Source organism: Vitis riparia, chromosome 4, assembly GCF_004353265.1.
Source record: "Vitis riparia cultivar Riparia Gloire de Montpellier isolate 1030 chromosome 4, EGFV_Vit.rip_1.0, whole genome shotgun sequence".
Classification (NCBI taxonomy): domain Eukaryota; kingdom Viridiplantae; phylum Streptophyta; class Magnoliopsida; order Vitales; family Vitaceae; genus Vitis; species Vitis riparia.
Window position 1 is genome coordinate 14,032,217 of NC_048434.1, and position 72,089 is coordinate 14,104,305.

Here is a 72,089-nt window from a genome sequence, read left to right on the forward strand (position 1 = left end):
TGAATAAATGAATAAATAAAACTCAAATGTTTTCAATCTGATGCAATCAATCAAATTAAATAGGGTTCAAATCATTCTTTTTTTTTCTAATATAATGAATCAAAATTAAAACACACAAACTCATTCAAGCCAAACTAACAAATAAATTAATACTAAATTAAATTGGAATTAAAAAAAAGGAAAAAAAGATATCTAATAAAAAAAATGAAAACTCTTTCAAAAACTAACTTGTGTTATGGAAAAAATCCGTCTTTGATGCGTTAAAGTAGCCCCTCCTCGAAAATCCTCTATTCCTCTCTATTTCAAAAAGAATATCACGACCCTTTGCTCCAAAAATTCTCTCTTGCGTGTTCTCTCCAAAAAAAAAAAAAAAAAAAAAACCCCTTCCTCGTTCCTCTGTTCTCCCTTTTTCTATGACAACCCATTTTTTCTATTTAAAGCCATGATCTCACTTCCCTTAATGAGGACTCTTCCCAAAACGTTCACGCCTACCTTTAAATGTATCCATCCCACCATGCATCCAAGGAAATCCTCCAAATATTCAATCTCAATGTGATTGTGCACACCTTCCACACTTTTCCTACAAAATTTCAAAGTTAATAGATTAAATAAAATAATAATAATAATGATGATAAAAAATGAGTAAAAGTAATAATAATAATAATAATAATAGTTGTAAAATAAAAATAAAATTCTTAAATTGAAATAGATAAGTAAGGGCAATTATTATGGAAAAAAGTGACAAAATAATAAGGAAATAAAATAGGTGAAGAAATAGACAAGATAATAAATAAAAATAAAATAATAAAAAGTCAAGTCATGCAACTTTAAAATAAACGAGTCATGCAAGTCATGCAAGCCATACAAAAAAAAATGCAATCCTGCAAACATGCAAAAAAAAATACTTAAAAGGTGATCTAAGTGGGCCTAAGTGAGCCTAAGTGGGCCAAATGTATCTAAATAGGCTTAGGGTGCCTAAATGGGTCAAGGGTGCCTAAGTGAAGTCTAGTCAAAATCAAGACTACCGAGGATCACAATAAAGGGTCAGATAATCCCTTAATTAAAGTCTCTGAGGTGACTTAGAAAAGGGTAAGTCGTACGAGTAGTAATGGGCCACCAAGAAATTACCGTGGAGTACTGGAAGTGAATTTAAAGACATGTGCTAAAGGGACAAAATTGAGGGTCTACACTAACTTTAGAGGGTATTTTGATTTCAATACTAGTGCCATAACCTTTCATTCATTCCATTATTAATTCGATTTCACCCATTATTTCTCTTTGGATCTAACCCTAGGTTTTCATGTTTCACCCCAAAATGGTTTTTTAGCCTCTTATGGGCATGTCCTCACATACATAGGCCATAAAAGAATAAGAAAGAACCCTTCTTGATTTCAAAGAAATTAAAAACAATAATTTATTCAATAATAAAAAGAAGAAAGAAAACAAACCAAAAAAAAAAAAAAAAACTTTCAAGGTCTTCTTCTCTCCCCTCAAGAATCATCAAGTCATCTCTACTCCTAAGAAAATCAATAGCTCCCTAAAAAACCTCAATATTGAGTTTTTATAGTTTCCACCAAAAAACCTAACACATGGCATGTTCCTATTGGTCACTTATTTTATAAATAATTACCTAAAATGACTAAAAAATAATAATAAAATTGTGATATCTAGTCATGTGGGGCCCATTAGGGTGGATGAAGTGCCCAAGATGTAATTCCCAAAGTAGAAGAGGTGAAATATCAACGTGGCAGTGTGTGAATTCAAAATTGGGGTCATTTCGAATTGGATTTTGAATTCATAAATTGAATTGTGAAATCATTTTGAAATGGTCATTTAGTTCTGCATAGTTATCTTCAAATAGTCATAATTTCTTTGTTGCAACTTCGATTTGCACACTGTTTGAAGCATTGGATTCGTGACTTCTAGAGCTTTGAAATGATATATAGCTTGCCTAAGATGAACTTCAAAAAGTGCTCTAAATTTTGCTTGAAATTCAAAGTACATGTTGCTACCAAATTTTGTGTTCCAAATTTCCATTCAACTTGATGAATTTGCTTCATGCCTCATTGTCCATGTTCGCTTGCCTTTCCTCATAGTCCATGAGTCTTGAATAGCCCATTTCCTCATTTAAACCATTTCTTAATCTTTCAAAATCTAAAGTGATTCAACTTGCACCTTTTTCTTTCCTTAAACCTGAGATAAATCTCTAAAATGCAAGTTAAACTCATGGGTAAGGCCTTAGCAACAATTTTGATCAAGTCAAATGATTTGAGTGTCTTATGATACATAAATCATATCGAATATGTGTCATTAGAGCACATATTTTGGCTTTAATCATATACACACCATGTACTCTATATAAATACCACTCATTAATACGTGAATAAACAGATTTTCCCTTCCGCCCATCCAATTGACATGGTATCAGAGCTATAATTGCTTTAAGAAAATCCTATTCATTCATTTAACAACACCCTTCTTTCCTCCTCATTTTTTTTTCTCTACCTTCACCCCCATCCATTATGGTCGATGCAATTTCCTCATGTTTTGAAAATCTAGTTGTTCTCACCACCGGAAACAATATCCCATCTCAGTCACACACCCTTATTTCAATCAATCCTGTGACCTAAATTCCCTTAAAACTTTGCAAAGTGAACTATGCTTCATGGAGAGCTCAATTCACCAATTTCCTCTTTGGTTATGACTTGCTAGGATTCCTTGATGGCACTATGCCTTGTCCTCCTGAAACAATACTACCAACTGTTTCAACGACAGCAATCTCTAACCCTAAATGCAAGTTGTGGAAACATAAAGATTGTCTTATTCTCCATATCAGTCACTTGAGCAGAAGCACCTCTTGTTTCCTCTGCAACAACATCTCATGAAGCATGGAAGAAACTAAAGACTACATTTGCAAATAGATCTCGCACACCAAGATGCTTAGTCTACGTAATATGTTGATCAATACAACCAAAGACTCCAAGTCTATTGTTGAATACATGCAGGCCATCAAAAAAATTGTCAATGATCTTATTGTCATTTGTTATCCTCTCTATGAAGATGAACTAATTGTTTATGCTCTCAATGGGTTGGGTAATGATTTTAAAGAAGTTAGTGCTACTATTCGAGTTAGATATTCTCCAATGACATCTAAAGAGCTTCATGACAAACTATAGGATTAAGAAACTCTTCTGAAGCAAGATGAAGCGAAAAAGGAAACCCACCAATCATTGCTTATTTTCACCAAAGATATTTCTTCAACAATAAAAGGAGCAATGGAAGCAACAGAAATTCTACGGGACATCTTGGAGGTCATTTTAATAATAAGGGGTCAACCTCTCATTTTGGCAACAAAAATTTTGTTTATGGTCAAGGAAAATGCAATGTCTAAGGCAATCAAGCTAGTCTCAATTCACCACAGCATCATTAATGTCCTAACCATGGTAATAATCAACTTTGCATTATGTGTCAACTATGTGACAAGGTTGGCCATAGTGCCAAAGTATGTCGCTCATGCCTACAACCACAATTCTCACCTCAAGCTAATTACATGGCTAGTGATCTAGTTGGAGACATGACATTTGGATTGTTGACTCTGGTGCATCCCATCACATAACTTCTGATCTTCAAAATATTTCCCTACACTCGAAATATGGTGATAATGAGGAAATCGTGATTGGAGATGGTAAAGGAATTCCTATAACTCATGTTGGTTCCACCACACTCGGTTCACCCACAACCACTTTCTCACTTAACAATGTTTTGTGTGCACCCTTAATTAAAAAATAAAATAAAATCTTTTGTCTATCTCTCAATTTTGCAATCAAAATAACACATTTATTGATTTTTTTCCTAACTTTTTCACTGTGAAAAATCTAAGCACAGGGGCATCCTTGGCTTAAGGCCATAATAAAGGGCATGTTTATGAGTGGCCAACATCAACCTCACCTTCTTGAGCTAAACCACTAGCTCTTCTCTCCATTACATCTACCATGGACTTTTGGCATTATAGTCTTGGTCACCCATCATATCAAGTTCTCAACAAATTAGTTTCTACTAAAACTTTGCATGTGAATAAGTCAATAAATTTACCATATCATTGTGACTCTTGCCTTACTAATAAAAGTCATAGGCTCCTATTTGTAACCTTATCTCTTTCTTGTATATGACCATTGGAAATTATTTATACAGATGTTTGAGGTCCTACACCAATCATTTTCTTTTATCATTATTGTTAATATGTGATCTTTGTGGACGATTTTACAAAATATACATAGCTTCATCCACTTAAAAAAAAAAATTGATGTAACATCCATCTTTGAGCAATTTAAAAACATTGTTGAGAACTTCTTTGACACCTCTATCCAAATGTCTATTCAGATGAAGGTGAAGAGTATCAAAGCCTCAATCATACACTCTCCCAATTTGGTATTCAACATCTTAAATCACCACCTCACACACCTCAAGTGGTCAGTACAGTTGAACGTAAACATTGTCATGTGGTTGAAACAGGACTTACACTTCTTCATCATGCATCAGTGCCACTTCATTTTTGGTCTATTACATTCCAAACAACCACTTATCTTATCAGTAGGATGCCCACATTAGTTTTGAGCTACCAATCTCCTTTTGAAAAAAAAAAATCAACAAACCTCCAAACTTTCAAAAATTACAAGTATTTGGATGTTTGCATTACCTTTAGCTCTGCCCCTATGCACCTCATAAATTTGATCCTCGTTCTCATCCCTGTGTGTTTATTAGTTGCTCCACTGAACATAATGCATGTCATTGCTTTGATCTCCAGTCTAAAAAATTATTCATTTCCCATCATGTATTTTTTTTGGAGTCTGAGTTTCCTTTTCAAACTATTTTCCTAAATGATAATCGACTCAAAGACCCAAGCCTCTCCAATTGGCCTCTCATTGATCAATCAACCCATTTTCTTGTTCTTTACACCCATACTTTATCCAACAATTCACCTACCAACATTGTTCACTCAAGCTCCATTCTCCAATCTCCTTCCAAGGCTGACCTCTCACCAGACTCCTCACATGTAAGCTTGTCACCATCTTCTCCCATGTTTTATTCTCTTGGCCATTCCAAACCTCTATCACCACCCCCCTGGCCACACTATGATTACTATAGCAAAAAATAATATCTTTAACCCCAAAAAAAATTCTTAGTTTAACTACCACTACCCTATCTTCCCATGAGTCCATTAAACCCACCATCGTCTCTCAAGTGTTGAAAATTCCTCATTGGCGTTAAGTTATGAGTGAGGAATTTGCTACTTTAATCCTTAATTCTTCCTGGACTTTTGTTTTCCCTAACACCACATTTCTCTTCACATATGTGGACGACCTCATCATCACAAGAACTTCTTCTAAGTAAGCTCAAAGAGTTATTATTGGCCTTGCTCATCCTTTTTCACTCAAAGACCTTGGTGCCTTAAAATATTTTCATAGGGTTGAAGCTATTTCAACATCATCTAGTTTTTTCTTTCTCAATACAAGTACATACATGACCTCCTTGCAAAAACCAATATGCTTGGTGCCACTGCAGTCTCAACTCCATTCTCTGCTACTGCGTCCCTCTTGTTACATAATGGTGTCCCACCTAATGATCCCGCCAAATACCATCAGGTCATTGGATCTATGCAATATCTCCCTTACTCGGCATGACATTTCCTTTGTAATAAACAAGTTATCTTAGTTCATGCACCACTCATCCACTAATCATTGGTCTACAGTTAAAAGGGTTCTTTGTTATCTCAAATGAACAATTCATCTTGGCCTTGATCTTCGTAAGCACTCACCACACACTCTCCATGCCTTTATGGATGCTGACTGGGCAGGAAATTCTAATGATTGAACTTCTACGTCAGCTTATGTCATCTTTCTTGGTTTCAATCCAATTAGTTAGAGCTCTAAGAAACAAAACACTGTGGCTCGGTCTTCCACCGAAGCAGAATATCGAGTTATCACATCCACTACAACTGAAGTTAATTGGGTGCAGAACCTTCTCCATGAACTCAATGCTCATATTGGCTCCAGTCCTCCAATGATTTATTGCGACAATGTAAGGGCCACCTATGTCTGTGTTAATCCAGTATTTCATTCATGGATGAAACACATTGCCATAGACTTCCACTTTGTTCAAGACCAAATGTCTAAGAAATTGCTTCGAGTTTCTCATGTCCACACCTCTTATCAATTTGCTAACTCCCTTACAAAGTTGTTGTTGCACCTCCAATTTTTGGATCATTGTTCCAAGACTAGTCTCCATGATGGAAGCCCAATCTTGCGACAACATGAAAGGAAAGGAAGTTGACTTGAAATTTCTCATACACATTTTTGGCAATCATTGTTTTTGTAATCACAGTCCATATTCTCTCCCATATTCTTTCCCTCATTTTTGGTTGTAATTATAGAAAACACAGCTCATATACACACCATGTACTTTGTATAAATAACACTCAATAATACGTGAATATACAAATTTTCCCTTCTACTCATCCAATTGACATATCTTTAGTAGTAAATAACTTGTAGCTATGCACGGGGATGTTTATCTTAATTTCTTTAATTCCTTCATAGGTAATTTTAAAAGTTTTTATCTATCCTTAGTGGATTTACATTGGCATATCCTATTGTATGCATTCCTATCTATGACACAATGAAGATAATAAATGGTTTTTGCATTTAATTAAGTTTATTTCTTATCTAGCTCGTTCTATTCTTGGCTTGGCTTAGGAATAGCCACTTCATTTTCATCTTGGTAGGCACATGAAGCCCATTTTGAATTACATCCTAAAGATCATAATTTATGGATTTTAAAAACCATATCATTCTATTTTTCCGATATGAATAATCATTATTTATGAAGATTAAGTTCTACTGATTGAAAACTCTTCCATATTAAATGAACTTAATGATTAGTCATCATCCCCTTAGACGATTACGTCCAAACAAGAGGCCTTACTTTGACACTAAATGTGAATCCAAGCTAATTCATCCTAGGTAGATAATCAAGAAGAGGATTTAGTAAAGCACTAGGATTCTTGATCACTTTTTTTTCGATTGTAAACCTTGTGAGAGTTTAGTTTCAAGTGTAAGGAACCATTTAAGTGATTGTTAAGAGTGAGATATCTCAAGTGTAAGGAATCATGCAAGTTCTTAGTAAAGTACTCAAGAAGATAATTGAAAGACTCTTTGACTTACTGAATAATGAAAAATAAGTTAAGGTGTTTTAAAGAAAGAAAATTAATGTGAATCTAATGCACCAATCAACCTTACAAAAAATCACCCAAGAATTGCCTTCAAGCTTAGTACAGCCTTCCTGTTGCTCTAATTAACCTTCCATAGCTCTTAACTTGTTGAAGATTAAAATTAAAAAAAAAAAAAAAGATTGAAAAGAACTTAAAAGCACATTAGTTCACTTAACCTTGTTTTGTAATCATCATAATGTATCAAAAAGGAAACCTTGGGCTAACATCACCCTTATCGGCTCATCTTGTTCTCCAACATCATCATAGTCTACATGGTATCTAAGCTTCAATTATCATTAGCAACTTTTGAATAAATATCTTACCTATCAAGTCATTGTAATTCTAAACCATTATCTTACTCAAAAGAGCAATTAAGCTCACAAACTCATTCTTCTAATAAGCATTGTGCTCCCCAAAAGCACATATTCCACTATTTTAGGTGGTATATCACATAATCTGTTGTGTAGAAGCCAACTTTATAATAATACACCTTATATATTTAAGGATTCAATTCCACAAACAAGCAAGTATGTTTATCAGTTACTTCTTCTCATTCCTTAATATATCAATATAATTCAAAACAAGGTCTTATTGGGTTTACTTCAATTATTTTACACTATACTACAAAAATCTATATTGATATGAGTTTACCCAATCTAGTGTTGCTTCTCTAAATTATTAAGACTTTTTCCCTTTAGCTTGACTCATCGCAATTGTTCATGACATACCAATGGGCCTTATTTGGATTTTTCTTCAAAAGCTGGGAATCTTCTTGTTCACCTAAAGGATAAGCTTTTGTGAGAATATGGAGAGGCATCCCTTTTCTTGGCCTTTATAATGATTTAAATTTCTTTTACCTTGAAAAGACAAGCATATTTCAATTCCACTAAGATACAACTGAATAAAATATTAAAGTTTTGTTCTAAGTTTATGACTTTATAATTAAATTTCTTTATTAAGCTTTATTTATCACATATTTCTTAAATATGCACAAGTTCCTAAATCTAAAAAGTACAAACAAGAAAAAGTGTAAAAAGAATCTCTTTAGATAGAAATGTTTAAGTGTGGAAAAGTTTGATAACATAAGGGCCTCTTAAATGTATACATCCGTCAATAGCCAACGAGTCCATCAAATTTAGCCTCTCACAATGAATAGTGTCAAGTAGACCATAAAATCTAAGAAAGTTGTTGCTATATATATGTGATGGAAAAAAAGGTTTCATTCAAGTTATCTTATGAGATGTCTAAGAATCTCGATCAATTGTTTCACTTATTAATTTTTTATAATACAATAACCATTCTTTTTCATAGCACAAGAGTCTTAACCCTTATTTTCATGAAGAAAAAAAAATCAAGAGAGGACGTCGATTTCAAAATGAAGAATAATTTTCTTTCTAATTTTCACAAAAAGAGAGATGACTTCTCAAAGAGAGAATACATTTTTTTTAATAGTGACAATTTCTGGGTAGTTTTAAATTAAACTTCTAAAACCTGCGAACTTTATTTCTAGAATGAAGAATTATTTTCTTTCTAATTTTCAAAAGAAGAAAGATAACTTCTCTCATAGAGAGCAAATTTTTTTTTTAATAGTGGTAGTTTCTAAATAGTTTTAAAACTTCCAACAATTGTTGTTTGTAGTTATATATATATAGTTTTCACAAAAAAAATAAAAAAATAAAAAATAAAAAAAGAAATTCAAGAGTGGACTTCAATTCAAAATGAAGAATCATTTTCTTTTTTATTTTCACTAGGAGAGAGATGACTTCTCAAAAGAGAACACATATTATTTTTTTAATAGTGACAATTTCTAGGTAGTTTTAAAACTTTCAAAAATTGTTCCCCATTTCTTTTATATATATAGTTCTCATGAAGAAAATAGAAAAAATAACACAAAATTCAAGAGAGGACTTGAGTTCCTAGATGAAGAATCATTTTCTTTCTGATTTTCACAGGGAGAGCTTTTTTTTTTTTTTTTTTTTAATTGTGGTAATTTCTAGATAGTTTTTTTTATTATTATTTTTACTTATGTAAAAAAGTCTTTCATGTTTACTGTAATCCTAGGTGATAAAAAATTGGCAAAAAAGTAGCAAGAGCAGCATTACTCCTTTATTAAAAATGCTTTTGACTTTAGTAAGCCTTTTCTTAACTTATTTAAAAAGATACTTCATACTTAATAAAATAATTTCATATTAAATTTTTTCTTCATTTTACTTTTAATATGAGCTTTTATTAAAGGTAAAAAATAAGACACTATCTTCTAGCTAACTCCTAAGAACTAAAATATCACTACAAAAATTCGGAAGTTGTCAGAAATTAAATTTTAGGCATCCAAAAAAAATGGAAGATAATGTTTAGTAATGCTGGAGAGAGTGGGTGTAAAAGAGGCATGTGTTGTGACAAAATCGGAGGTTGAGATGACAATAAATTCAAGCCACTTAATGTGTTTGAAAATCTTAAAATGGTCCAACTTGGACATGTGCCCCATCCAAGATATGGCCCCCATCAATAGCTGGATCTGCAGACTATATGGTGGCTACTGGCTAGTGAGCCCTCAATCAACATTTTTCATTAAATGATACAACTTAATTTGACTTCTTGTTGTAGAGGATTGGGTGGGTAATATTATATTATATCATATATGAAGGAACTTTTGAAGATGAGTGGGTCCTCCATGAACCCATTTCTTGTCTTATTGTATAGGGAATGAATTGAACATTAGCCTAACCTTCAACGACATTTTTACCCAAAATGAAGGGAATAACTAAAGGTGTGTTTGGTACACCAACATAATAACTTAAACTGAATTAATAATTTAATTTAAATTGTTAAATAGATTAAGTATATTTGATAAAATAATTTAATAATATGATTTTAAGTTAAAAGCAACTTTAAGTAATAAGTAAAAATAATTAACTTATTCTTAAGTTTATATTTTCATTTTACCTTTTTATCCATATTTTCCCTAATTACCTTTATAAGGTTTTTTTACTATTCCATAACATTAATTATTACTCAAGCTCCTTTATCCTAATCATAATTTATAAATATAAATATATCAATTTAATTATTTAAAATAAATTTTAAGTTAATTTTATCAAACAACCTTAATACTTAAAATAAGAATTAAATAATAAATTTTAAACTAATAACTTAAATATAATTCAACTTAAAATCAACTTAAGTTATTAGTAATGAGTATTAAATTTTACCAAACACCTCTTAAGACCAAATCCATGAACTTCTCTTTGGAGCTATATAAAAAATTTTATGAATTTTTTATAATTATATATGTTATATATTAAAGCTATAAAAATAAGAACAATTTGCAAATTTTGTGAGGCCATTAAAGTTTTAGTAGTAATATTTACGCTAGTTTTGAAACCAAGTCTTTGGATACTATATAGTTGACTTAATGAAAAAGAAATGAAATAGGTTGAATTTCAACCACAAGTAGTAAGGACAGGGGCAAGTGGCCAAGATAAAAAAATAAACATAAATATTACTACATGTTTTAGTAAATTTTAAACCCTTTAAAATTCATTCATCTTTGGAATTGAAATTTTTTTTCAAATAAAATGGAGTGAAATGATCACACAAAAACCTTTTTAACTCACAAATTCGTTTCATCCTCCATTTCAAACACGTGATAAAAAAAATTAAATAATAAAAAAATTATTTTTATATGAATATTTGAAAATTAAAATTTTTCAAAGGAAAACCAAGAAGTGTTAAAAGAAGTGAAGCCGTTTTAAAATTTTAGAAATGAAAAAAAAAAATCAATATATGAGTACTAAAAAATCAAAATGAAGGAAATTTTTTTTTTTTTTTTTTTTTTGAAATAGAGTATTTAGTATAGTTAAAGTGGCGCATGGTATTTGATTACTCTATTTTACTTTTTCTTTTGCAAGATTGTTTGGGAAAGGATAAAAAGGTAAACTTCAAGTGAGATATAAAAGAAAATACTAGGAGAGTTTTAGAAAACGTCGCTAAAGAATATCGTGTTGAAATCCACACAATTAGGTATTGGCAATCATTTTTATTCAAATAATATTTTATTTCATTCAAGTCTTTATCAATATCGAACTTATATTTATAATAAATTAATCATACTTATACTATAACTCTAATTCATAATTAAATTATAACTCTTAATTAACATAAGAAATCTAAATATATAGTTCTCAAATTCATAAAATTCTTGTAATTTGACTTTGAATCGAATTAGAATTTTCAACTATATCCCTTAAATCAGCCTTTAAATTTAATCACATCAAGCATCATCTTCAATAAGATGAACGCATTCATCTCTATACCTTTGTAAAAATCTCCACAACTTAATCTTCTAATCTACAAAGTTTAAGCTCAATTTTGATGTTTTTTACAAATTTCCTAATAAAGTAAACTTGATATTTATGTGTTTGTTTTTGCAATGAAACATCATATTGTTTATTAATACAATAGAAAAGTTATTATCACACGTAATATTTGTAGAATCTTTTTAGCCATGCTTCAACTAACTAAACATCCTATAAGATCAAACTAGTTTGTACATTATGGAAGTCAATGTCATGTATTCAACTTTTATGGTTAATAAAACTACAACTTGTTGCTTCTTTGAAGACCATACGAATGCTCCTATTCTAGGAGAAAATACATACCTAATAGTATTCTTTCTTGTCTCCGCATCACCTCCCCAATCATAATCTATATAGCCCACTAAATTGAAATTGCTTGAGTAGGAATAGAAAATTTCATGATCATGAATACCATTTATATACCTCAAAATTCACTTTATTGCTTGTAAGTGTGATTGATATAATTTTTCCATAAATTGATTGATAATTACCACTTCACAAACAATATTTGGTTTATTAGAAGCCATTTAGTGAAGACTTCCTACTATACCTTGAAATAGGAATGTGAATTACTATTGATGATCTCATCTTGAATTGTTTTAAAATGTCTATGACATCTTTTTTTGAGATTAGGTACTGTCATCTATTTGTTAAACCTTAATTCAAAAAAAAAAAAAAAAAAAAAGAACATTTCCGATTGTTGTGTCATTGCCTCCATGAAATCTTCAAACATCTAACTAATAATTTCTATGATATAGCAATTATATCATCATAATAATTTAATTAAATTTAACTAAACCTTCATTAGTAATTTCATTATGTTTCATAACTTCATACTCTAAAAATGTGTTGCCATAATATGAGAAAGTTTTAGACATCCTCATAACTCAGACTCTTACCTTATTTTCTTTTGCAAAGGAGAACCTTTGGAGGAGAAATGTGTTTGAAATAGAAATATTATTGTATAATCCTCCTAATACATGTTGTTTTCTACAAAGTTTGCTTCAATTAAAACTTATTTTTCCTTACTTTCTTTTTGAGCCTATGTCTAGCTTTCATGCTTTAAGAATTGAACATCTCTACCCACAATTAACTTCCTATTTCTTGATCATATAGTTTGTAACATTTAGTTACTTCATTATTGCTAACAAAAACACACTTCTCTTTTTTATCATCAAAATTTCTTTGCACCCTTCCAATAAATGGTAACATGCAAAACACTAAAACTTACAACAACAAAAAAAAAAAGAAAAAGAAACATTTGATTTATGTCTATTTTAGGTTTCCAAAAAGTGCTTTAATAGGACACTCGTTCAACAAGAATACTATACATGTAATGCTTTCTACCAAAATAAAATAAAATTGGAAATGACTTGGCTTTCAATATACTGCTTGCTATCTCCACAATTATTTTGTTTATCCTTTCGATTATACCATTTTGTTAAGTGTATAGTTAATTGTCAATTGTTGTCAAATACCCTAAATTTTGAAATAATTATAAAATTAATATAACTATGCTTAGTGATGAGGATCCATATGATGGGCTTGGGTCACTTAAGGTTCAAATGGATCTTATTTAATTAACTCAATGGGTTTCAATTAATTAAATATCCTAAGTAGAAACTATAAGCCAGTTAATTATACTCACTTGTACAACCTTATGCTCATGCAAAAGCAGCCATGTGCTTATGTTTATGCATACTCATAATTAGATATAGATTTACTTCAAACCATGTGCCATTAAAGAATGTAAGCTCAAGTAGGGACTATTAGGATCCCTAAGAAAATACTAACTTCCTTATAATCAAATTTTGAAGCTGATTTAATAGTTCAATAAAAAGAGTCAACTTCACTCTATTATCTTATAACCTCAAATCAAGACACAAATTAACTAATTATTTATTTATTTATTTATTTATTTATTTATTAACTAACTAATTTCTTAGGTTTCATGACCTACTATCCAATTGCATGCAAGTTACCCATGAACTAATATCTATAATCCAACAAAGTAGTAGCTATCAACCTCTTAGGATTACCTCTCAATCCTTAAGTCTTAAATTCATCTATATTATGAACAACCAACATACTCTTATCCACAAAGGACATATGACAAATTCCATTGAAAGAATTATTATGTGTTAAAATAAAGCTCTTAAAATCATAACATGATGTAATAGGTTTGAAATTCATTATTTATTTAATGATATTCTAGTTTCATTTTTATCCTTATCTCATGCATTGTACTTTATGAGCATTCTGACCCAGCATGTCTTGCATTGCATATGACTTAAATACATTAGGAGTTGTATGAAAAATTCAAGTCATAAGTTTCTTACAATTAGATTATTTGTTCACAATCAGTTTATGGGCCTAAGCAACCCATTAAAAGCTATAATGTCACTACCTCCTAATTGGAGGAATGGTTAGTCTTAGCCATTAGGATAAGTTTCCTATGGTGAATGCACTAGTATGTATGTTTACACATTTAACAAGACCTACGATGAGTTATGATATAAAGTTGTTAAATAGTCATTAATTCACCAAGCTACTTCATTATGTTGTCTCTTAACTTAGAGAGAATACTGAATTTATGCCCAACTTAGTCCTGGCTTTAACCAACGAGTGAGATTGTAAAGCAATTGTATATTCCCTATGGATTGGGTCACTATTAATGAAAATTGGTAGCAATATGTATTCTCAATAGATATACTTTGATATCTCATAAGATTGAGATAATATGTCCTCTTAGGTGATTCGATCTTATGGGATTGATTAATTAGATGGTCATATGAGGTTAATTAATCAATTATGACTCAATTTGGAAAAAAAAAATGTTTAAAATTATAATTCATATTGAAAAAATATATATTTGAAGAGTTCTTTCCAAAAGCATTTTTAACAATTAAATTTATTTTTCAACAATAAAAATTTATTATCATGGATTGGACTAATTTAAAGATATCAAAATGAACAAATCTTTAGATTGAGATTTTCCTGTTACTACTTAAATTTAACTTTTAAAATTTAGACCATTTAAATATTAGTTTTGTCTTATACTTTTAACCCATTAAATATTTATTAGGGTTTTACTTTAGGTTTTATTTATAGTTAACAAAAAATTGCTTTTAATATTTATTGATATTTTACTTTAAACCCTCATTTATATCTTACCAAAAAAAAAAACAAAAGAAACATTGATTTGTTTGAGAACAAATATTAATATTCAAATTTTTAGAAAATGTTTAAATTATAATTCATATTGAAAAATTCACATTTCCAAAAGTGTTCTTTCCCCATACTCTCTATTGTCAATAAAAAAAAAAAAAATTATATTTTCTTATATTTGAATGTCATAGGAAAATGTGAGGAATGATCTTAAAAAATAAAAAGAAAAAAGAAAAAGAAAAAGTGGACATTTGAGAAAAAATAAATTTTGTAATAATTTAATTTTTTTTCCCTTAATTTTTTTATGGACGGCCAAATTTAAAAGAAAGAAATTTTAGAATTTTTTGTTTACCTTTTTTTTTATATACTTTCTCTCTTTATTAATATTTTGATGTTAATAAAAAAAAGGGAGAATTGTGTTTTCACCCCAATTGGGGTGGATAATTAAGCTAAAGTCCTCCTATCACTCATAATTGATTACAAGGATATGAGATGATAATGGACATAAATACTTTTTTACTCATTTTTGTCTTTATTCTACTACTCTTTACATGTCACTATTAACACATTCTTTCTTATTTAACCATTTTTTTTCATTGGTTTTTTAAAACTTTTTTATAAATAATTTAAAATTCAACATTTTTTTTTAAATTATAAATAAACAAAAATTATATTGATGATTTAAAAACTATTTTGAAAAATACTTTCTAAAAAATGTTAATTTAAATAAATAAAAATTATCTTTTATATTTTAGAAGTAAATAATTTAATGATTAAAACACTATTTAAAATAAATATATTTACTATTTTATTTTCTTTTATACTAAAAAGTATTTTAAAATTTTCTTTTTCCTATTATAAAATAAAAGGTTCAATTTTTTATTTTTTTATTTTTAAAAAAATTCTTTCTTTCTTGTTTTAATAACTTTAGTAATAAGTTATATGAAATGTTGTAAATTTGTTTAATAAAGATTTTTTTTAATGATTTGAATTAATTAAAAATTTATCAAAAAAAAAAAGTAAAAGAGAGAAATAGGATGGATGAAGAGTTTTTATTTTAAATATACAATTAAAATATTTTCGTATGACTTAATTTTAGAAGTGAATTATAACTATATATAGTAGATATTGAATTTTTCTTAAATAAAAGGGTTAAAAGGTATATTTACTCATTTCAGATAAAAAAAAATTAAAAATTATATAGATTGTGTTTGAGTTTGGTTTAAATATATTTTTCTAGTTTTTATTTTTTATTTATTATTATTTTTTAAAATAATTTTTATTTTCTATATGGTCTCTTTTAGAAAATATGTTTAATTAAAAAATGAAAACTATTTTTAAAAATGAAAATTGAAAACCTTGTTTAATACTATTTTTCATATGAAAATAATAAAAAGACTTAAAAGAGTTTAATCCTAAGTCATACACTTTATTTAACTTCCACATGGAAATTTCAATACTTTCTATGGTAATGATGTTTGGAGAAAAAAATTTGATCCTAAGTCATCCACCATTTTCTCAACCAAACCATTGAAAATATGATTAACACAGCTACATGAATACATAACTTAGAGAAATATGAAATTTGTGTCATTGTACAAGGGTATTACATTAACTGTACAATGAAAATATACTAAGTGTACAATGGTGTATAAGGCTACCTTTTGTGAAAGATTTCAATCGATTATGAACCACTCCATTTTACTTTCCTTGTTGCCAACATATTGTACACTCACGTCATACACTTTATTTAACTCTCACATAAAAATTTCAATACTTTCCCTAGTAATGATGTTTAGGGAAAAAAAATTGACCCAGAGTCATCCAATATTTTCTCAACCAAACAATTAGAAACATGGTTAACACACTTACGTGGATATATAATTTAGGAGGAATATGAAATTTGTACCACTGTACAAGGGTGTTACATTAACTGTACAAGGGTATTACACTAATTGTACAAGGGAAATATACTAAGTGTACAAGGATGTACAATGCTAGCATTTGTGAAAATTTTCAATCAATTATGAATTACTCCTTTATTTTCTTTGTCACCTAAAAATTGTATATTTATTACACTAATTGTATAAGGGAAATATATTAAGTGTACAAGGATGTACACGACTAATATTTGTGAAAAATTTCAATCGATTATGAATTACTCCTTTATTTTCCTTGTCGCCCAAGAATTGTATACTCATGTCATACACTTTATTTAATTATCATATGGAAATTCTAATGTTTTCCCCAATAATGATGTTGGGAGAAAAAAATTTAACCATAAGTCATCCACAATTTTCTCAACCAAATGATTAAAAACATACTTAACACACCTACATGGACACATAATTTAGGAAGGAAATGAAATTTGCACCACTTTATAATATTACACTAATTGTACATGGGGAATGTGTCAAGTGTATAAGAGTGTACAGGACTCCTAATAGGTTTTGTATGTTTTTTAATCAACTTGAGTTTGACATTAGAACAATTATCGATAGTTTTTTTTTTCTCTTTTTTGTTTTTTTACCAAAGTATGCCATTAAGACCAATGAGAAATAATATACAACATATTTATTATTTTTTAAGTAAGAAACAAAAAAAATATTTGCTAAGGTATTTAAAAAATATTTATTATATATTTATAAGTTTGAAAAAAAAAAATTAATGATATCTAATTTGGAAGTTAGAACAAATAAAGAATACTAATATTTTATGATATATTTAAAAATTGTTTAATATATATAAGAAATAATATAAGTTTGAAATAAATAATAATATTTATTATATATTATGTAAGTTTGAAAAAAAAAATATTTGATAAGGTATTTAAACATTATTTACTTCAAAAATGCATTTGACAATAATAATTTTTAATTATTTATCTTTCATATGCAATTTGTTGGAGAAAAATAATTGGTAAATCATTTAACTTGATCCCACTAATAAATAAGTGAGAGAAAGGTGAAAAAGTCAAAGAAAAAAAAGAGAAAGATAGGAGTGGTTGGTAGCTTTTTCGATTGATAGTTAAGGGTATTTTAGGGATTTTTGAAAGGCAATATCCTTCTTCTCAAATTCTATTCTTTCCTTGGGTTTTGAATTTAATTATAGGTGATAGGAGGACCTTATCTCAATTATCCAACCCAGCTGGAGTGGAAATACAATTCTCCCATAAAAAAAACTACGTTTTCCCCTTAATAATGTGTAAAAATATATTTTTTTGTTTAACTAAAATTTAAAAAATATCAAAATTAGATTTATTTTTAATAAAAATATTTTTAAAATGCAGTTTCTAAAATTAAATTTAATAGCAAAACACTTGCTTTTGTTTGCAATTCTATCTCTTCTATAACATAAACTCGAAAATTAAAGCCATTTCCTTTTTACAGAGTTTATCATTGAAAAATTCAATCAAATTTTAACAATAATTGACTTTTTAAAATGTTAGTTTACAAAATTTATTTCTCAAAATATTTTGTTCTTATTCTTTGCTAAGAAAAGAAGTCATAGAAAGCGAAATTTGGGCATATAATCACAAGGTGATGAAAAGGAAATCACACATAGCCATAAAGACTTATGTCTCACTCTCCCAAATTGCAAAATGAATATTCTCTTGGACTTTTGACTCTCAAACTTGTTGGTTGTTGATTTTATTCATTGAATTCTTATCAACATATGAGAGAGAGGGAGAGAGAGAAAGAGAGTGAGGGAGAGAGAGAGAGAGAAAGAGAGAGAGAGAGAGAGACCAAAGTGCAATTTGCACATCCATTCTCTGAGTCTTGGAAGTAGATAAATTGCCTATAAACATGGGAATCAATTCTTTCTAAAAAGAAACACCCCCTCCTTAATTGTACCACCATGTATGATGATGATGTTCATTGGCGTTGGCGTATGGCTTTAAAGGCTTTTCCCAAACTTTGGGTTTTCCTTTTTTTTTTTTTTTCTTTCTTTCTTTTCCTTTTTAAGGCCTTGAATTAATCCATTTATCAAATCTGTTGTTGGTTTTTGCAAACAATTAAATAATTTGTATTTAACCCAACTTCCAAAATCTAAATAAAAAAGAAATAAAATTGTCAATATATATAGTATTTATTTATTTTTTTAAAAAATAGAAGAAAAGGAAAAGTAGGAAGAAGGCATCTAACTTGTTTTCTATGTCAGTGTACTTCAACTATTCATGGAGCTATGATACGGCAAGGAATGTAGATAGACAGTGATTTAATTTGGAATAAATGGAATAAGTATTTTTTTTTAGGTCTGAGAGAGCTTATAGATAGATATGTTTGGATAGAGAGAAATTGGATTGATTCTCTGTGGACTATGGAGTGTGTTAGTGAATTGATTCTAGGATTTTCGAATAATTCAAGCCCCCATAAAACTAAGACACCCACTACACTCATATCCATCAAAATACTAAAAGCCATCAATCAACATGACAATTTCTAATAATTTCTAATAGAATGCGTCTTTAAATATTTTTATGTAACCTATAATTTTATGCACAAGACCTTTTATGTCTTAAATTTCTTTTAATTTTTAAAATCTTGTAAAGTTTTGTTTAATATGAAAAAAAAATTGAAAAATTCTACGATACCGAAGAATTGAAAACACTCTTTGGATGAGGAGGAAGAAATCTCGACTATACATTGAAAATTTAGAAGAAAAAAAAAAGATATACATGTGTAGACCCCCTGAATTGGGGGCATGGGTTGGTTTTTATTCTTATTCATTTTTTTTTTTCTCTCTTCTTTTCTGCTTTCTTTATCCACCCGAGGACGGCTGGAAGTGAAAGGAAGGAGAAAGACAGACCCGAGGACGGTTGGAAGTGAAAGGAGGGAGAAGGATAGTCTTTAGGCGACTGTAAGAGACAGGGGGCAGAGGAAGTTACAGGGTAAGATATTTTGGGTAGGAATGAGGAAAAGGAAAAAAAGAAAAGAAAAGGAGAGGGAGACACCTTGGACGGGGGGAGCCTTTGAGAGAGTTTGTCTGAAACATTGATCCTTTCAGTAGGAAAGCTGTATGTTTGGAGAGAGGAAGATAGCTGGACGGTTTCATTAGTTTCATTGGCATTGGAGGTGGATTTTAAGGCGTCTGAAGCAGAACAGGGCTTTAGGGGAGAAGGGCATTCTCAGGTATGAATGTAACAAGTTCATTGTTAGATTTAGATCATTGCTATCCCTCTGCATTTTTTTTTCTTTTTCTTGTTGATATTTTGGATATTTGTTGTTTTGCTTGGAGTGGATTGTTGCTTGTTGAGATATAACCTTGAATTCATGTTTGCCATCATCCATCTTAATATGCTCTATTTCTATTGTGATTGCGAAATGCCCGAGAAACCCCTCCAATATTTACACTTAATGCTGTTTTTCTTGCCTAATGAGAAGATTCATTGATGATTCATGATGTGAAGCTTCCTTTGAGAACCTTACTATTTGTTTTCTGCTATGCTCTGTTCCATGCTTTTTTTTTTCCTTCTTCTTTGTTTCGGCTACTCTTTGTCCCTGGACCGTGTTCAATGCATGGATGGTGAGAGGGGGATCCCAATCTCTTGCACTAGGCTACCACTTTCAACAGCCACTTGGATCATCAAACAGCCACTGCCGGAGGAGGAGCCTGCCGCTTGCCGTCGTCACCTTCCTCTCCATCAAGATCTCCGTCCAGCGATGGAGATGGCGGAGGGACCAGCAACGCCGGCCATGGCAGCAGCGGCGCGAGCGCCAGCAGAAGCAGCAACCCCATCTCCATTTCCCCGTTTCATCCCCGACGTCGTCAATATGCTAGCCATAACCTGCACCACCAGCCTGCCACCACCAGTCTTCAACCCAGAAATAAAAATAAAAACGGGTTGAGACCATCTTTGATCCTTAAAGTGGATATCATGAGCAATGGTTTTTGTTTGTGGGCCTAAGTTAATCCATGTGGGCCTTAAGCCCTATCTTTTGAGTTTTAGGCCTAACCAGTTTATATACAAGTTGGGCCTTATGTGAATGGGCTCCATTGCAGGCCATTTGATGTCTTGTTCCTTTATATTTCATGGATCTTTATAAGATTTCTATCCCCCAAGTACCCTTTCAAAATTCTTTCGTTTAATTATTATTTTGTATTCCAATCTTCAAATACTCTTTCAAAACCCCAAATTTCCAAAGTTTAGTTTGCAAAACTATTAAGTCTCGAAGTTTTAAATTTTTCGAAGCTTCATCCCTATATTTAATTTTAAGAAATGTCATTTTCGAAATAATCCCCTAAAATTTAATCTTAAACCCAGGCTATAAAACTTTGATCCTCAAAAATTCAATTTACTTAAACTTCTTTCTCAATAATGATAATAATAATAACACAATTCACCAAATTCCCGCCTTCCCATTAATTTATTATTTTATTTATTTATTCTAAAATTCTATTTTAAACAATTCATTTAAAACTTCCAATTTTCGAATTAAACTTCTATTTCCAAAAAATTCCAATATTTCACATTAATCTATCTAATTATTTAATATTTTATTTCTAAAAATTCCAATATTTCACATTAATCTATCTAACTATTTATTATTTTATTTATTTATTCTAAAATTCTATTTTAAATAATTCATTTAAAACTTCCGATTTTCGAATTAAACTTCTATTTCTAAAAAAATTCCAATATTTCACATTAATCTATCTAATTATTTATTATTTTATTTATCTATTCTAAAATTCTATTTTAAACAATTCATTTAAAACTTTCGATTTTCGAATTAAACTTCTATTTCTAAAAAATTCCAATATTTCACATTAATCTATCCAATTATTTATTATTTTATTTATTTATTCTAAAATTCTATTTTAAACAATTCATTTAAAACTTCCGATTTTCGAATTAAACTTCTATTTCTAAAAAATTCCAATATTTCACATTAATCTATCTAATTATTTATTATTTTATTTATCTATTCTAAAATTCTATTTTAAACAATTCATTTAAAACTTCCGATTTTCGAATTAAACTTCTATTTCTAAAAATTCCAATATTTCACATTAATCTATCTAATTATTTATTATTTTATTTATTTATTCTAAAATTCTATTTTTAACAATTCATTTAAAACTTCCGATTTTCGAATTAAACTTCTATTTCTAAAAAATTTCAATATTTCACATTAATCTATCTAATTATTTATTATTTTATTTATTTATTCTAAAATTCTATTTTAAACAATTCATTTAAAACTTCCGATTTTCGAATTAAACTTCTATTTCTAAAAAATTCCAATATTTCACATTAATCTATCTAATTATTATTACTTTATTTATTTATTCTAAAATTCTATTTTAAACAATTCATTCAAAACTTCCGATTTCCGAATTAAATTTCTATTTCTAAAAAATTCCAATATTCGCATTAATCTATTTAATTATTATTATTATTTTATTTATCTATTCTAAAATTTCATTTTAAACAATTCCAAAATTCCAACTTTTAGTTATTTATTTTGAAATTCCACTTTAAACAATCCTTCAAAATTCCAATTTCTGAACTTAATTTCCGATTTCCAAAATTCTAATTTCTTTCAAATTTAATATCCAAAATTCCAATTCTTAATTTTAATTTTTCAAGACTCCAATCTTCAAATAATTTTCGAGACTCTAATTTCCAAATAAATCTTAAAAATCCAATTTTCTCTCGAATAGCTTTAATTCCACTCCGATTTTTAAATAATGTTCTATTTATTTTTATTTTTACACAAGCGAGAATGATGAATCTTCATAATTCCGAAATAATGGAATTCGCGAGATTAATTCAGGCAAGATCAATCGGGCTTTTGGTGGGGGCCCCACATATGTGATTTTATGACTGACTGATTGATTAATTGATTTATTTACCATGCTTGTTTGATTTAGTCTGTTCCTTGACATGCGCATAATTTTATCTATTCGTCATTCACTAATCCTGTTTCATGATAGTGCATTCGTGACTGGAGGGCCAGGTATGCATCCACTCATATTTTGTTCATTTTTATACATGCCCTGCTTCCCACGCCATGCATGATTAAGGTGAGTATCCATTGACTTTCTCATTGATTGCCGCGTCAGCTTCATTCTATTAGTAGAGACCCGTTTCTAGGGACTTAGAGGGGTGCTACGGTTTTTACCATACCTTCCCAATAAGTAACCTGACTCCCGAACCCGATCCGGTTTTTCATAGACCACCTTTTCCAAAATAAAGAGTCACACTTAGGGTTTTTCTTTCTTATTTTTGTTTACCCTTTAAAAAACAAAACAAAAATAAGTGGCGACTCCAAGTCATTTTTAATCAACAAATCAATTTTTCAAATAAAAATCGAGCTCGTCATTCGAGTGGGAAACGCATGAGCCGAAATGCGGGGTCCACAACATGGAGTTTATTTTCTGGTTGAACAGAAAAAACCAAAATATTTAATATTTTATGTTTAATTAAAAATAACTTATTGATATCTAACAACATAATTAAAATACACTTATTGATCATTAGGATTAAATTAGTTATATTGATTAATATTAATATGTTATTTTTAATTGAATGAAAAATTTAAAGAAAAAAAATCAAATATTTTGAATTTTTCATTTAGTCAAAAAACAACCACCTTAATTGTTAGATTTTATTATTATTATTATAATTTCTTTACACATGTCACAATCTCATTTATGGTAATTTGATGATATGGCATCAAAAAGTTGTTTTGGTACCATGGTTTAACCCAAAACAATTCTAAAACATCTTTCAATGGGCCTTTTATTCATTAGACATCTCTTAATTAAAATGCTTAGGTATGTGACAAAAGAAAAGGCCCAAGTTTCTAAATCAGCAAAAAAGTTGGGTGCAGCAGGGGTTACTTCACCAAAAGGATTTAGGCATGTAACCAAAATTAGCCACATAGAAAAGGCTAGGGGTCATACCATAATTTACTATTTGGACTAATAATTAGCCTTAATGATGAATCCCATTCCACTATCCAACTATTTATGTGTTTAAGAAATTTAAAAAAAAGTAAAAATAAAAAAGCTTATAAGCTAAAAATATAAAAATAAAATATTAATTTTCACTTTATAGTGTAGAAAATATAGATATTTAGCTAAAAATGCATTGAGAGTCTATTTTATTTTTTCAATTTTTAAGCTTTTTTTGTTTTAATTGTATTTAATTTTTAAGCATTTTAGTTTTAATTATATTTTAAAATTTTAAAATCTCTTATTTTATTAATGATGTCAACTAATAAAAATTTTATTCAATTTTATTTTTTTAAAAAAAGATTAGAAGATGTGGAGATTTATATAATACAAAATATAAAATTATTATTAAATAAAATAGTAGAAATGATTTTATTTATTATCATGATGTATTTTTCCCTAATGATTTGTACCTTATATTATATAAATTTTTTATTTATAATATATTTATTTGTAAGATACTTTTATTTAATTAAAATAATAAATTAATTTTTAATTATTTTATTTAACATTATTATCAAATAAAATGGTCATTTTAGGAAATAATTATATAATTTATTAATATATATATATATATATATATATATTGTTAACTTTTACAAAAGTTAATTCACCCCAACTATATTTATATTTTGCTACAAAATTTATTGTGATAATTATACAATGCAAATTACACTCGTCTTTTATTTTAATTTGAAGGCATCTGGCATGAAACCCCCCAACTCACACGGCTGGTTGTGGTGGTGAGTTCTGATGAGAGTTGGTAGGCTCCACCCTCCCCAAGGGAAGACCCGGTTTAAATGACAACTCATCATCCTCGTTGTACACATAAGCAAATCCACCGTGCCTGGTCAGATCCATTCCTGCCATCTCATCTTCGCTAGAGATCCTCAACAATTTCAGCTTATGCAGTGCGTAAAACAATGGGCCCATTGTTACCGTCACCCATCCGGACACCACTATTATCTGAATAAACTGAGCTGCAAGCAGCTTCCCACCGCCGCCCATCAGCAACCCGTACGGTCTATCCGACGGCCCCGCATACACCTCTTTCACATACTCCTCCGTCGCGAACAGTCCCGTGAACAACAACCCCCACGCGCCGCACCCCCCATGAAGCTGCGCCGCCTCTAGGGGATCATCGTACTCTACTCTCTCCGCTAGCTTGTTGCATCCTATGAGAACCCAAGCTGCCACGAACCCGCACACAATCGCCGCCCATGGTTCCACCACGGAGCACCCAGAGGTGATGGCCGCAAAACCTCCTAAGAGACCGTTACAGACATCTGTCACGTTCCAGTGACCCACCAATAGGCGTTTGCCAAATAAGGTGGTGAGCGCCGCTGTGCACCCAGCCAATGTAGTTGTGACGGCAGTCCTCCCAACTGCGCTCCATTGACCATAATACCCCCCACTCTCACCGTATGATTTTAATATCGTGATGAACGAACCGGGGTTGAACCCGTACCAACCGAACCAAAGCAAAAACGAACCGAGCACAACCAAAGAAGCACTATGCCCTCGTAAAGTTATAGATCGGCCGGTCCTATCGAACCGTCCGATCCTGGGTCCTTCAATTAAGGCGCCCCACAGACCTGCAACGCCTCCGACCATATGAACCACGCCCGACCCGGCAAAATCTATGGCTCCCGATCCGAATAGAAGGTCTCCGTTGGACCGGGTCGGGCTGGCCCAGCCATCAGGGGACCAAAACCAGTGTGAAACAACCGGGTAAACAAAGCCAGTCAAGAAAAAAGAGTAAATGAGGTAAGCCACGAACTGGGTCCGCTCCGCTATGGAGCCGCTGGTGATGCCGGCGGCCGCTATAGCGAAGGCCCATTGGTAGAGGAAGTAGCTGTAGTCGAAAGAGGATGAAGGAAAATCCTTTAAGCCAAAGAAATGACGGCCGATGAAGCCGTTGGAGGGAGAGCCAAAGGCGAAAGCGAAGCCGAAGAGGTAATAGGAGATGGCTCCGGCAGCAGCGTCGAGGACGTTGGTGAGCATGATGTTCATGGTGTTTTTAGCGCGGACGGAACCGGCGCAGAGCATGGCGAAGCCGAGCTGCATGGCGAAGACAAGGTAGGCAGAGAAGAGAAGGTAGGTGGAATCGACGGCGTAGGTGGTGTCGGAGAGTCTGGCGGCGATGGCGTCAAAGCGGGAGCAGAGGTAGTCGGCGACGGCAGTGGTGTTGGTAGCTGCACCGGCGAGGAGGGGGGTGAGGTCGGCGGCGGAGCAGTTGAGAGAAGTCATATTAGGCAGAGAGAGAGAGAGAGAGAGGGAGGGGCGTTGGTTGGAAGCAAAAGAAAAGAGTTGATGGGAGGGTGGTATATAGAGGAATGAGGAGGAAATTACAAGTATTTTCTATTTTTAATATCAAATATGTTTTCAGTTATTAAACTACTTTCTCAATTTTATATATTTAATTATACTTTTATTTTAGTAGAATTATATATCAAGTGATTTTTTTAAATTACAAATGACATTTCAAATATTTAAAAGCCTTTTTTTAAATTTTATAAAATATTTTATTTTTTTTCAAAACACTCAAACATAAGATTAATAATGGCAAAGCATAATCAAGATGGGATGATGAAAATGAGCATATGATAATTTATCATTTGTGTCTACATCTCTTAAAAGTCGTCCAACATTAAATATACCCTTTTTTGTTCATTTAAATAACTACGCCTACTTGTTCTCAATATTTTAATCTTGATACTCTAAATAATTGCCCTTTGACTACAATTTGTGGTCTAAACACTATTGACTATTATCATGACATTAGTTATTAACTCTAGCCCAATATTATATTGGTATTCCCAACAAAAGAAGCTGATTCCATGACATCAAAGGAAGTAATAAAATAATTTGAATTAAGAACAAAAAAAAGGGAAATCATTTCTAGATCCTTCTTCTATGTATGTATTTATTTATTTATTTGACATATTTTAAATAGGCAAGATAAGTAAGTAAAATTGATGAATAATAAGAAGAGTTTAGTGGTTAATTGATTAAAGCTTTGATGGTTTTAGTTTTTCTATGTGAAGTTTAAATAGATCGGAACAATATAAAAGTATCATTCAAGTTTTATGACATATTATTTTGAGTTTCTAAAAAGTTTGAAGACAAACAAAAAAAAAAAAGTAAAGAAAAAGGAAATAAATTTTAAGTTAATAAATTATTTTTTTATATATTTATTTAAATTCATTTCATTTATTTTTCTATCTATTTCTATATAAAGATGAAATAATTTGAAAATATATGAACATTTAACCAATTTAATTATATCTAATTTTTATAAAATTTTCATAGAAAATAAAATATGCTTAATTTTTTTTCTTTAGTATTTTTTTGGAACCAAACATAAGGAATATTTATTTTCCACAATATCTCATTTTTATTCATGGTTTTCAATAAAAAGAAAATAAGTAATTTCTATCTATTTTTGAAGAAAAAAAAAATCATGCTATCAATTTAGCACCATACCAAACTTTTCATTAGAGGTGTAAGTAAAAAAATTGACAAATTGATCCAAAGCAACCAAAGCTGATCATATTGGTTTGGTTTTCAAAAATAAAAAGGGTTGGTTCAATTTGAGAAATTTAAATACCAATCTTGTTGGTTCAGTTTTCAATTTTCTTGTCTTTTAATTGATAAAAATCGAACCAAATTAATACTTTAAAATTTATATATAATTGTTTGATAAAAAATTTATATTAGTGTGGACCCTGCATTTCGGCTCAATGTGTTTCCCACTCGATGTCGAACTCGATTTTTATTTTGAAAAATTAATTTTATTTATCGTTTGAAAAATGACTTGGAGTCGCCACTTATTTTTGTTTTATTTTTAAAGGGTAAACAAAATAAGAAAGAAAAACCCTAAATGTGACTCCTTATTTTGGAAAAGGTGGTTTGTGAAAAATCGGATCAGGTTCGGGGGTCAGATTACTTATCGGGAAGGTACGGTAAAGACCGTAGCACTCCTCTAAGTCCCTAAAGTCGGGTCTCTACTAATAAGATGAAGCTGACATGGCAATCAATGAAAAAAAAAATCAATGAATACTCAAACTGATCATGCACGTATGAGAGTCAGAAAATACATATGAATTAACCAGAGTGAGAATGAGCGTGTACCTGGGTAATGAACCTTCATGCGCTATAAAAAAAAAGGGTTAGCACATAATTAATGAATAAACTCAAGCATTATAGAGCATAATGAATCAATCAAGTGTGATGATCAAATCAATCAATCAAAAATCACTTATGTAGGGCCCCCACCAAAGCCCGTTTGTTTTAGCATGAATTAATTCCATAAATTTCATTATTCAGAATTACAGAATTTAATTCATGTTTATTTAAAAACATTTTAAAAACAGAAGGGATGTGAGAATTGCTCCTTAGAAAAGAAGTTGGCGGCAAAATTTTAATGAAAATGAAGATCTTTGGTGAACTAAAGCTTTAAGAAAGAAGGAGTTGTGGGATTAAAATTATTTGAAAACATGATTTTTGAAAATCAGTTTTTTTTTTTTTTTTTTTTTTTTTTGAGCGATGAGGAAGAGTAAAGAATGAGATGCATGTGCTTTTGAGGTGGCCATGCAGGACCTATGTGGAAAGACACGTGGGAATTGGATGGACAAGTGCTGGAAGTGAGTACTGGGGGTTTAATTGAATGCAGATTTATAATCTCAGCACCGACTCTGTCCTTTGCAAGAATATCAGCAGCCTTGAGTGCGAGGCCTCCCATTCTTTTGAGAAGACTGTGATAGTCACACTCCTTCTTTCTCTCTCAATCTTGGCTTTCCCTCTTCGGATGAATATGGGGACAACATTTTCGACCTAGAGCAAGATTCAGACCAGGCTGTATAACTCCGGGAGTGCTGGGCGCCAACTCTTGCCGCAGCAACATTTGGTCCTCAAAAAAACGATAGGTACGGATATCCCATTAGCAGACATGTAACTTGATTTTTTGCAGCAGAATCTGGTTTGCTCCCCCGCAACTGGTAAGCAAGTGTATGTGCATTATTTATCTCTCTTTTCCAATTCTTCAATTATCAAGTCTACACATTCCTCCATCTTAGCCTTGTAGGGATTACTAGCTTCTTCAACGTATACAAGAGGCACCCCATGAGCACTAAAAAAATATGACCACCTTCTCATGGTTGTCAAATTTTTCTAACTCCTTTTCAATCAAATCAGCCATGGCCTTTATGTAACCTTCACGCTGGTACCAGGAAGGTATAATGATCTTAAACTCATTTGTACCATGCATCAGATTGTTTTAAACACGGTCGTCGGGATGAAAGACCTAGTCATGAAGATCAGAGCGCACACTGTCCATTGGTCCACCTGGAGGGTTTGAGCATTCCCCGACACTGCCAGATTGATCAATGTGAGTGTCATTTGAACTCGGCACTGAAAAAGAAACAATTTCTTGCAACGGAATCTTGGAGTGGAGCTTCTTTTCAATAGCAGGCAATTTATCATGCTCTTAGTTCCAAAGCTGATTTTCCTAGCGTGGAGCTCCTTGATAATGTTGGCTGTCTCATCTATGAGTTCATAGACGTAGACGACAACACGCAGACCATCGATGTCCATGAGAACGAAACTAAGATTAACATCATAGGTAATGCTGCTGAAGGCACCAGTGGCAGAACCCGGGTTAATAACAACGCCACCCTCATGTTTGTAAGCTGTGAATCGATGGGTATGACCTGTCACAAGGATGTCTACATCCAATTGCCTCTGGAGCATGGCTAGTGAGTCCAAGTCCCTCCATGGAATAACCTGATGACCATGGCGTAGTCCAAGCTTGAATTGACCAATAGTCAGTGTTTTGGTCTCTGGGCAACGTGTCCCGGGAACAAGCGTGGATTTGAACTTTGGCGGCAAATCAGGAGCCCTATCAGGGATATGAAGATCCCCTAAGGCCAACACCAGCACCCTTCTTCTCTGCTTCTCTCAGGAGTCAGGGACACCTCAATGCCCAAAGTCCAAACTCACCCCTTACCTCCACCAGTTACCCTGCAGCTGGGGGGTAGTCTTCTTCTCCAAGCACTGGAGTGGATTCTACGTATACAAGAACATGAGGTTCACGGACAATGCCAAAGAAGACCCAGTCCAGATTCCAAAACCCAGAACTAAAGATTGGCAAGCTTCATGGAAGAAATTCCTGAACGACATGATGTATCTCAGAGGGTATGTCAGTCTGTACCCAAACTTCCCAAAACAGCACAGCTTTTCGACCAATTACTTGGAGCTATGAGCCCATATCGTACCATTGCTCGGTCAGGAATACCATGCATTCATTTCTATTAGTATTCTTCCAAGCAAAACATTGAACTCGGATTGAACCCATGTCAAGCAATGGTCAGGATTTTTCAAAAACTAAAAAAAAATGAAGGCTCAAGAAACAGAGCACGCTTAGAATCCATTAATCAAGACTCCATCTCATGTTGCACTCAATGGGTCTAAACCGGTGAGACAAGCAGGGAGCCGTGGCATGATTAATCAAAACCAATCTCAAAACAAACCATACGGTCAGTTATTGACAGGAGAAATGAGAGAAAGTAGAAAAGAGCCAAAACAGAGCAAGCATAAAAACAAACTCAAATTCAGCAAAACCCAACAAACTGTGCTTAAGATCAACAATGTCAATGGAGGAAAATCAAGAAATACAAAGGGAAAATGCTCATAATGGCCATACCTGAGTCCTCAAGCGAAGATGATACAACTTACTTTCTGCTCAAACTCTTCTAAGACACCTCTTGTGTAATGACCGGGTATTTTATGCCACGTTAGCATTTTAGTTTGAAAAGTCTTATGCTGTGTAATGGTTGAAAAGTCAAGAAGAAAAGTGTTTGGAGAACACGTGTCACTTTCGGACTGGTGAATTTCGTTTTATTGTGTCGGTCAATTAAACGAGTTAAAATTTTATGCCATGTCAGCCTTAGGATAGAAAATTTCTTAGGATTTTAGAAATTGGAAATTTCCGGGAACGAAAAACGAAAACGAAAATGAAAAATAAATAAATTAGATTAATTAGAATTAATTAAGAAAAATAAATAAATCAATTAAATTAAATTGATGAATAATAAAATTGAGAAAACTAGTTTTAGATTGGTAGTAATAAATAAATTGTGTGTTAAAAAAAAAATGAATTGGAAATAAAATAAAACAATTAGAATAAACAAAAGAAAAGAAAATAAAAGAAATAAAATAAATATATGCAATGGGCTTTGAATAATGGGTTGTAAAAGAAAATAATAATAATAATAATGGATTGGGCTTAGATTTTGAGTTGGGCTTGGATGTGGGCTTAAGTGGCTGGTGGCTTTTAAAAGCCATGTGAAGTGGGCTGATTTAAAAGAAAGAGAAATGGGCTTGAGCGGGCTGATTTAAAAAGAAAAGAAATGGGCTTAAGTGGAAAAAGGAACAGTAGCAGATATGGAGAAAGAGGAGCGGCGGCTGTGGAAATTAGGGCACTCACCGGATCTTTGACCGGCCGTTTGGACGGCCAAACGATCTCCGTTTTGGCCCAAATTCGGAGGAAGTACTTTATTCGATTAGAGGAACAAGCCTACGGTGGCTGATTTCGTTTTTAACGGCCAGATTCTCAGATTTGTGGTAGGGACCCTAACCCTAAAACTTAAATTTTTATGTTTTTCCCTTGAGAAAAAAATTGTAAATATTGTCATTATGAGTTAATTAGGAATTATAGGTGTTGTATGAATTTTTCTAGAATATTTGGAGTTTGTTTGGAATTTTTAGAATTTCGGGAAGTTGATTTTGATTGATAATTACTTGTTTTGAAATGTTAAAAATTATTAGATGGGTTGGAAAATTCCAAAAATTGGGTTAGATTCCAAATATAATGATTTGTGAATTTTTAGGCATTGGTTAGAATATTTTCGAAAATTTTAGGGTAAAAAGTTAGTTAATTTCGGATGTTAGAAATTATTATAATGGTGGAAAATTTTTGTAAGTGTGGTAAAATTTCAAGATTTTGATATGCAAATTTTTGAATATTTGTTTGAGATATTATCGGAAATTTTAATGTGTGAAATTATTTTATTGGATTGTTGGGAATGTTGAGATTGTTGAATTATTGAGGAACATTGGAATTGTGGCATTCATTTGCATCATGGTTGTATGAAGAAAAAAAATTGTGAAAAGTGTATGAAATGGAAAAATAAAATAAAATAGTGATGAAAAGTGAAAGCCCGTGTGAGGCGAACTAAGAAGGGAGAGAGATCCCTAGGGTGAAAGACCCAAAAGTTTACCTCGAGAAGACTCCGAATGGGGAGTGTATTTGGGTGCGGACGCGTATCCTTCGGTGAAAGCCCGAGAATAATAGTGCATTGTATGACTGTGTGTCACACGTTCATGTGCATACATGTAATTGTTGAATATTATGAGATTGTGTATAATATTATATATTACTCTATGTGATTGATTGATACTGTTGAATTGTTCCTTTTGTGTTGAAGTGTCCTTTTCGTATTCTTTGAAACTTAGTAATCCCCTTAACCCCTTGGGTGTTAGGCACCCTACTGAGCAATGTGGAAATGCTCACCCCTTCCTTGTTATACCTTTTTAGATGCAGATATCTCTCATGAGGATCCACAGGTGGGGCAGGGAGGACTTCAGGATGCTCCTGGAGCAGCCTAGTGGAGCGTGGCATTTTTTTGTTATTGTGTTTCTTTTTGGATTTTGGGATTTGTTTTAGTAATTATGACTCATGGATTTGTTATGAAGTTTTATTTTGATAAATTTGTTAATTGGGAACTTTTATTTTGGATTATAATGAATATTTATTTAATCTTGTTGTTTTGAGTAGTTTTGGGATATTATGGTTTATGAGAATTCTAGTGGGATGTATGAAAAAAAAAAAAAATCCAGAGTGTTTTGGTTGACTGCCAACGTGGAATAGGAGAAACCCTTAGGGTCAAACCTTTGACCTGGGGTCACGGGTCAAATTTTGGGTTGCCCGGAATTTGGGTCGTGACAGCGTGGTATCAGAGCCAAGGTTGCGATAATACCTTGGGGTCAATGTTTGTGAGTGTTTGTGCGTATTGTAATGTTATGATTTTTGTATGTGTTAATTGGCGAGTTGATGATTAATTAAATTATGTATTGTGATTGTATGAAAGTGAAAGTTTTGATAATTGTTGAAGTTGCTAAGTGGGTACAAACTCTAGAGTTGATAGAATATGCAAGGGGTGCGTTATTACCTTGGCAGATAGAGCACTAAATGTGGATTTGAGGATTTTAGATATGACTGGGTATGATGTTATCTTGGGAATGGATTGGTTGACAGTGTATAGAGCGGTTATTGATTGTCATCGCCGCAGGATAATATTTTGTCTCCCAGAGGGATTTGAGGTTTGCTTTGTTGGAGGGAAGAGTGTTAGTTTGCCTTTTTCGCAGTCCGATCCGTGTTATCAGTATGTGTTGAGGAAGGGATCAATAAATTTCTTAGCTTGCCTTCGTGGTAAGGAGAAAGCCCAGAAGGACATTACAGAAATTCCAGTGGTGAGGAAGTTTCAAGATGTATTCCCAGATGAGTTACCAGGTTTACCACCGCATAGAGAGTTTGATTTCTCTATTGAAGTATACCCAGGAACTGATCCTATTTCAGTATCCGCTTATAGGATGGCCCCTCTTGAGTTGAAAGAATTGAAAACTCAGTTAGATGAATTGTTGGGTAAGGGTTTTATTCGTCCAAGTACATCACCATGGGGAGCCCCAGTGTTGTTCGTGAAGAAGAAGGATGGCACACTAAGGTTATGTATTGACTATAGGAAGTTGAATAGAGTTACTGTGAAGAACAAGTATCCTCTTCCAAGGATAGATGACTTGTTTGATCAGTTGAAGGGTGCAAAGTATTTAGTAAGATTGACTTGAGAACTGGGTATCATCAATTGAGGGTTAGGGAAGAAGATGTTTCTAAAACTGCTTTTAGAACGAGATATGGGCATTATGAGTTCTTAGTCATGCCTTTTGGGTTAACTAATGCCCCCGCTGCTTTCATGGATTTAATGAACAGGGTATTTCGTGCTTACTTGGATCAGTTTGTGATTGTCTTTGTGGATGACATCTTGATCTACTCTAGGAGTTTGGAGGAGCATAAGCAGCATTTGGTGACCACCCTTGGAACTTTGAGAAGGCATCAGTTGTATGGGAAGTTGGACAAAAGTGAGTTTTGGCTTACTGAAGTGAACTTCTTAGGCCATGTGGTTTCTGAGGCAGGAATAGCAGTAGACCATTCCAAGGTAGAAGCTGTACAGGAGTGGCAAAGACCTACTAATGTATTTGAGGTTAGAAGTTTCTTGGGGTTGGCTGGATATTATAGGAGGTTTGTGGAAGACTTCTCTAGAATTGCAGCACCAATGACTCGGTTGACTAGAAAAGGGGTGAAGTTTGATTGGAATGAGGAGTGTGAGAATGCTTTCCAGGAGTTGAAGCGGAAATTGACCACTGCTCCAGTGTTAACTGCTCCTATTAGTGGAGAGTTGTTTACAATTTATTGTGATGCTTCCACAGTGGGGCTAGGGTGTGTGCTAATGCAGCAAGGCAAGGTGGTAGCTTATGCCTCAAGACAGTTAAAACAACATGAGCGGAATTATCCAACACATGATTTGGAGCTTGCAGCAGTGGTGTTTGCCCTTAAGACTTGGAGACACTATTTGTATGGAGAGAAGTTTGAGGTGTACTCTGATCACAAGAGTTTGAAATATATTTTCACTCAAAAGGATCTGAACTCTAGGCAAAGGAGATGGATGGAGACATTGGAAGATTATGATTTTGCTCTTCATTATCATCCAGGAAAGGCAAATGTTGTAGCAGATGCCTTGAGTAGGAAGAGTGTTGGCCAGTTGTCTAGCTTGGAGTTGAGAGAGTTTGAGATGCATGCAGTTATTGAGGATTTTGAATTATGTCTTGGTTTGGAAGGGCATGGTCCATGCTTGTACAGTATATCAGCTAGACCAATGGTTATCCAGAGAATAGTGGAGGCCCAAGTTCATGATGAGTTTTTAGAAAAGGTTAAAGCCCAGTTGGTAGCAGGTGAAATAGATGAAAATTGGTCTATGTATGAAGATGGGAGTGTGAGGTTCAAAGGGAGATTGTGTGTGCCAAAAGATGTGGAGTTGAGAAATGAACTTCTAGCAGATGCTCATAGGGCGAAGTATACCATCCACCCTGGGAATACCAAGATGTATCAAGACTTAAAGAGACAGTTTTGGTGGAGTGGGATGAAGAGAGATATTGCTCAGTTTGTAGCTAATTGTCAGATTTGTCAGCAAGTGAAGGCTGAACACCAGAGGCCTGCAGGGTTGTTGCAACCTTTACCTATACCTGAATGGAAGTGGGATAATATCACTATGGACTTTGTGATAGGGTTGCCAAGAACTAGAAGCAAGAAAAATGGAGTTTGGGTGATTGTGGACCGTCTTACTAAGTCAGCTCATTTTCTAACCATGAAAACTACTGATTCCATGAACTCTTTGGCTAAGTTGTATATACAGGAGATTGTGAGATTGCATGGGATACCCGTATCTATAGTGTCTGACAGGGACCCTAAGTTTACTTCTCAGTTTTGGCAGAGTTTACAAAGGGCTTTGGGCACCCAACTGAATTTTAGCACCGCTTTTCACCCTCAGACAGATGGTCAATCAGAAAGAGTGATCCAGATCTTAGAAGACATGTTAAGGGCTTGTGTTTTGGATTTTGGAGGAAATTGGGCAGATTACTTACCTTTGGCAGAGTTTGCTTATAACAATAGTTACCAATCTAGTATTGGCATGGCACCTTATGAAGCACTCTATGGGAGACCTTGTAGATCGCCCTTGTGTTGGATAGAGATGGGTGAGAGTCGTTTGTTGGGACCTGAGATTGTCCAAGAGACTACAGAGAAGATACAACTCATCAAGGAAAAACTTAAGACTGCCCAAAATAGACAGAAAAGTTATGCAGACAAAAGGAGAAGGCCCTTGGAGTTTGAGGAAGGGGATTGGGTGTTTGTAAAAGTGTCCCCTCGAAGAGGCATATTTCGATTTGGGAAGAAGGGGAAGTTAGCCCCTAGGTTTGTGGGACCATTTCAGATTGATAAGAGAGTTGGCCCAGTGGCATACAAGTTAATTTTGCCTCAACAGTTGTCCCTTGTGCATGATGTTTTCCATGTGTCAATGCTAAGGAAGTGTACTCCAGATCCAACTTGGGTGGTGGACTTGCAAGATGTTCAGATTAGTGAAGATACTTCTTATGTGGAGGAACCTTTACAAATTCTGGAAGTTGGAGAGCATAGGTTCAAGAACAAGGTGATTCCTGCAGTCAAAGTGTGGTGGCAACACCATGGGATAGAAGAAGCCACTTGGGAACCTGAGGAAGAAATGAGACGACATTATCCGCAACTCTTCTATGAATTTTAAGGTAAGCTAGTTTAAATTTCGGGACGAAATTTCTTTTAGGGGGGTAGGATGTAATGACCGGGTATTTTATGCCACGTTAGCATTTTAGTTTGAAAAGTCTTATGCTGTGTAATGGTTGAAAAGTCAAGAAGAAAAGTGTTTGGAGAACACGTGTCACTTTCGGACTGGTGAATTTCGTTTTATTGTGTCGGTCAATTAAACGAGTTAAAATTTTATGCCATGTCAGCCTTAGGATAGAAAATTTCTTAGGATTTTAGAAATTGGAAATTTCCGGGAACGAAAAACGAAAACGAAAATGAAAAATAAATAAATTAGGATTAATTAGAATTAATTAAGAAAAATAAATAAATCAATTAAATTAAATTGATGAATAATAAAATTGAGAAAACTAGTTTTAGATTGGTAGTAATAAATAAATTGTGTGTTAAAAAAAAATGAATTGGAAATAAAATAAAACAATTAGAATAAACAAAAGAAAAGAAAATAAAAGAAATAAAATAAATATATGCAATGGGCTTTGAATAATGGGTTGTAAAAGAAAATAATAATAATAATAATGGATTGGGCTTAGATTTTGAGTTGGGCTTGGATGTGGGCTTAAGTGGCTGGTGGCTTTTAAAAGCCATGTGAAGTGGGCTGATTTAAAAGAAAGAGAAATGGGCTTGAGCGGGCTGATTTAAAAAGAAAAGAAATGGGCTTAAGTGGAAAAAGGAACAGTAGCAGATATGGGAGAAAGAGGAGCGGCGGCTGTGGAAATTAGGGCACTCACCGGATCTTTGACCGGCCGTTTGGACGGCCAAACGATCTCCGTTTTGGCCCAAATTCGGAGGAAGTACTTTATTCGATTAGAGGAACAAGCCTACGGTGGCTGATTTCGTTTTTAACGGCCAGATTCTCAGATTTGTGGTAGGGGACCCTAACCCTAAAACTTAAATTTTTATGTTTTTCCCTTGAGAAAAAAATTGTAAATATTGTCATTATGAGTTAATTAGGAATTATAGGTGTTGTATGAATTTTTCTAGAATATTTGGAGTTTGTTTGGAATTTTTAGAATTTCGGGAAGTTGATTTTGATTGATAATTACTTGTTTTGAAATGTTAAAAATTATTAGATGGGTTGGAAAATTCCAAAATTTGGGTTAGATTCCAAATATAATGATTTGTGAATTTTTAGGCATTGGTTAGAATATTTTCGAAAATTTTAGGGTAAAAAGTTAGTTAATTTCGGATGTTAGAAATTATTATAATGGTGGAAAATTTTTGTAAGTTGGTAAAATTTCAAGATTTTGATATGCAAATTTTTGAATATTTGTTTGAGATATTATCGGAAATTTTAATGTGTGAAATTATTTTATTGGATTGTTGGGGAATGTTGAGATTGTTGAATTATTGAGGAACATTGGAATTGTGGCATTCATTTGCATCATGGTTGTATGAAGAAAAAAAATTGTGAAAAGTGTATGAAATGGAAAAATAAAATAAAATAGTGATGAAAAGTGAAAGCCCGTGTGAGGCGAACTAAGAAGGGAGAGAGATCCCTAGGGTGAAAGACCCAAAAGTTTACCTCGAGAAGACTCCGAATGGGGAGTGTATTTGGGTGCGGACGCGTATCCTTCGGTGAAAGCCTGAGAATAATAGTGCATTGTATGACTGTGTGTCACACGTTCATGTGCATACATGTAATTGTTGAATATTATGAGATTGTGTATAATATTATATATTACTCTATGTGATTGATTGATACTGTTGAATTGTTCCTTTTGTGTTGAAGTGTCCTTTTCGTATTCTTTGAAACTTAGTAATCCCCTTAACCCCTTGGGTGTTAGGCACCCTACTGAGCAATGTGGAAATGCTCACCCCTTCCTTGTTATACCTTTTTAGATGCAGATATCTCTCATGAGGATCCACAGGTGGGGCAGGGAGGACTTCAGGATGCTCCTGGAGCAGCCTAGTGGAGCGTGGCATTTTTTTGTTATTGTGTTTCTTTTTGGATTTTGGGATTTGTTTTAGTAATTATGACTCATGGATTTGTTATGAAGTTTTATTTTGATAAATTTGTTAATTGGGAACTTTTATTTTGGATTATAATGAATATTTATTTAATCTTGTTGTTTTGAGTAGTTTTGGGATATTATGGTTTATGAGAATTCTAGTGGGATGTATGAAAAAAAAAAAAATCCAGAGTGTTTTGGTTGACTGCCAACGTGGAATAGGAGAAACCCTTAGGGTCAAACCTTTGACCTGGGGTCACGGGTCAAATTTTGGGTTGCCCGGAATTTGGGTCGTGACATCTTGTTTTCTCCAGTCCTTCTCCTTAAGCGAACTTACTTTTCAAGCTCTCTCTTCCTCTCCAAAACCCTCACTCTCTGAAAATGCTTCTCTTCAGCAACAAATATCTAGAATCCCTTTTAAAACCAATGTTCTCTGGTTCTTCCCCTTTACTATCCTCCTCTCCAGCTGCTCGGAAATGTCCTCTCAAAATCCCTTCCTTCCTCTCTACTACCACCCCCTGCAGCTGCCAGCCTGATACTCCAGACCCTCAGAAAAAAAAAAAAAAAAAAAAAAAAAACCTCCTTCAGCCAGAGAACCCCCCTCAAACTCTCTGCCCCTCTCCCCTTCCTTCTCCAAAAAATATCTTCCAACGGCAGCCCCTCCTCTCTGCAGCTGCAAGCCTCCACTACCCCCATGCAGCTGGCAGCCTCTGCTCCTCTAACGGCCAGCAGATTCTCCTTCTAGAACCTTCTTAATAGGTGTCGCACTCTCATAGGTTCTCTCAAGTCACTACCATGATTCCCTAGCAGACCTTCAGGAGTCTACACGTGGCAAAATCAGTTGCAGCAAAGAATGACCTAAATGGGGTCTACAAATAGATTCTATTAAAGTAATTTATTGTTTTTTATATCATGGTCAAATTAATTTTAAATTCGTTTAATATATTTTTAACTTCAAATCCAAGTTTGTTTCAATTAATTTTAAAAATAAATTAGACTTAAGGCCTAACATAAACTCAAATTAATAAGATTTTGACTCAAAACAAATACAAATTTACAACTAAGTTTAGGACTAAAAAATGTTACTAAGTTGGGTCAAAACCGATCCACGAAAATCGAATCAAATCAACCTCAAAAGGCTTGGTCTGGTTTAATTTTGTCACTCCAAATTTGATTTGTTTGGTTTTTATCACATATAAAACCGACAATATTGGTTCAGTTAATTTTTATCCAAAAACCGACCAAACTAACCTTATTCACACCCTTTCTTTTCATATACTCGACTCAAAGTATATAGTAAAATTTGGACCGTTAAATAAAGAAAATGTATAAGATCAAGCTACAAAAAAATAAGATTATCATATAAACTAATGACACTGAAGTTCTAAATAATGGATTATATATAGAGAACAAAATAATGAGACGTATATCAAAGCAATGAGACATCCCCATCATGTGATAAAAAATAGTTTAGGGAATCTGATGTCAAGTTGGTATATATAAAATCTTTGAATCAAACCAAACCTACTTTTAATTTGCTTTGATGAATGATGGCCTAGTCTCAGTATATTTTTATGAAAAATAATACAGAAATTAGCAAAAAAAAAAAAGAGGATGGCTTCACAGGATGCTAATAGATTGAGATGGCACTTTCTACTCTGGAAATTTTCAGTGAACAGCTAAATCCCATTACAAATGGGAACAATCACAGAGCTTTGAAGTGAACAAGGAGTGGAACCTCAAAGCCATTTCATTCCCCCCTCTCTTTTCCATCTAAAAATAGAGCAAACAAAACTTGAACAGTTGAACCTTGCACAACCCCAGAAGACATCCACAACAGGAGGCTTTTTGATGAAAATGACTGAAAGAACTCTTACTGGAATTGTTGTATGATGTTAAAACTGGGAAAAACATACCAAAATGGTTGCTGCTGCCAAGAGCATTTGGTGGAGAAGATGAAGCGAGGACGAATGAGAAGTGTGGAGCTGAATAGAAAATCTGCATTTCTCCATTGATGGGTCGACAGTAGTGATCAAACCCAACCCACCAAAGTCACAGCTAGCTGCTTGTTGATTATGTTGCTGGTAGTAGCTGTTGAATGAATAAGATATGCTTGCGGACCAACTGATGTTGAAACAGGAGCTGCCAGGAGATAGAGCAGTGCAGTCTGCGACTGAGCATGCCTCTGATGCACTAGCAGTTGCGTTGGACAAGTCTCGATTGTTGTTCACAACACACCATCTGGAAGGAAGGTAGTTGACGTTCTGTGCATTTACTAGGTTTCTTGATCCCTGGCCTAGGTCTACATGGTACTTGGCTTGGCCTTCAAAGGTGAACAGACCCCAATGCCTTTCAAAATTTCCTGCGGCTATGCTTCTTTGATCCTCATCTAAGAGGGAAAAGATGTATGTTTCAGTTGGTGGAACTCGAGGCCTCAGTGGGGTTCCTGATTTGCTCTGGAGGTGCCTTATGAGGCCTTTCATGAAGGTCTCTGCTACGGATGAGGTAGCTTTGGCTGCTCCATCAGTAGGCCAACCAATCTGCCCAACAACAATATCCATTTCCGGATATCCAACTGTTGATAATGCAGTAACCACAGTATCATAGATCAAGTCAAAGCTATTTTTGTAGGTTCTGTGGCTGTCACTGTGAGGATGTGCGGTTTCTTTGAAGATGGAGAAGTCGAGGGATATGTTCTTGTTCCGGTGGAGACTCAGGAAAGGTGAGATGTTCACAAAGAAAGGCGAGTGATGCTTGTTGAGAAATGTGAGGAGGTGGCTCATGGTTTTGTTGAGATCAGACTGAAATGCCCTTTTGAGGGCAGGTTGGATTCTGACTGGATGGTATCAGAACTGAAAGGAACCACGACCTTCGCCTCGCTTGCCAAGTTTGCCCTGATCAAGGCTGTCTGGATGTTTGTTGCTGCTCCAATTACAAATGGATGAAACTGGTCACCATAACTTTGCAGGAAAGGCTCATCTCCGACAGCAACATACCTGTAAACAGTTCACTTAGTTGGTACAGGGTGAATGAAAAGGAGATACCCAAACCAAATCAATCAAGTTATCAAAACAATAAAAAACAAATAAAGAATGGATGGTTGTGCAGCTTATAGCCTATGAAACTCCCAAAAGGATTCATTTATTGGTTTCATATAACTCACAGAGATATAACTTAACGTACAAAGAGAAGGATTATTTTCTTCTTGAGTTCAGTGCTACTCTGATAAACAACTGCTCTTACTAGATTTTTTTTTTTTTGATAGGTAAAACAAAGAGTATATTTTAAAGGAAATTTTGCATTCCTTGTCTCAAAAAAGGATTTGCTCGAGGGATCATAAAACTTGAAACCCCTCGATCTCTTTGACTATCCAACAAAATTACAACTTATTGCTCTTGAGTCTAATTTCCTTTTATTAGGCTTATATAACCTAGCCTCAGCTAGACAACCCCAAACATGAAGATGCCTAATGCTAGGCTTCTTTCCGTCCATAGCACATATGGGATTTTAGCTACTCCTTTACTTGGAACTCAGTTAAGGATATATATTGCAGTCTTTAAGACTTCTCCCTAAAGGGATTATGGTAGAAAAAAAATGACTTATCATACTTCTAACTATGTCCTTTAGGATCCAGTTTCATTTCTTAGCTACACCACTTTGACTTAAAGTTCTTGGCATGGTGTATAGAGGAATGATGCCACATTCCTGCATATATCTCGCAAAAGGCCCTTGACAGTTTTCTTCACCTAATCCACCATATCTACCATAGTACTCACCACCATGGTTAGATTAAATGATCCAAGTTGATTTTCAACTTCAACTTTATAGGATTTGAAAACGTCTAATGATTGAGATTCTCATGAATCGAGTATAAGTACACATAACGAGAACAATCATATATGAAAGTAATAAAATACTATTGACCATTCCAAGAAGTCGTAGGGAATGGACCACCAATATCAATATGAATTAATTTTGAGATGTTTAAACTCCTATTGGCATCAACTTTTCTGACATCTATTTATTTTCTCTTAATACATTCAATACATCTTTCAAAATATGAAAAATCAAGGGAATTAAGAATTCCTTCTGACACAAGCCTTTGAATTCTTTGTTTAGAAATATGTCCTAAACACTTATGCCACAACATGGAAGAATTCTCATTAATTAATTTGTGTTTTATACCATAACTGCTTGCATGCAAGGTTTCAATAATTTGCAAGGCATGAAGATCCAATTTATATAGATTATCAACTAATGAACTAGTACCAATAATATTTGAATATTGAAAGAGACTAAGTTTTCCATTTTCAAATGCACAAGAATGATTGAATTTGTCCAAACAAGGAATAGAAATCAAATTTCGTCAAAATGATGGTGCATAAAATGTCTCATGCAAATCCAAATAAGAACTAGATTCTAACTGCAATCCAAATAATCCAATTGCCTCAACAAAAGCCTTGTTGCCATCACCCACATAGATGAATCTTTCAGCATCAGTTGGCAACTGACTCCTTAGATAATCCTACATAGTCACACTTATGTGAGTAGTTGCACCTATATATATCCACCAAGTGTGATTTGGTACTAAAGCCAAATTAACTTCAAAACAAACAAAGTTGAGAAGTTCACCTCTTTTGACGAGCCACTTTGCATACTTACAACAATCCTTCTTCACATGTTCACCTTTCTTACAAAAAAACAATTGATGACCTTATCTTGTTTCTGTTTCACCTTAGGCTATGAAGTTTGATTGTCTGCAAATCCTTTTTCCTTTTGGCAGCGTTGTCATTGGAAGAAGTTTCTAAGTGAGCACTTTTTATCTTCTCTTGCTTCAATTTTTCTTTCTCTTGCACACATTAGGCAATGAGCTCATTAAAAGCCCATTTCTCATTTTGAGTGTTATAACTTATCTTAAAAGGATTGAATTGTGTAAGGAGAGAGATCAAGACTAGGTACACGAGAATGTCATCAAACAACTCTAACTTTAGTGCTTCCATGATATACTCCTTTATGTTTCCTTTGCCTTTATATCGCATTGAAACAAGCTTAAACAGAATGGTGCTCATTTTAACCTTTTCATTACCAATGAATCGATCTATTATATAGCTTAAGAAACTCTTAGCATTTTCTTCCTTAGGCATCATGCCTCTAAGGGTATCTAGAATAGAATGTTTCATGATCATTAGATTCGTGCAGTTAAAATGTTCTCATTTCTCATAAAGTGCCTTTGTTTTATAATATTTTTATTAGTAGGGGTGGGAGGTTTCTTTGAGCGAATTGTATAGTCTAGATCCATACACCCAAGCACAATGGTAGTGTGCTCCTTCTATTTCCTAAATTTAGCACTATTAAGCATTGGAATATTGTTTAAGTTGGCATATATAGAAGTAACATTTATTGTATCCAAAACAAAATAACAAGCTCACAATTAATTAACATGACACAATATAAAACAAATTGGGCCAATATAAGATACCAAACACAACATTGAAATTTAGTCTTTGGATAGAAATAACAATTTATAAACGGTACTCGTACATGAAAGATTTGTAAATATTGATAAATAAATAAAAATCCTGCCAACAACATGCCTTCCTTTGGACCTACATGTTGCATACATGGAAAACACCAAAATTTATCACATATTTACTACCCCATGTGTCTATAATCTGGTCAAAAAATAATCTTCCTTTTGGTCGAGTATTTTCCACATATATTTAAACACAATTATTGTATTTCTTTAATAATATCCACATATTTCAAAATAAACAAATCTACCTAAAGGGTCACGTCGATGGCATTTAATTTAATTTGAAATACTAGATATTAAAAAAAAAACATAAGTGATAGAGAACATTTAAAAGAACTCCATATTTTTTTTTTTTTTTTTTTTTTGCCAACAGTTAACAATCAATGGTCAAGGTTAGGTTGAACCGAATCAAGTCAACCCAACCAAGTTTCTTATCTAACTTGTTGGATCCTTACTTGTCAACAGTTAACGATCAATGGTCAAGGTCAAGCTGAACCGAATCAAGTCAATCCAACCAAGTTTCTTATCTAGTTTGTTAGGCTTGTCAAAACTTTTAGGCCAAGTAAATTAAAAAAAAAAAATGACTTACTAAGATATTTAGTTCTCTCAAAAAGTGCAACATGAAATTTAAAAAAAAAAACCCTCAAAAAATGCAATGTGAGCCACACCCATGATTTTTTTTTTAATTATTAATTTTTGTTCAAACATATGAACCTAGGAAAGAAACAAAACTTTCCAAAATATAACATATGAATATATATATATATATATATATATATATATATATATATATATATAGAGAGAGAGAGAGAGAGAGAGAGAGAGAGAGAGAGAGAGAGAGAGAGAGGAGAATACCCAAATATTAGATCTCATGTTATAACTCATTCAAGATCTCATATTAATAGCCCAAAAACAACATGATCATGTTATAACCCAAAATCAAGATCATTTTGGTTTTAGTCTTCAACATCTAAACCTTTCTTCTCTAGAGAGAAAAGTCGTATTTCACTCAATAATGGGATATGAGTAAATTCTCTAAAACTGTTTAGACTGAGGACCTCAACCTATTTATATTTATATTTTTTATTTTTGGTCCATCATAAAACTAAAATAAAATCAAGTGGTTTCTACACATTAAAGACCACACTTAATGAGATGCCTAAGCCCAAAAAAAAAAAAAAAAAAAACACATCTGATAACTTTAATGGGTTAAACAAAAATGATAACTAATAATTTACAATTAATCAACATATATGGGCCCATTTTAATTTACAATTAAAGTAATAAAATTTTCATTCTCTTTTTAGGCTTAAGAAGAGAGCGAAGTAAATTTTAAAATATCATCAACAATAAAAAATGCATAGTGTTTATCTCCCAAACTAGAAGATCTAGAGGAACCAAACAATCTATGTGCAACAACTCTAAAGGCTTAGAAGCATAAATAGTGTTTTTATTTTTAAAAGAATTTTTTATTTACTTTTCCATTTGATATGCATCATAAACTCTATTTTTTTTTTCAAATAAAAAATAAAAAATTGGAAAACCGTTATATAAGTTTATATTTATTAAGTTATGTAATAAGATTCATGTTTATATGTCCTAACCTCCTATGCTACAACAAACATCAGCATTCATGGATGAAAATCTTTATCATGGTCGCTATAGTTTTCAATGTTAATAATATAAACATTTTCATTCCTATTGCCAATGAAACTAGTTTGATCATTTTGAGTATCTTTGATAATGCGATATAATGATTTAAAAATGAATTTAAAACCTTAGTCATATAATTGAGTAATGCTTAATAAATTATACTTCAAACCATCAATAAGAAGAACATTTTCAATAAGAAAAGAGGTACCATTATCAACATTTCTTTGGTTTATAATTATTCCTTTTGTATTATCTACAAATAAGACAAATTCTCATTTCTTCTTAGTTAGGGTGACAAATTTTGATTTACCTTTGGTCACAAGCTTTGAACACCTACTATCCAATAATTAGTTATCATTTTTTAGTACCTACAAAACAATTTAAGTTCCATCAAGTGTTTATATATTTTTGGGTCCTTTGCGATTAACCTTTCTTTATGTGAGCTCATCCCTTACAAAAATTGCAAATAGTTGAAGAACTAGTGTTTCAAGCTTCTTTTACAAAATAATTTTTGAAGTATTTTAATTTTAAAAGGCATATGCCTTAGCTTCTTATAAAAAAATGCACTTTTGACTTGCTAGAATTTTGTCAAAAGCGTTTTGGTCTTCTAACAATTTTTCAAGAAAGGATGTCAACATTCCTTTTTTTCTTTTCCAAAATATCTCTTTTTTTAAAAAAAAAAAAAAGATACCTTTGCTTTCTCAATAATTTAAAATTTTTCTTTAATCTTATTAATATCATTTTCAAAATATAAGATTATTTTCTTGAGAGAGACATTTTTAAAACCAAAATTTTCAAGATCCAAGTAAAATTGCTCAAATGATTCTTGAAAATCATCACTAGAAGAAGAATTTACATAATCTTCATGATCCTCCAAGGCCATGAAGATCATTCCATATTACCACCATTACCTTTTTCTTTCCATTTTCACCTCATTCTTGTATGTAGGGCTTTCATATATATTTAACGTGCATCGACTTCTTGGGTTTGTAACCTAAGGTCCTTATTCTCTTTTTCAATGTTTGATGACTCCTTCCTAGCATGGGACCTCCTTCCTTTATTCTTCCCAAATTTGATGAACCTTTTGAACTTTCTTATTATAAGTGCAAGGTCTTCATCTTCTTCACTTTGCTCATCTTCATCATCATCAGTTGTTAAAGCTTTGAGAGCCATGTTTATATTTTTCTTGTCTTCAACCTCTTGATGGATTTTCATAGTGATTTCATGAGTCATGAGTGACCCAATGAATTCTTCAAGAGAGAGGTTGGTGAGATCCTTAGCTTCTTGTATGATGGTGACTTTGGCATCCCATTACTTTGATAATGATATTCGGATCTTCATCACCTTCTCGGATTTTGTGTGGACTTTTCTCAAGGTTTGGAGATCATCCTCAATGTTCGTGAACCTAATAAACATCTCCATAATAGATTCAATATCTTGAAAGGAAATGAAGTTGACTTGACACTTCCCGTATACATTTTTGGTAGTCATTGATTTTGTAATCACAATCCATATCCTCTCCCATATTATTTCCCTCATTTCTTGCTATAATTATAAAAAAAAAACACAATTTATATACTGACTGTAAATCCCTTTTGTAAATAAAATACTAAAGGTTAAATACATGATAACTCTAGCAAAAAAAAAAAAAAAAAAACCAGAGATAGAGTTACCACGACTTTGTAGTATTTTGGGTTGTTGTCTTTTGAAATCAACTCTAATGTGTTTATTTGTTCTTAAATCCAAATGATTAATTATTTACTAAAGGTAAAAAATATGTATATCTAATTCAAATAAATCACAATAAAATATGGATGAAAATTTCCTAAATGAATCCATTTAAATTATAGAATAATTATTGATTTTTAATTCAATTAATCAAGATTTGAGGTCCAAAATCCAACTTTGAGTATAAACCTATAGACGAAACAAGGGTATATAATTTAATAGTCTTAGGGTAATCAAAATGCATGGTCTAACAAGATCAACTTGAGTTCTACACCTCAGAGTTGATCCGTATCCTAACTTTTAATATTTTATTACATTGAATTACCTAATAGATGAATGGACATGGAATCTAGGTTTAGGTTTAAGGTTTTTAGGCTTTTACCACTCTATGTAGATTTGCCTTAGGGTAGATAATAATGACACCAAGAATCCCTAGTATCAAGGAATATGTGATTGTATCATCTCCTAAGTCAAACTAACTTTAGAGGGTATTTTGATTTCAATACTAGTGCCCTAACCTTTCATTCGTTCCGTTATTAATTCGATTTCACCCATTATTTCTCTTTGGATCTAACCTTAGGTTTTCATGTTTCACCCCAAAATGGTTTTTTAGCCTCTTATGGGCATGTCCTCACATACATAAGCCATAAAAGAATAAGAAAGAACCCTTCTTGATTTCAAAGAAATTAAAAACAATAATTTATTCAATAATAAAAAGAAGAAAGAAAACAAACCAAAAAAAAAAAAACTTTCAGGGTCTTCTTCTCTCCCCTCAAGAATCATCAAGTCATCTCTACTCCTAAGAAAATCAATAGCTCCCTAAAAAACCTCAATGTTGAGTTTTTATAGTTTCCACCAAAAAACCTAACACATGGCATGTTCCTATTGGTCACTTATTTTATAAATAATTACCTAAAATGACTAAAAAATAATAATAAAATTGTGATATCTAGTCATGTGGGGCCCATTAGGGTGGATGAAGTGCCCAAGATGTAATTCCCAAAGTAGAAGAGGTGAAATATCAACGTGGCAGTGTGTGAATTCGAAATTGAGTTCATTTCAAATTGGATTTTGAATTCATAAATTGAATTGTGAAATCATTTTGAAATGGTCCTTTAGTTTTGCATAGTTATCTTCAAATAGTCATAATTTCTTCATTTCAACTTCGATTTGCACACTGTTTGAAGCATTGGATTCGTGACTTCTAGAGATTTGAAATGATATATAGCTTGCCTAAGATGAACTTCAAAAAGTGCTCTAAATTTTGCTTGAAATTCAAAGTACATGTTGCTACCAAATTTTGTGTTCCAAATTTCCATTCAACTTGATGAATTTGCTTCATGCCTCATTATCCATGTTCGCTTGCCTTTCCTCATAGTCCATGAGTCTTGAATAGTCCATTTCCTCATTTAAACCATTTCTTAATCTTTCAAAATCTAAAGTGATTCAACTTGCACCTTTTTCTTTCCTTAAACCTGAGATAAATCTCTAAAATGCAAGTTAAACTCATGGTAAGGCCTTAGCAACAATTTTGATCAAGTCAAATGATTTGAGTGTCTTATGATACATAAATCATATCGAATATGTGTCATTAGAGCACATATTTTGGCTTTAATCATATACACACCATGTACTCTATATAAATACCACTCATTAATACATGAATATACATATTTTCCCTTCCGCCCATCCAATTGACATGGTATCAGAGCTATAATTACTTTAAGCAAATCCTATTCATTCATTTAACAACACCCTTCTTTCCTCATTTTTTTTCTCTACCTTCACCCCCATCCATTATGGTCGATGCAATTTCCTCATGTTTTGAAAATCTAGCTATTCTCACCACCGGAAACAATATCCCATCTCAGTCACACACCCTTATTTCAATCAATCCTGTCACCTAAATTCCCTTCAAACTTCGCAAAGTGAACTATGCTTCATGGAGAGCTCAATTCACCAATTTCCTCTTTGGTTATGACTTGCTAGGATTCCTTGATGGCACTATGCCTTGTCCTCTTGAAACAATACTACCAACTATTTCAACGACACCAATCTCTAACCCTAAATGCAAGTTGTGGAAATGTAAAGATTAACTTATTCTCCATATCAGTCACTTGAGCAGAAGCACCTCTTGTTTCCTCTGCAACAACATCTCATGAAGCATGGAAGAAACTAAATACTACATTTGCAAATAGATCTCGCACACCAAGATACTTAGTCTACGTAATATGTTGATCAATACAACCAAAGACTCCAAGTTTATTGTTAAATACATGTGAGCCATCAAAAAAATTGTCAATGATCTTATTGTCATTTGTTATCCTCTCTATGAAGATGAACTAATCGCTTATGCTCTCAATGGGTTGGGTAATGATTTTAAAGAAGTTAGTGCTACTATTCGAGTTAGATATTCTCCAATGACATCTAAAGAGCTTCATGACAAACTATAGGATCAAGAAACTCTCCTGAAGCAAGATGAAGCGAAAAAGGAAACCCACCAATCATTGCTTATTTTCACCAAAGATATTTCTTTAACAATAAAAGGAGCAATGGAAGCAACAGAAATTCTACATGACATCCTGGAGGTCATTTTAACAATAAGGGGTCAACCTCTCATTTTGGCAACAAAAATTTTGTTTATGATCAAGGAAAATGCAATGTCTAAGGCAATCAAGCTAGTCTCAATTCACCACAACATCATTGATGTCCTAACCATCGTAATAATCAACTTTGCATTATGTGTCAACTATGTGACAAGGTTGGCCATAGTGCCAAAGTATGTCGCTCACGCCTACAACCACAATTCTCACCTCAAGCTAATTACATGGCTAGTGATCTAGTTGGAGACATGACATTTGGATTGTTGACTCTGGTGCATCCCATCACATAACTTCTGATCTTCAAAATCTTTTCCTACACTCGAAATATGGTGATAATGAGGAAATCATGATTGGAGATGGTAAAGGAATTCCTATAACTTATGTTGGTTCCACCACACTCGGTTCACCCACAACCACTTTCTCATTTAACAATGTTTTGTGTGCACCCTTAATTAAAAAATAAAATAAAATCTTTTGTCTGTCTCTCAATTTTGCAATCAAAATAACACATTTATTGATTTTTTTCCTAACTTTTTCACTGTGAAAAATCTAAGCACAAGGGCATCCTTGGCTTAAGGCCATAATAAAGGGCATGTTTATGAGTGGCCAACATCAACCTCACCTTCTTGAGCTAAACCACTAGCTCTTCTCTTCATTACATCTACCATGGACTTTTGGCATTATAGTCTTGGTCACCCATCATATCAAGTTCTCAACAAATTAGTTTCTACTGAAACTTTGCATGTGAATAAGTCAATAAATTTATCATCTCATTGTGACTCTTACCTTACTAATAAAAGTCACAGGCTCCCATTTGTAACCTCATCTCTTTCTTGTATATGACCATTGGAAATTATTTATACAGATGTTTGAGGTCCTACACCAATCATTTTCTTTTATCATTATTGTTAATATGTGATCTTTGTGGACGATTTTACAAAATATACATAACTTCATCCACTTAAAAAAAAAAAAAAAAAATTGATGTAACATCCATCTTTGAGCAATTTAAAAACATTGTTGAGAACTTCTTTGACACCTCTATCCAAATGTCTATTCAGATGGAGGTGAAGAGTATCAAAGCCTCAATCATACACTCTCCCACTTTGGTATTTAACATCTTAAATCACCACTTCACACACCTCAAGTGGTCAGTACAGTTGAACGTAAACATTGTCATGTGGTTGAAACAGGACTTACACTTCTTCATCATGCATCAGTGCCACTTCATTTTTGGTCTACTGCATTCCAAACAACCACTTATCTTATCAGTAGGATGCCCACATTAGTTTTGAGCTACCAATCTCCTTTTGAAAAAAAAAATCAACAAACCTCCAAACTTTCAAAAATTACAAGTATTTGGATGTTTGCATTACCTTTAGCTCTGCCCCTATGCACCTCATAAATTTGATCCTCGTTCTCATCCTTGTGTGTTTATTAGTTGCTCCACTGAACATAATGCATGTCATTGCTTTGATCTCCAGTCTAAAAAATTATTCATTTCCCATCATGTATTTTTTTTGGAGTCTGAGTTTCCTTTTCAAACTATTTTCCCAAATGATAATTGACTCAAAGACCCAAGCCTCTCCAATTGGCCTCTCATTGATCAATCAACCCATTTTCTTGTTCTTTACACCCATACTTTATCCAACAATTCACCTACCAACATTGTTCACTCAAGCTCCATTCTCCAGTCTCGTTCCAAGGCTGACCTCTCACCAGACTCCTCACATGTAAGCTTGTCACCACCTTCTCCCATGTTTTATTCTCTTGGCCATTCCAAACCTCTATCACCACCCCCTGGCCACACTGTGATTGCTATAGCAAAAAATAATATCTTTAACCCCAAAAAAAATTCTTAGTTTAACTACCACTACCCTATCTTCCCATGAGTCCATTAAACCCACCATCTTCTCTCAAGTGTTGAAAATTCCTCATTGGTGTCAAGCTATGAGTGAGGAATTCGATGCCTTAATCCTTAATTCTTCTTGGACTTTTGTTTTCCCTAACACCACATTTCTCTTCACATATGTGGATGACCTCATCATCACAAGAACTTCTTCTAAGTAAGCTCAAAGAGTTATTATTGGCCTTGCTCATCATTTTTCACTCAAAGACCTTGGTGCCTTAAAATATTTTCATAGGGTTGAAGCTATTTCAACATCATCTAGTTTTTTCTTTCTCAATACAAGTACATACATGACCTCCTTGCAAAAACCAATATGCTTGGTGCCACTACAGTCTCAACTCCATTCTCTGCTACTGCGTCCCTCTTGTTACATAATGGTGTCCCACCTGATGATCCCGCCAAATATCATCAGGTCATTGGATCTATGAAATATCTCTCCCTTACTCGGCATGACATTTCCTTTGTAATAAACAAGTTATCTTAGTTCATGCACCACTCATCCACTAATCATTGGTCTACAGTTAAAAGGGTTCTTTGTTATCTCAAAGAAACAATTCATCTTCGCCTCGTTCTTCGTAAGCACTCACCACACACTCTCCATGCCTTTATGGATGCTGATTGGGCAGGAAATTCTAATGATTGAACTTCTACGTCAGCTTATGTCATCTTTCTTGGTTTCAATCCAATTAGTTAGAGCTCTAAGAAACAAAACACTGTGGCTCGGTCTTCCACCGAAGCAGAATATCAAGTTATCATCTCCATTACAACTGAAGTTAATTGGGTATAGAACCTTCTCCATGAACTCAATGCTCATATTGGCTCTAGTCCTCCAATGATTTATTGCGACAATGTAAGGGCCACCTATGTCTGTGTTAATCCAGTATTTCATTCATGGATGAAACACATTGCCATAGACTTCCACTTTGTTCAAGACCAAATGTCTAAGAAATTGCTTCGAGTTTCTCATGTCCACACCTCTTATCAATTTGCTAACTCCCTTACAAAGTTGTTGTTGCACCTCCAATTTTTGGATCATTGTTCCAAGATTGGTCTCCATGATGGAAGCCCAATCTTGCGACGACGTGAAAGGAAAGGAAGTTGACTTGAAATTTCTCATAAACATTTTTGGCAATCATTGTTTTTGAAATCACATTCCATATTCTCTCCCATATTCTTTCCCTCATTTTTGGTTGTAATTATAGAAAACACAGCTCATATACACACCATGTACTTTGTATAAATAACACTCAATAATATGTGAATATACAAATTTTCCCTTCTACTCATCCAATTGACATATCTTTAGTAGTAAATAACTTGTAGCTATGCACGGGGATGTTTATCTTAATTTCTTTAATTCCTTCATAGGTAATTTTAAAAGTTTTTATCTATCCTTAGTGGATTTACATTGGCATATCCTATTGTATGCATTCCTATCTATGACACAATGGAGATAATAAATGGTTTTTGCATTTAATTAAGTTTATTTCTTATCTAGCTCGTTCTATTCTTGGCTTGGCTTAGGAATAGCCACTTCATTTTCATCTTGGTAGGCACATGAAGCCCATTTTGAATTACATCCTAAGATCATAATTTATGGATTTTAAAAACCATATCATTCTATTTTTCCAATATGAATAATCATTATTTATGAAGATTAAGTTCTACTGATTGAAAACCCTTCCATATTAAATGAACTTAATGATTAGTCATCATCCCCTTAGACGATTAAGTCCAAACAAGAGGCCTTACTTTGACACTAAATGTGAATCCAAGCTAATTCATCTTAGGTAGACAATCAAGAAGAGGATTTAGTAAAGCACTAGGATTCTTGATCACTTTCTTTTTTATTGTAAACCTTGTGAGAGTTTAGTTTCAAGTGTAAGGAACCATTTAAGTGATTGTTAAGAGTGAGATATCTCAAGTGTAAGGAATCATGCAAGTTCTTAGTAAAGTACTCAAGAAGATAATTGAAAGACTCTTTGACTTAACGAATAATGAAAAATAATAGCTCTCTTACATTAACTGAAGTCTAAAAGACTTATAGATGAGTTCAAATGAAAAACTACCCATTATGCCTATTCATAAGCTTGATCGGTTGACTTGAAGATTGGTTGATCAATTAGCCCTTAGAGGTCAAAATGGTATAATCAATAGGCATTATGAGGCTATATACCTCAATTCTTTAAGGTATCGTTTAACCAATGCTTTAACCAATTGAGCTTTAGCTTAGCCAATGGCTACTACCTATTGATCCATTTTTCCCTTTTTGAGTTTTTTGAAAAAATATTGATTTTAAACTTGAATAAAAGGCAACTAACCAATTAGGAAACATCTAACATACTTGAAAACCTTTTAAAAGTTTTTAACTGATTTAAGCAAGGTTTTCCTTAAAAATAGTTTTCACCCAAATTTTGAGAAATTATAAAAATATTTAAGAAATTTTGAATAAGTTAAGGTGTTTTAAAGAAAGAAAATTAATGTGAATCTAATGCACCAATCAACCTTACAAAAAATCACCCAAAAATTGCCTTCAAGCTTAGTACAACCTTCCTGTTGCTCTAATTAACCTTCCATAGCTCTTAACTTGTTGAAGATTAAAATTAAAAAAAAAAAAAAAAGATTGAAAAGAACTTAAAAGCACATTAGTTCACTTAACCTTGTTTTGTAATCATCATAATGTATCAAAAAGGAAACCTTGGGCTAACATCACCCTTATCGGCTCATCTTGTTCTCCAACATCATCATAGTCTACATGGTATCTAAGCTTCAATTATCATTAGCAACTTTTGAATAAATATCTTACCTATCAAGTCATTGTAATTCTAAACCATTATCTTACTCAAAAGAGCAATTAAGCTCACAAACTCATTCTTCTAATAAGCATTGTGCTCCCCAAAAGCACATATTCCACTATTTTAGGTGGTATATCACATAATCTATTGTGTAGAAGCCAACTTTATAATAATACACCTTATATATTTAAGGATTCAATTCCACAAACAAGCAAGTATGTTTATCAGTTACTTCTTCTCATTCCTTAATATATTAATATAATTCAAAACAAGGTCTTATTGGGTTTACTTCAATTATTTTACACTATACTACAAAAATCTATATTGATATGAGTTTACCCAATCTAGTGTTGCTTCTCTAAATTATTAAGACTTTTTCCCTTTAGCTTGACTCATCGCAATTGTTCATGACATACCAATGGGCCTTATTTGGATTTTTCTTCAAAAGCTGGGAATCTTCTTGTTCACCTAAAGGATAAGCTTTTGTGAGAATATGGAGAGGCATCCCTTTTCTTGGCCTTTATAATGATTTAAATTTCTTTTACCTTGAAAAGACAAGCATATTTCAATTCCACTAAGATACAACTGAATAAAATATTAAAGTTTTGTTCTAAGTTTATGACTTTGTAATTAAATTTCTTTATTAAGTTCTCACATATTTCTTAAATATGCACAAGTTCCTAAATCTAAAAAGTACAAACAAGAAAAAGTTTAAAAAGAATCTCTTTAGATAGAAATGTTTATATGTGGAAAAGTTTGATAACATAAGGGCCTCTTAAATGTATACATCCGTCAATAGCCAACAAGTCCATCAAATTTAGCCTCTCACAATAAATATAGTGTCAAGTAGACCATAAAATCCAAGAAAGTTGTTGCTATATATATGTGATGGAAAAAAAGGTTCAAGTTATCTTATGAGATGTCTAAGAATCTCGATCAATTGTTTCACTTATTAATTTTTTATAATACAATGACCATTCTTTTTCATAGCACAAGAGTCTTAACCCTTATTTTCATGAAGAAAAAAAAAATCAAGAGAGGACATCGATTTCAAAATGAAAAATAATTTTCTTTCTAATTTTCACAAAAAGAGAGATGACTTCTCAAAGGAGAATACATTTTTTTAATAGTGACAATTTCTGGGTAGTTTTAAATTAAACTTCTAAAACCTGCGAACTTTATTTCTAGAATGAAGAATTATTTTCTTTCTAATTTTCAAAAGAAGAAAGATAACTTCTCTCATAGAGAACAAATTTTTTTTTAATAGTGGTAGTTTCTAAATAGTTTTAAAACTTCCAACAATTGTTGTTTGTAGTTATATATATATATATATATATATAGTTTTCACAAAAAAACAAAAAGAAAAAGAAATTCAAGAGAGGACTTCAATTCAAAATGAAGAATCGTTTTCTTTTTTATTTTCACCAGGAGAGAGATGACTTCTCAAAGAGAGAACACATATTATTTTTTTAATAGCAAAAATTTCTAGGTAGTTTTAAAACTTTCAAAAATTGTTCCCCATTTCTTTTATATATATAGTTCTCATGAAGAAAATAGAAAAAAAAACACAAAATTCAAGAGAGGATGTGAGTTAGATGAAGAATCATTTTCTTTCTGATTTTCGTAAGGAGAAAGAGACAACTTCTCACAGGGAGAGCTTTTTTTTTTTTTTTTTAATTGTGGTAATTTCTAGATAGTTTTTTTATTATTATTTTTACTTATGTAAAAAAGTCTTTCATGTTTACTGTAATCCTAGGTGATAAAAACTTGGCAAAAAAAGTAGCAAGAGCAGCATGACTCCTTTATTAAAAATGCTTTTGACTTTAGTAAGCCTTTTTTTAACTTATTTAAAAAGTTAATTCATACTTAATAAACTAATTTCATATTAATTTTTTTCTTCATTTCTCTTTTAATATGAGCTTTTATTAAAGGTCAAAAAAAACTATCCTAGTAACTAAGAATAAAATCATAAAAATTCGGATGGTGCCAGAAATTAAATTTTAGGCATCCAAAAAAAATGGAAGATAATGTTTAGTAATGCTGGAGAGAGTGGGTGTAAAAGAGGCATGTTGTGACAAAATCGGAGTTGAGATGACAATAAATTCAAGCCACTTAATGTGTTTGAAAATCTTAAAATGGTCCAACTTGGACATGTGCCCCATCCAAGATATGGGCCCCATCAATAGCTGGATCTGCAGAGTATATGGTGGCTAGTGAGCCCTCAACCAACATTTTTCATTAAATGATACAACTTATTCTATTCCTTCTTCCCAATTTGACTTCTTGTTGTAGAGGATAGGGTGGGTACTATCGTATTATATCATATATGAATGAACTTTTGAAGATGAGTGGGGGTCCTCCATGAACCCATTTCTTGTATTATTGTATAGGGAATGAATTGAACATTAGCCTAACCTTCAACGACATTTTTACCCAAAATGAAGGGAATAACTAAAGGTGTTTTTGATACACCAACATAATAACTTAAAGTGAATTAATAATTTAATTTAAATTATTAAATAAATTAAGTATATTTGATAAAATAATTTAATAATATGATTTAAAGTTAGAAACAACTTTAAATAATAAGTAAAAATAATTAACTTATTCTTAAGTTTATATTTTTATTTTACCTTTTTATTCATATTTTCCCTGATTACCTCTATAAGTTTTTTTTACTATTCCATAACCTTAATTATTACTCAATCTCCGTTATCCTAATCATAATTTATAAATATAAATATATCAATTTAATTATTTAAAATAAATTTTAAGTTAATTTTATCACACAACCTTAATACTTAAAATAAGAATTAAATAATAAATTTTAAGCTAATACTTAAATATAATTTAACTTAAAATCAACTTAAGTTATTAAGTAATAAGTATTAAGTTTTACCAAACACCTCTTAAGACCAAATCCATGAACTTCTCCTTTGGAGCTATATAAAAAAAATTAAGGAATTTTTTATAATTATATATGTTATATATTAAAGCTATAAAAATAAGAACAATTTGCAAATTTTGTGAGGCCATTAAAGTTTTAGTAGTAATATTTACCCTATTTTTGAAACCAAGTCTTTGGATACTACATAGTTGAATGAATGAAAAAGAAATGAAATAGGTTGAATTTCAACCACAAGTAGTAAGGATAGGGGCAAGTGGCAAAGATAGAAAAATAAACTTAAATATTACTACATGTTTTAGCAAATTTTAAACCCTTTAAAATTCATTCATCTTTGGAATTGAAATTTTTATTTTCAAATAAAATGGAGTGAAATGATCACACACAAACTTTTTTAACTCACAAATTCGTTTCATCTCATACATTAGAAACTAGAATTTAGGATGTCAATATTTATTTTTTCTTTTCAAATTCCTCCATTTCAAACACGTGATAAAAAATTTTAAAATAATAATAAAAAAAAAATTATTTTTATATGAAGATTTGAAAATGAAAATTTTTCAAAGGAAAACCAAGAAGTGAAGCCGTTTTAAAATTTTAGAAATGAAAAAAAAAAAAAATCAATATATGAGTACTAAAAAATCAAAATGAAGGAAAGAATTTTTTTTTTTTTTTTTTTTGAAATAGAATATTTAGTATAGTTAAAGTGGCGCATGGTATTTGATTACTCTATTTTACTTTTTCTTTTGCAAGATTGTTTGGGAAAGGATAAAAGGTAAACTTCAAGTGAGATATAAGAGAAAATACTAGGAGGGTTTTAGAAAACGTCGCTAAAGAATATCATGTTGAAATCCACACAATTAGTTATTGCAGTCATTTTTATTCAAATAATATTTTATTTCATTCAAGCCTTTATCAATATCGAACTTATATTTATAATAAATTAATCATACTTATACTATAACTCTAATTCATAATTAAATTATAACTCTTAATTAACATAAGAAATCTAAATATATAGTTCTCAAATTCATAAAATTCTTGTAATTTGACTTTGAATCGAATTAGAATTTTCAACTATATCCCTTAAATCAGCCTTTAAATTTAATCACATAAAGCATCATCTTCAATAAGATGAACACATTCATCTTTATACCTTTGTAAAAATTTCCACAACTTAATCTTCTGATCTACAAAGTTTAAGCTCAATTTTGATGTTTTTTACAAATTTCCTAATAAAGTAAACTTGATATTCATGTGTTTGTTTTTGCAATGAAACATCATATTGTTTATTAATACAATAGAAAAGTTATTATCACACGTAATATTTGTAGAATCTTTTTAGTCATGCTTCAACTAACTAAACATCCTATAAGATCAAACTAGTTTGTACATTATGGAAGTCAATGTCACGTATTCAACTTTTATGGTTAATAAAACTACAATTTGTTGCTTCTTTGAAGACCATAAGAATGCTCCTATTCTAGGAGAAAATACATACCTAATAGTATTCTTTCTAGTCTCTACATCACCTCCCCAATCATAATCTATATAGCCCACTAAATTGAAATTGCTTGAGTAGGAATAGAAAATTTCATGATCATGAATACCATTTATATACCTCAAAATTCACTTTATTGCTTGCAAGTGTGATTGATATAATTTTTCCATAAATTGATTGATAATTACCACTTCACAAACAATATTTGGTTTAGTAGAAGTCATATAGTGAAGACTTCCTACTATACCTTGAAATATGTAGGACTTCCTACTATACCTTGAAATAGGAATGTGAATTACTATTGATGATCTCATCTTGAATTGTTTAAAATGTCTATGACATACTTCTTTTTTTTTTTAGATTAGGTACCGTCATCTATTTGTTAAACCTTAATTCAAAAAAAAAGAAAAAAGAACATTTCCAATTGTTGTGTCATTGCCTCCATGAAATCTTCAAACATCTACTACTAATTTCTAATAAAAATTAAATTATCCACATAAAGACATATAGCAATTATATCATCATAATAATTTAATTAAATTTAACTAAACCTTCATTAGTAATTTCATTATGTTTCATAACTTCATACTCTAAAAATGTGTTGCCATAATATGAGAAAGTTTTAGACATCCTCATAACTCAGACTCTTACTTTATTTTATTTTGCAAAGGAGAACTTTTAGAGGAGAAATGTGTTTGAAATAGAAATATTGTTGTATAATCCTCCTAATACACATTGTTTTCTACAAAGTTTTCTTCAATTAAAACTTATTTTTCCTTACTTTCTTTTGGAGCCCATGTCTAGCTTTCATGCTTTAAGAATTGAACATCTCTACCCACAATTAACTTCATATTTCTTGATCATATAGTTTGTAACATTTAGTTACTTCATTATTGCTAACAAAAACACACTTCTCTTTTTTATCATTGAAATTTCTTTGCACCCTTCCAATAAATGGTAACATTCAAAACACTAAAACTTACAAAAAAAAAAAAAAAAAAAGAAACATTTGATTTATGTCTATTTTAGATTTCCAAAAAGTGCTTTAATAGGACACTCATTCAACAAGAATACTATACATGTAATGCTTTCTACCCCCCCCCCCCCCCACCAAAAAAAAAAAAAAAAAAAAAAACTTTTGGAAATGACTTGGCTTTCAATATACTGCTTGCTATCTCCACAATTATTTTGTTTATCCTTTCAAGAATATCATTTTGTTAAGTGTATAGTTAATTGTCAATTGTTGTCAAATACCCTAAATTTTGAAATAATTATAAAATTAATATAACTATGCTTAGTGATAAGGACCCATATGATGGGCTTGGGTCACTTAAGGTTCAACTGGATCTTATTTAATTAACTCAATGGGTTTCAATTAATTAAATATCCTAAGTAGAAACTATAAGCCAGTTAATTGTACTCACTTGTACAACCTTATGCTCATGAAAAAGCATTCATGTGCTTATGTTTATGCATACTTATAATTAGATATAAATTTACTTCAAACCATGTGCCATCAAATAATGTAAGCTCAAGTAGGGACTATTAGGATCCATAAGAAAATACTAACTCCCTTATAATCAAATTTTGAAGTTGATTTAATAGTTCAATAAAAAAAGTCAACTACACTCTATTATCTTATAACCTCAAATCAAGACGCAAATTAACTAACTATTAATTAATTAACTAATTTCTTAGGTTTATGACCTACTATCCAATTGCATGCAAGTTACCCATGAACTAATATCATAACCCAACAAAGTAGTAGCTATCAACCTCTTAGGATTACCTCTCAATCCTTAAGTCTTAAATTCATCTATATTATGAACAATCAACATACTCTTATCCACAAAGGACATATGAATTGAAAGAATTATTATGTGCTAAAATAAAGTTCTTAAAATCATGACATGACATTATGTAATAGATTTGAAATTCATTATTTATTTAATGATATTCTAGTTTCATTTTTATCCTTATCTCATGCATTGTACTTTATGAGCATTCTGACCTAGCATGTCTTGCATTGCATATGACTTAAATGCATTAGGAGTTGTATGGAAAATCCAAGTCATAAGTTCTTTACAAATAAATGATTTGTTCACAATCAATTTATGGGCCTAAGAAATCGATTAAAGGCTATAATGCCACTACCTCCTATTGGAGGAATGGTTAGTCTTAGCCATTGGGATAAGTTTCCCATGGTGAGTGCACTAGTGTATATGGTTACACATTTAACAAGACCTATGATGAGTTATGATATAAAGTTGTTAAATAGTCATTAATTCACCAAGCTACTTCATTATGTTGTCTCTTAACTTAGAGAGAATACTGAATTTATGCCAAATTAGTCGTGGTTTTAACCAACGAGTGAAATTGTAAAGCAATAGTATATTCCCTATGGATTTGGTCACTATTAATGAAAGTTGGTAGCAATATGTATTCTCAATAAAGATACTATGATATCTCATGGGATTGAGATAATATGTCCTCTTAGGTGATTCGATCTCATGAGATTGATTAATTAGATGGTCATATGAGGTTAATTAATCAATTATGACTCAATTTGGAAAAAAAAAATGTTTAAAATTATAATTCATATTGAAAAAATATATATTTGAAGAGTTCTTTCCAAAAGCATTTTTAACAATTAAATTTATTTTTCCACAATAAAAAATTAATTTTCATGGGTTGGACTAATTTAAAGGTATCAAAATGAACAAATCTTTAGATTGAGATTTTCTTTTAACTACTTAAATTTAACTTTTAAAATTTAGACCATTTAAATAATAGTTTTGCCTTATACTTTTAACCCATTAAATATTTATTAAAGTTTTACTTTAGGTTTTATTTATAGTTAACAAAAAATTGCTTCTAATATTTATTGATATTTTACTTTAAACCCTCATTTATATCTTACCAAAAAAAAAAACATTGATTTGTTTGAGAACAAATATTAATATACAAATTTTTAGAAAATGTTTAAATTATAATTCATATTGAAAAATTCACATTTATTTTCCAAAAGTGCTCTTTCCCCATACTCTCTATTGTCAATAGAAAAAATATTATATTTTCTTATATTTGAATGTCATAGGAAAATGTGAGGAATAATCTTAAAAAATAAAAAGAAAAAAGAAAAAAGAAAATGTGGACATTTGAGAAAAAAATAAATTCTATAATAATTTAATTTTTTTTCCCTTAATTTTTTTATGGTCGGCCAAATTTAAAAGAAAGAAATTTTAGAATTTTTTGTTTACCTTTTTTTATATACTTTCTCTCTTTATTAATATTTTGATGTTAATAAAAAAAAACTACGTTTTCCCCTTAATAATGTGTAAAAATAGATTTTTTGTTTAACTAAAATTTAAAAAATATCAAAATTAGATTTATTTTTAATAAAAATATTTTTAAAATACAGTTTCTAAAATTAAAGCCATTTCCTTTTTACAGAGTTTATCATTGAAAAATTCAATCAAATTTTAACAATAATTGACTTTTTAAAATGTTAGTTTTACAAAATTTATTTCTCAAAATATTTTGTTCTTATTCTTTGCTAAGAAAAGAAGTCATGGAAAGCGAAACTTGGGCATATAATCACAAGGTGATGAAAAGGAAATCACACATAGCCATAAAGACTTATGTCTCACTCTCCCAAATTGCAAAATGAATATTCTCTTGGACTTTTGACTCTCAAACTTGTTGGTTGTTGATTTTATTCATTGAATTCTTATCAACATATGAGAGAGAGAGAGAGAGAGGGAGGGAGAGAGAGAGAGAGAGAGCAAAGTGCAATTTGCACATCCATTTTCTGAGTCTTGGAAGTAGATAAATTGCCTATAAATATGGGAATCAATTCTTTCTAAAAAGAAACACCCCCTCCTTAGTTGTACCACCATGTATGATGATGATGTTCACTGACGTTAGCGTATGGCTTTAAAGGCTTTTTCCAAACTTTGGGTTTTCCTTTTCTTTTTCTTTTTTTCTTACTTTCTTCTCCTTTTTGGGCCTTGAATTAATCCATTTATCAAATCTGTTGTTGGTTTTTACAAACAATTAAATAATTTGTATTTAACCCAACTTCCAAAATCTAAATTAAAAAGAAATAAAATTGTCAATATATATATATATATATAGTATTTATTTATTTTAAAAAAATAGAAGAAAAAGAAAAGTAGGAAGAAGACATCTAACTTGTTTTCTATGTCATTGTACTTCAACCATTCATGGAGCTATGATAAGGCAAGGAATGTAGATAGACAGTGATTTATTTTGGAATAAATGGAAGGGGTATTTTTTTGAGGTCTCAAAGAGCTTATAGATAGATGTGTTTGGATAGAGAGAAATTGGATTGATTCTCTGTGGACTATGGAGTGTGTTGGTGAATTGATTCTAGGATTTTCGAATAATTCAAGCCCCCATAAAACTATGACACCCACTACACTCATATCCATCAAAATACTAAAAGCCATCAGTCAACATGACAATTTTTTTAAAAAAATTTTGCTCCTTTTATTTTTTGTAATATTATTATCATTACAATTATTTATAAAAAAAATAATTAGCACAAATTTTCATCTTCAAACTCAACTCAAATGAAAGCAATTTAGTCATGCAATAATAATTTCTAATAGAATGTGTCTTTAAATATTTTTATGTAACCTATAATTCTATGCAAAAGACCTTTTATGTCTTAAATTTCTTTTAAATTTTTAAATCTTGTAAAGTTTTTGAAATTTTTATTTTAAAACAAATTAAACAATCAAAAGATTACAAAAAAAAAAATTCCCAAAATATTTATTTGCAAAAGAAGTTTTATTTAATATGAAAAACAACTGAAAAATTCTATGGTACCAAAGAATTGAAAACACACGTTAGATGAGGAGGAAGAAATCTTGATTGTACATTGAAAATTTGAAGGAAAAAAAATAAAGATATACATGGTGTTTGTTTTCTGGTTGAATTGAAAAATTCAAAATATATAATTTTTTCTATTAAACTACAAGTAATTTGTTGATATCAACCAACATATTAATAAGATTAAATTAATTATATTGATTGATATCAAAATATTACTTTTAATTGAATAGAAAAAATCAAATATTTTGAATTTTTCCTTTCAGCCAAAAAACAACCACCTTAATTGTTAGATTTTATTATTATTATTATCATTTCTTTACACATGTCACAATCTCATTTGTGGTAATTTGATGATATGGCATCAAAAAGTTGTTTTGGTACCATGGTTTAACCCAAAACAATTCTAAAACATCTTTCAATGGGGCCTTTTATTCATTAGACATCTCTTAATTAAAATGCTTAGGTATGTGACAAAAGAAAAGGCCCAAGTTTCTAAATCAGCAAAAAAGTTGGGTGCAGCAGGGGTTACTTCACCAAAAGGATTTAGGCATGTAACCAAAATTAGCCACATAGAAAAGGCTAGGGGTCATACCATAATTTACTATTTGGACTAATAATTAGCCTTAATGATGAATCCCATTCCACTATCCAACTATTTATGTGTTTAATATGATTTATTTTTTCTAGTTGAGTAAATTTATGGTGACAAATGAAAATTATGTATGAATGGAAATACTGAAGGTTTCAAAAAAGGCATATGAATTTATGTGGCTCCTTAATAATGCAAAGTAAGGTATAGTGGAAGATAGAATCCCAAATGAAGAAAAAGGTTGTGGCGAGAAGGATGAAAAAAAGAGGACCACTTTTGTGGCAATTGGCCTAGAGCCATCAAGAGTGACACATGACTTTAAGATCTGTCCTTGCTCTTTTTATGCAGAAGGCATTCAAGGGTTGGCTATTCAACACTAGTTTTTAAGCTTCTTCAACATTTCTACCCTATTGTTTTAGCTTTTGTGATTTTAGACTTTACAATGATACCATATATTTTGCTTTTTCTTTCATGGGAGCAAAGTTGATAATTATTATTTGAGCACCTAGAACATTTTTTGAAAATGAAATATAACTTTTAAGGATGTTTAAATAAAAATCGGGTTAATTTTATTAATCTCTTTTGAGTTTTTGGTTAAATACACATAAATCTGATTTGAAACATTAATTAATAAATAAACTCTTCCAATGCTTAATTTTAGTTAATCGATCTCCCTTTTAGTTCTTATGTTTTTTAGTTATGAGAATTGATTTGAGATTTTTTTTTTCCTTCAAAACAAACATCTTAGGAATAATAAACAACAATAAAATAATAAATTTAACAAAAATTAAAAATAAAAAAGCTTATAAGCTAAAAATATAAAAATTAAAAATTAATTTTCACTTTATAGCGTAGGAAATATAGATATTTAGCTAAAATTGCATTGAGAGTCTATTTAATTTTTTCAATTTTTAAGCTTTTTTTTGTTTTAATTGTATTTAATTTTTAAGCATTTTAGTTTTAATTATATTTTTAATTTTTAAAATCTCTTATTTTATTATTGATGTCGACTAATAAAAATGTTATTCAATTTTTTTATAAAAAAAAAAAAGATAAGAAGATATAGGGATTTATATAATACAAAATATAAAATCATTATTAAATAAAATAGTAGAAATGATTTTATTTATTATCATGATGTATTTTTCCCTAATGATTTGTACCTTATATTATATAAATTTTTTATTTATAATATATTTATTTGTAAGATGCTTATTTTAATTAAAATAATAAATTAATTTTTAATAATTTTATTTAAGATTATTATCAAATAAAATGGTCATTTCAGGAAATAATTATATATCAAATAAAATATTTTTAAATTGATGAAGATAATAATAATTTATACAAATTGAAGTTATTTCTATATATATATATATATTTTAATTAGTGGGTTAAAACTCACTTCTCCTTGAATATTATATCAAACTTAAACATGTTAGGGTAGTGGGTCATTGGATTAAAGAACAAAAGACTTTATATTTTTTTTTCCTGTTTTTTCTTAAAATATAATACAAGTGCCATTACTTTGTATAATATTATTTAGGAGATTATAGAAAGCTAATTAATATATGGGCTTTAATTAAATTAAAAATAATTATTAACTTTTACAAAAGTTAATTCACCTCAACTATATTTATATTTTGCTACAAAATTTATTGTGATAATTATACAATGCAAAGTACACTCGTCTTTTATTTTAATTTGAAGGCATCTGGCATGAAACCCCCCAAATCACACGGCTGGTTGTGGTGGTGAATTCTGATGAGAGTTGGTAGGCTCCACCCTCCCCAAGGGAAGACCCGGTTTAAGTGTCAACTCATCATCCTCGTTGTACACATAAGCAAATCCACCGTGCCTGGTCAGATCCATTCCTGCCATCTCATCTTCGCTAGAGATCCTCAACAATTTCAGCTTATGCAGTGCGTAAAACAATGGGCCCATTGTTGCCGTCACCCATCCGGACACCACTATTATCTGAATAAACTGAGCTGCAAGCAGCTTCCCACCGCCGCCCATCAGCAACCCGTACGGTCTATCCGACGGCCCCGCATACACCTCTCTCACATACTTCTTCGTCGCGAACAGTCCCGTGAACAACAACCCCCACGCGCCGCACCCCCCATGAAGCTGCGCCGCCTCTAGGGGATCATCGTACTCTACTCTCTCCGCTAGCTTGTTGCATCCCATGAGAACCCAAGCTGCCACGAACCCGCACACAATCGCCGCCCATGGTTCCACCACGGAGCACCCAGAGGTGATGGCCGCAAAACCTCCTAAGAGACCGTTACAGACATCTGTCACGTTCCAGTGACCCACCAATAGGCGTTTGCCAAATAAGGTGGTGAGCGCCGCTGTGCACCCAGCCAATGTAGTTGTGACGGCTGTCCTCCCAACTGCGCTCCATTGACCATAATACCCCCTACTCTCACCGTATGATTTTAATATCGTGATGAACGAACCGGGGTTGAACCCGTACCAACCGAACCAAAGCAAAAACGAACCGAGCACAACCAAAGAAGCACTATGCCCTCGTAAAGTTATAGATCGGCCGGTCCTGTCGAACCGTCCGATCCTGGGTCCTTCAATTAAGGCTCCCCACAGACCTGCAATGCCGCCCACCATATGAACCACACCCGACCCGGCAAAATCTATGGCTCCCGATCCGAATAGAAGGTCTCCGTTGGACCGGGTCGGGCTGGCCCAGCCATCAGGGGACCAAAACCAGTGTGAAACAACCGGGTAAACAAAGCCAGTCAAGAAAGAAGAGTAAATGAGGTAAGCCACGAACTGGGTCCGCTCCGCTATGGAGCCGCTGGTGATGCCGGCGGCCGCAATAGCGAAGGCCCATTGGTAGAGGAAGTAGCTGTAGTCGAAAGAGGATGAAGGAAAATCCTTTAAGCCAAAGAAATGACGGCCGATGAAGCCGTTGGAGGGAGAGCCAAAGGCGAAAGCGAAGCCGAAGAGGTAATAGGAGATGGCTCCGGCAGCAGCGTCGAGGACGTTGGTGAGCATGATGTTCATGGTGTTTTTAGCGCGGACGGAACCGGCGCAGAGCATGGCGAAGCCGAGCTGCATGGCGAAGACAAGGTAGGCAGAGAAGAGAAGGTAGGTGGAATCGACGGCGTAGGTGGTGTCGGAGAGTTTGGCGGCGATGGCGTCAAAGCGGGAGCAGAGGTAGTCGGCGACGGCAGTGGTGTTGGTAGCTGCACCGGCGAGGAGGGGGGTGAGGTCGGCGGCGGAGCAGTTGAGAGAAGCCATATTAGGCAGAGAGAGAGAGGGGGAGGGGCGTTGGTTGGAAGCAAAAGAAAAGAGTTGATGGGAGGGTGGTATATAGAGGAATGAGGAGGAAATTACAAGTATTTTCTATTTTTAATATCAAATATGTTTTCAGTTATTAAACTACTTTCTCAATTTTCGACTAACTCTTATATGCCCAGAATCTCTCTGATTCCTATTCAATGGCCATGTTTCATTGTCAGAAAAAGAGCCATTTTCTTTCCTTCAATTTTTTATAAAGGCATACAAAATAGTCTCCTAAATAAATAAATAAAGATCATACGCCGTAAGACTCAATCACCTAGTATGCCTCTACCCACCCATCAATAGTAATGAAATTTTATACAAAGTTTCCTTAAATGGTATTAACTAACGGCCTGTTCACTTTGGATTCTTACTTTTGATTTGTATTTTTCAATTGAAATAAAATATTACTACCGAAATTAAATTATACATCCAAAAATAGCCCTCAAAAGACGTGAATAATAGGGTATTTCTTGAATTTATAAAAGTAATATATTGAAATTAGAATCTTTAAAAAAGAAGTAATATGGCAAAGAAGCCAAACTAAACAATTCCATAAAAAAAAAAAAAAAATAGGTGACTTGAAAATTACAATTTGAGTAAGCTAATAGAGTATACTTTCTACATGCATAATTGCATCATATCAAAAGACCACGGTGAGAAAAGAAATAGTCTTTGAAATTTATGTAGCCCTGCATACAAAAAAAAAAATGTTTGAGAAATATTTCATTTCTCCACCGTTATTCATCTTTAAAAAATAACTAAAATACTCTCTTTCTTTTTCTCATTGTAAGGAATATAAAACATTTGATAACAAAATTATCTACATATTTCAAATATCATATTCTAAAAAACAAATTTAATATTTGCATCGTGCTACTTGTTGAAGTGTTTTTGGGAAAATCATTTATGTAGTATTTTTTTCAAAAAAACATTACAAGTGATTTCAATACTACAACTGATTTTTAAAATTTTTAAAAATATTTTATAAATTTTATTAAATATCTTATGTTTTTTCAAAAACATTTTTTAAACTAAAAATACTTTTTAAAATTATTATAAAAGCATATATTAATAGGATTTTTTTTATAACATAATATAATAAAAATTAAAACCATTTCATTTGTTTTTCAAATGCCTAGTTTTTATTTAAAAGAAAATATTTTCAAAATATTAGAAAGTGGTTCTTTATTCACAAACCAATGATAAAAGCATGTTAAGAGTATTGTTACTTCAATAGTTCCTTTATTTATTTATTTTTGGATTTGTTTGAATGAAGCCAAAAGGACATTCAAGAAACAGGCCCCACCATGTGATAAATGACTGTATATATATAGAATAAAAAATTTTAAAAAAAATAAAAATGAGTAGAGAGAGAGAGAGAAATTTAAAAAAAAAAAAACAGAAAATGAAAATAAAAGAATAGTAGGTTTGACTTTTCTTCATGTATCTTCTATTGCTTTGACTGGTAGAAATGTTAAATATGAAAGTCCATAATTTTTTTATTTTCCAAATCGTGAGAAAGAAAACCAAAGGAAAAATAATGAATAAAACAGAAAAATATATCAGCTTCCCCTATATATATATATATATATATTTTTGGGAAATTATATACGTCTTTAATATAATATTTTATCATTTGATATAAATGAAGATTATCATACCTGAAAGTATTTAATACATATTTATTGTGCCAACAAAAGTTTTCATATAAATAATGTTAATTCAAGAACACAAATATAACTATGACAACATTCGCAGATGAGAGAAATTTTTTTGTTATATTATAAAAAATATTACAAATGATAAAATCATATATAATTATTAAGTTCCTAAAATATTTCATGTTTCTTCACTCTTTGTATAGATGTTCTAAACTATGAGTCTCTTCGTTGATCCTCACATCTCTATCACTTTGTATAGTCTTTACAAACTCCCTTATAACTTAAAATATTTATAGAGATATTTTTAATAACTTATTTTATAAGAATATCTAATATTACAATAATATATCATCTTAAAAAATATTCTTTATACAAAATGAATTTTCTACTCATTAAGAACTCAAAACAATTTTCAGTAGTACCATATCACTATAGGAGTCTAAAGGTTGAAAAGGAGTAAAATTATATTATTTCTTTATTTACTCTAAAAATAAAATTATATCTCTTTACCTTCTTATTTTCACAAATTTTTTCTAGATGCATTGCCTTGGAACATCCTTTTGATACTATTTGAAGGTAGTCTATATGTTAAAATAGAGGTATTTGAAGGTTGCTAATATTTAGGTTTGAATATATCCATAACTATTATCCATAAGGGTTAATCTCTTCTCCGGTTTTGGTTAAATAAATTTAGTTCTCATAGATTTGAAATTTTATTATATACCTCTCTTATTTTGAGTAAGAGAAAAAGTAAATAAAAATAAAAAATGAAAAGGATATGAAAAGTACTTGATGAAATTTCAAACCTACAAGGACCAGATGTATTTAACCAAATCGTGACGGAGAGTAAATAAAATTAACCCTTAATAATAATGCAAAATTTGAATTATGCTTATTCTATAATACTAGAAATGTATTGCATTGAAGTTTTGTGTTTTGATAATATTATTACAAACTAATTAAATTATTCTTAATTTTAGTTTTACTCAATTTGTTCATATTTTGATTATATATATTATGTATACGTAATCATATTATTTATATATTTAATTATACTTTCATTTTAGTAGAATTATATATCAAGTGATTTTTTAAAATTACAAATGACATTTCAAATATTTAAAAGCCTTTTTTTAAGTTTTATAAAATATTTTATTTTTTTTCAAAACACTCAAACATAAGATTAATGATGGCAAAGCATAATCAAGATGGGATGATGAAAATGAGCATATGATAATTTATCATTTGTGTCTACATCTCTTAAAAGTCATCAAACATTAAATATACCCTTTTTTGTTCATTTAAATAACTACGCCTACTTGTTCTTAATATTTTAATCTTGATACTCTAAATAATTGCCATTTGACTACAATTTGTGTGGTCTAAACACTATTGACTATTATCATTACATTAGTTATTAACTCTAGCCCAATATCATATTGGAAGTTGAAAGACGACAACTTTAAAAAATGAAATAAAATATCTAGGTATTAAACCCAACAAAAGAAGCTGATTCCATGACATCAAAGGAAGTAATAAAATAATTTGAATTAAGAAAAAAGAAAAGGGAAATCATTACTAGATCCTTCTTCTATATATGTATTTATTTATTGGACATATTTTAAGTAGGCAAGATAAGTAAGTAAAATTGATGAATAATAAGAAGAGTTTAGTGGTTAATTGATTAAAGCTTTGATGGTTTTAGTTTTTCTATGTGAAGTTTAAATAGATCGGAACAATATAAAAGTATCATTCAAGTTTTATGACATATTATTTTGAGTTTCTAAAAAGTTTGAAGAAAAAAAAAGTAAAGAAAAAAGAAATAAATTTTAAGTTAATAAATTATTTTTATATATTTATTTAAATTCATTTCATTTATTTTTCTATCAATTTCTATATAAAGATGAAATAATTTGAAAATATATGAACATTCAACCAATTTAATTATATCTAATTTTTGTAAAATTTTCATAGAAAATAAAATATGAGAAAATTATTTTTCTTAATTTTTTTTCTTTAATATTTTTTTAGAAACCAAACATAAGGAATATTTATTTTCCATGATATATAATCTTTATTCATGGTTTTCAATCAAACAACGCAAATAAGTAATTTCTATCTATTTTTGAAAAAAAAAATCATGCTGATCAATTTAGCATCATATCAAACTTTTCATTAGAGTTGTAAGTAAAACAAAAAAAAAATTGACAAATTGATGCAAACCAACCAAAACTGATCATATTGGTTTGGTTTTCAAAAAATAAAAAAGGTTGGTTCAATTTGAGAATTTTAAATACTAGTTGGTTCAGTTTTCAATTTTCTTGTCTTCTAATCGATAAAAACCAAACCAAACTGATATTTTAAAATTTATATATAATTGTTTGATATTTAATAAAAAAAATTATATTAGATTTTATTAAAGTAATTTATTGTTTTTTATATTATGGTCAAATTAATTTTAAATTCATTTAATATATTTTTAACTTCAAATCCAAGTTGGTTTCAATTAATTTTAAAAATAAATTAGACTTAGGGCCTAACATAAACTCAAATTAATAGGATTTTGACTCAAAACAAATACAAATTTGCAACTAGGTTTAGGACTAAAAAATGTTACTAAGTTGGGTCAAAACCGATCCACGAAAATCGAATCAAATCGACCTCAAAAGGCTTGGTCTGGTTTTATTTTTTCACTCCAAATTTGATTAGTTTGGTTTTTATCACATATAAAACCAACAATATTGGTTTGGTTAATTTTTTATCCAAAAACCAACCAAACTAACCTTATTCACACCCCTACTTTTCATATACTCAACTCAAAGTATATAGTGAAATTTGGACCATTAAATAAGGAAAATGTATATATCAAGCTAC

The 72,089-nt window shown here is 31.6% G+C and overlaps 3 protein-coding genes and 1 pseudogene across 3 annotated transcripts; all 4 read right to left on the reverse strand.

Moving 5' to 3' along the window:
- Positions 1 to 24,363: 24,363 nt before the first annotated feature.
- LOC117912363 (ammonium transporter 1 member 2-like) lies at positions 24,364 to 26,029 on the reverse strand. Its single transcript, XM_034826919.1, has one exon. It carries the CDS (start codon positions 26,002 to 26,004, stop codon positions 24,478 to 24,480), a length of 1,527 nt encoding a protein of 508 aa, XP_034682810.1. The 5' UTR covers positions 26,005 to 26,029; the 3' UTR covers positions 24,364 to 24,477.
- Positions 26,030 to 27,517: 1,488 nt separating this feature from the next.
- LOC117913250 lies at positions 27,518 to 29,934 on the reverse strand (annotated as a pseudogene).
- Positions 29,935 to 39,748: 9,814 nt separating this feature from the next.
- LOC117913251 (glucan endo-1,3-beta-glucosidase 9-like) lies at positions 39,749 to 41,179 on the reverse strand (the record flags this gene model as incomplete). Its single annotated transcript, XM_034828209.1, is given in 2 exon segments — positions 39,749 to 40,975; positions 40,978 to 41,179. Coding segments are annotated over 2 exon segments (1,110 nt in total), but the record flags the coding sequence as incomplete, so codon positions are not given.
- Positions 41,180 to 65,803: 24,624 nt separating this feature from the next.
- LOC117912188 (ammonium transporter 1 member 2-like) lies at positions 65,804 to 67,530 on the reverse strand. Its single transcript, XM_034826687.1, has one exon. It carries the CDS (start codon positions 67,507 to 67,509, stop codon positions 65,983 to 65,985), a length of 1,527 nt encoding a protein of 508 aa, XP_034682578.1. The 5' UTR covers positions 67,510 to 67,530; the 3' UTR covers positions 65,804 to 65,982.
- Positions 67,531 to 72,089: the final 4,559 nt, after the last annotated feature.

Bases quoted from the DNA above. Each gene is read 5' to 3' on its own strand.
- LOC117912363 (XM_034826919.1), bottom strand. From the start codon at position 26,004: ATGACTTCTCTCAACTGCTCCGCCGCCGACCTCACCCCCCTCCTCGCC.
- LOC117912188 (XM_034826687.1), bottom strand. From the start codon at position 67,509: ATGGCTTCTCTCAACTGCTCCGCCGCCGACCTCACCCCCCTCCTCGCC.